The following is a 72,089-nucleotide window of genomic DNA, read 5'->3' on the forward strand; positions in this document are numbered from 1 at the left end:
TTCTTCTCACACTGCAGTTTGGAAGTCGGGCTCACACAGACATGAGCTGGAGGAAGACACTTCATGTGCAATTTAACAGGCAGATGTACAGGGCCTGATCGACCAGCAGGAGCCCTGCTGGTGCATGAGGATACAATCATCCCAGCTGACTGAAACCCTCCATTTGCTGAGCAATGTTAGAGAAAATTGTGTTAAATTGGTATAGAAAATGAATTGTTTCATATGTTTGCCTTTAAAATCTGTGAATAGTATAGCTGATCATTACCTGTAGTCGCAAGTTCTGTATAAGAGTTTAAGCTATGCTGTTTAAATCTTATGCAAAATACAGGCCATAAAAGACTAAAGGGCAAAAAAATATACTTATTTATAACTTATTTACAGTAGTCTTTCAGCATTTACCATGCACTGCTGTACTGTACATCAACCAATAAGTAAACACTTGGTCCCTCTGGTGCAAAATGAACCAGCCAATCGTGTGCATTTGTGCCATCTTCCATGTTGCCACTGAATGGATGAAAGGACTTATTCGTGTTGATAACAGACGCTGCCGGAGTGAGAGACAGCAGGGCATTAATCTTACAGTGTTAGTGGAACTATCCGTTTTTCACAGCTCATGTATTCATCATTTTATTCAGATTATAGGGATAGCAATAAATGTCATACCATAAAACTTTCCATTGTGAAGTTAGATGTCATAAATCTTACTTCGGAGGGACAGAAGGGAGTGTACTTTTATTTATGTCTACTTCAAATTCTTCTTTCTTCTCTTCATGTGCAGTAGTGAGTACCATCATTGTGCCTGTAGGAAGAAAAACAGGGAAAAAAGAATCAAAGACTGAACTGCTTTAAATGTAAGGAGGCTTATTGTTGCAATTTTGTTGTTATTTATTTTATGTTTGTGAGTTGGGGCGGGGAAGGTTACAGAAAAATGCTTCCATTCAACTGCAAAGCAATTTAATAGCTGATTCTAGTCCATGTAGGGAAACAGTTCAGCAGGCCATTGGAAAGAAACCTGGGCAAATAAATCATGTCGGTATTGTACTCCCCTCCAAAAAAAACCTCTCAATCCCTGTACGAACCAAATGAAAATAAAAATCGGAATTATGCATAATCAAATCCAAATCAATAACAGATCACGTTCTCTCTTGAGAGAATCAAAAACCAACAGTATTCACTCTTATATGGACCACGGATCACACAGGAAAGAACATCAAATGTACTGTACAGACAGAATGAAAGACATCTTTGGCTACTCTACTGTGTTTTTAATTGTGCAATAAATACTACATGGATTTCAAGCACTTAGAATGCTTATAATGCACAGAGAATCAATTAATCAATCAATCAGTTAACAAATCAATCAGGGGTAGTAACAGGAACATAAGGTCAGGAACATAAGGTAGGCCTCTCACACACACATCTATTGCTCTCTCACCCACGCACATACATGCATGCACGCCTCATTTATTCACTGCTTACCCTCCATTACTGTCTGACATTGGAGGTAGACAGAGATCTGCACTGATTGAATATCCAATCTTCTCTAGCCTATCTCCTGTCTGGACAAAGCCCATGAACGAGCTGGTGCTCATGGCCTGCTCACCTCCAAAAACAAAGATGATCAACTTTGTGAGAGAGAATTGTGGGCTTATCAGGTCTAAAGTGTCTCTTCCTCTTAGTTAATCCCCTATCATTCAATTTTCAGTGCTTTTCTTAAGAAGCCTTTTTTCCCAGTTAATTCAGGAGATGGAAATTCTTTGTGAAAGTGTGTGTGGGTGTCGTGAGCACGTGCTGTGTACAGCCTCTGTGCAAGTGTCTTTTATTATTATCATTACTTTTTTTTTTTTTAAAAGGGACCAACTTCTTCTTTAAACAATAACACAGATTAAGCTTTTTCTGATACATTTTCAGCCACTGGAATAATGCTGCAAGAAATATAAAGGGAATTGCATCAGATGGTAATACATGCTCCAAACGGTGGAGTGTCTACTACCGGATTCATGTGTAAACGTGTTTGTCAGTTAACAGTAAATATATTGTTCCTTACAGGATCCTGTTCTCTTCTGCTTCAGTTGATAATGAATAATAGCGAAACACATGTTCATCTGTTGCAGTTCTGTTAAATATAGCAATCACCAACAAAAGAGATAAACAAGATCTCCTCCTTAAAATTGTATCTTTGGTTGCCAGGAGCATACCCAGGGATTTCCCATTTCACAAATGTATTTATTTATTTATTTATTTATAGTGGTTTGTTATTCTGCTCATTTTTTCACTACAATGTCTTACTACATGCAACAGCTCCATAAGAGGATCTATTATTCCTTTGGGTATATCCACTATTTGTGGAATTATTTATATGAAATGTGACCGGTGAAACGGTATGTGTCAATTATTACAATAACATGCTATACCAAATCAAATTTGACTGCAAAACCTTCACATACCCATTCACACCAAGGATTCAAATCGACAGGCATACACTGAGGATCCCTCGGGCCTCCACTGAGTGCCCACACAAGCACTCTGTCTCACATACATTACTTGTTCAGACACCCATTTAGCAAGTGAGACTACCAGCATCCATAGCTTCCTGCAATTATAACATATCTGTCTCCCACTATGCTAACTATACACAAAGGCACAGGTGCACATACATTTAGCATGTCAACTCTTACTTCTCTCAGTGAATTTTGAAAGCTGGGAATGAGGGTTAAATTTATACTACACATTTTCCATTGACGTTGTTGCTGTTTTTCCACATTGACTTGCCTCTAAATGACACACAGAAAGCCATTCAGAAAGCTTTGTCCTCACATAACACTTCTGTGACGGTTCAGATTAGTTGGGAGCTAGGCCTATAGCCAAAAGGTTGTAAGTTTGATTCTGAGGTGGATTCCCAAATACCAGCCAACCTTCCAACATAGTATTTGAACCAAATCACCTCAAACACAAACTATATTATAATGGGTCTAATTTTAAGCATCTAGCATAGGGTCCACACCACAGGCCAGTGCCAAACTACTGTACTGTAATGCAAGCGTTTGAGAGGATGCAAGTCTGAATTTGAAAAGCCCTATTAGCAGCTCCACAAACAGACGATACAGCATTAATCTTAAAGTGTTAGCGTAATCGTCAGCCTTGCAGAAGTCACCCAAAGATGCACTCCTTCCACAGCCAAGGTATTCATCATCTGTTGAAATGATTAGGACAGCAGTATGTGTCACACTGTAGAACTTTCTATGCTGCAGGAAGTTCAGAACCATAAATCTTATTTGAGGGAGAAACACTGAAGAGGGAGAAGAGCGCATAACATTTTTTTTTCTATTCTCATTAAATTTATGAAAAACCTGAGGGTATATTTGCACCGCAGAAGAATGTTATTTTCCTTTGTAATACCTGTGCAGAGAGCGGTAATGTGATTCAAAGCACCAAAGTGTTCCCTGGTTTATGACACTCATCCAAAACTCACCAACTGCATATTAACTGATTACACTGTAAGAGTACCCCGCTCTCTCTATCACGCATTTCATGTCTCAAAAAATACAATATTCCACAAGGGTTTAATATCTTCACATTTTCAATAACATCTTCCTTGTATCATCATTATAAAATAAAACAAATCATTACTGGCCTTCCTATTACAAATGTACAAAAGTCAGCATGCTGAATGTAAATATGACATGTTAGAAACAAACTAGGATGCTTTAAAGACTACCGCAGAGAGAGCCAGTCACACATTTTGACTAAAGATGTAAGCAAACCGATTCTTAACTCATATCGGTCTCTCTCTGCATCTCAGCTGACCCCCCAGTGATTACATCTATTAAGAATTACCATAATACAAACTCAGCAGATTAACTGTGCTTTTCCATACATACAATTTGAACGCTAAATGGTTTTTTCCACTTCACTGTAGTGCTGTTTGCATAACATGGAGACGCCTGAAACAACAAGCTTTGCCTTTCTGCTGAACAAGAAGGAAGTCCTGAAGGAGAGAAATTTTCTCTGCCTGGCTTTAAGGACAGATTCGTTATTACATCCCCAAACCCCACCTGACCCTGTCCCTTCATTGGGGCTTCACTGTGAAGTGAGTAACCTAAGCAGACTCGGGAAGGGTCAAGATGGTACCGCACATTCAGAAGAAAGGCCTCCTGGTCTTACACAGTCTCTACCCTTAAAGGTGGGTCCCCAAGAGAGAACAAGCTATCAGTTTAATTTAACGCTTCATCTGTGATCATTGTCGCACAGTGCGTGCGCGCATGTGCGTATCATCTACGCAACCAGACACAAAGGCTGTCCCGACGCAGATCCTGGCACAGTGGAAACTGTGTGATTTAAGGACCATTAACCAAAGAAAGGGGGTGGAGGCGCCACTTCAGTTTTGTCTGATGTACCTGGGATCACCCTCTGTAACTACGCGGAAAAACAATAATGCCATTTATTCAAACGAAAAACATGTTATCACCACCACTGTGCAATGTCTCATTGGAGATATATATATATATATATACATATATACTCACAGCTTTATTTGACCTTTATTTGAGATGCACTGAAATCAAATACAAATTCACAAAATTGAAGTTCTGTTGTAATCCAGAAAATAAGGAATATATGGTTGTTTAAAACTGCTCTTCAAAATAAAACTTAATAATTAACAAGTATTTTCTTTATTTGATGGTTGCTACTATGCCAGCCTAGTGGTAAAGCTTTATGAAAAAAATCTGTTGACCAGTCAGCGAGTCAATGAATGAATGGCAGAGGCATTTAAAACACGTGACACAATGAGTTCAAATGAGTTGAAATCCATGGCATCAAGTTTCTTTGCAGCTTTCCAAACAAAATATATTTTTTACTTGTTGGAAAGGAGAGGATTATCAAATTGATTAGGAGTGGCCTTGTTCATGGCAAAGTCAATAGCATCCCTGCTTGCTCTGAGACTGACTGAAGTAAGTCATACTGTGCGTAAAGATTCAGGCAATTTCTCTGCCCCACACCAGTTTGAAAAGTACATGCTTCTAAAAGTAGACGGCAGTTTAACCCAAGCATGTGCCTCCTCTTCACGTTTCACAGCAGCATAGCAGCAGAGACCTAGGGATGAGATCTATCATGGCTGAAAGGAGCTACTTTTGTGTCTTTATTTTGCAATCAAACCTTTTGACACGGCAATAAAAAAATATTTAATTGAAAACAAAACATATACCTTACAAGTTTTGAGATCAAATATAAACTATTTGCGTTGCAAACAAACTGAGAGTAAAACCACTTTTGCTCTCAGTGATACTCTTTCTGTTTGCATGAAAGGCAAACACACCTAGATCTCTTGGGGATCTGTATGTGTTACCTGGTCTCTAGTAAAGCTGAGTTTAGTCCAAGACCTCATTAAAACTCCACAAACAGGCCCTAAGCCATATGATGGAAGTGAAGAAAACATGAGCTTTGACTCAAGGAAGACATATGCCACTCATGTGGTAAACTGAAACGGGCTAAGCGAATAGAAAGCGGACAAGTTAGTGACATCATCTTGACATTTGGTGTGTTGAACATGGCAGACTGCAGTTTTAGGATGCAATCCTGATGTAGGAACTTCATTCCACTCATTACCAAAGGAGCCCAATCTATAACAAAAATGGGTGGGATTTGTTTTAAAAATCATGTGGGTGTACCTGACAGCATAGAGGAAGTCCATGTCTGTAGCACACATTTTACGGAGGACTGCTTCCACTGCATCCAAACTCACGTAGAAGTTGATGGGTGTCACGAAGACATTAATTTTGAATCTGGATGCCGTGCCTATTTATCCCAGGACCAAAGCAGCAAGCATTAGCAATTTGCATATTCATAGATTCTGGCATTATCAATGAGGATAAAGGTATAGAGATTCTAAGCCTTTTCAGTAGTTCATTAAACTTTTTTTTGGTGGAAAAACCAACTTATTAAACAAATTATTATTCACTATATAATATTTTTAAAGGTCTTAAAATACATCTGGAGGCATACTTTAAGAATCTTTAAAGATTTTACATCAATGTATTTGTTGATGGAATTGCAACTCACTTCATTAAAATGAACGTTAGCTCCCCCCAGTGGCAGTCATAGATTAATCTGTTCAGTATATTAATGTGTGCCTGTCCTGCATATTCTCAACCATTGCTTAACTGTCAAGCATATTCATGTTGTTCAACAGTAATATCAGAAAATGATCCATTAACGGTATCTGAAAAAGATCAAAATTATTTCTAAAATAATTGTGTGTATGTATACATATGTGTCAAATAAGTGTTTTTGTCTCCTCATATATGAATGTATGCAAGTGCGTGTATACACAGACACACACACACACAAATACAATTGTACAAATATACAACAATTTTGGATAGAACACTTTATCTGTTCAGAAACTGACCATTATTTTCATGTTTCTGACTACTATAGTTCATAACCATTACTATTAAATAAAAGAAATTGATATTTACAGCACCTTCTGGAATAATCACTTTAATAATTAATGTTAAAATAAAAAATGACAATAATCACTGTCTATAGTCTGTTCTCCATCATAGTGGAAGTCAAAGACATTAACAATAGTGCACCTTTTATGGACAATTTAAAAGAAAACAAAAATCAAGGCATTTAACAATTGCAGATGCTAGAATACTTTCCAGCTGATGCCTAAAGCTCAGTCCCATTAGTTTTATGTGGTTCTTTTCCACAATAGAACTATAGAACCCCTAAATACACTGACAAACAGTAGCTTTCACCAAATAAACAAACATACCGTAACCAAACTCACTCTCCCTGCGCGGAAGGCTTAAGACAAACTAGGAAAGCAAATTTTTAAAAAGCCCACTTTCCCACACCACTGATAAATACATTAATAGGATGCTGATTTTTAAGACAATGAAACACCGATGTGTCATTTCTAGACTGTGTACTGTGTAGTGCAACGTACCATACAGAAACTGATTTAGGCCATCAATGATCCCACAGTGGAGCAAGTGATGGAGTGAGTCCTCCTCATCCGCTTAACACACTGCAACCAACATTACAATGTACCATACTGGAGGGGGGGGGGGCGGGGGGGAGCAAATAAAACCTGGGAAATAAAGTAGTTAGAGACAAACTCCAAGCAGTGGACATAGAACCAAATCTTGATGGGGACAGAATGAGAGGACGTATATGGGGAAAAACACTAACATTAAAACATTATTGCATTTTTTTCTTCTTCTGAAGCATCTTCATAATTCTCATTTGGCACTTTGTTGATGCGACGTTTCCACAGGAACGCCCATTCTGTCAACAGTGTCTGCCCAGTGTCGCTAAGAAGTGCTGGATGCATATGCAGTGCTACAGTATACTGCGGACAGCTGTCCGGCCGCAGGAGATGGGCGTAGGTACATCTCCAAGTGAAAGCTACACCTTTTTAAGTCTCCTTTTTTCTGGGGGGGGGGGGTGATATAAACAACAAAGAATGCATTTGGCGAGAGAGAGATGATAAATAGAGAGAGAGAGAGAGCTGGATACAGAGAGAGAGAGAAAGAGAGAGAGAGAACAGATTCAATTTTGACAATGATGCTCCCTCAACCCCTTGCTTCCCGACTACCTGATAGCAGTTACTGCACACGTTTGCAATCATACCAACAGGACTCATCATCCCACACCCACATGACACTGAGGACAAGGGGCCAAGGTGGAAAGGGGTCAGACTGAAGGTTGAAGGTAAGAAATGGGAATGGGAGGATAAACTGAAATGGAGAGGAAGAGAGGGTGCTGCACAAAAAAGGATGAAGAGAGGGTAGAGAAGGGGATGGGCAGAAAAGGAAGAAAGGAAGAAGGAGGCTGAGGAGGTGGAGTAGAGAAGATGGAAGAATCAAAGGCTCTTGATGCAGTGAGGTAAAGACGATAAGAGATGTGAGGTTTAACTAGATTAACAATCTGTGGTGCACAAAAGGTTCAGCCCCCTGAAGACTGCATCTTAAACAGTTCAACTGCCAACACACAACTACCACACACTCGCCTGCCCTACCACTGACGAAAACAGAAAAGAAAAAAATAAGAAAACTGCTGTCACTGCTTTTCACATACAGTTCAAATAGGCTGGAATGGAAGGATGCAGCTGCTTGAGCATGGGGCTGATACAGATGTGGAGTACACAGTCTTTGGTCGCTAAATTCTTTGAGGGGTAATTCAAGTATGGGCCACATTTTGGGTTCTCTTCTTTCTTTTTAGAGCAGCTGCAGGACGGGCCGGTCAGCGGTTTCAGTGGAAGCGTCCCATTGCCTCAGCAGCCTTGGCTCGGACCAGAGGGTCGGGATCCTGTAGCAGCTGAACCAGCCCTAGCAACAAAGATCACTGCAGTGAACCAGAGCGCAGTTCACCCATTAAAGGCACCTATTCTCTCAGAGAACATAACACTTTGACTGAGAGATCTGAGCTTACATATAGCACCATACAGCTTTCAGAAATCTCAATGTTCATCCATACAGAGATCTTCACGCAGGTGTTTTCAAACACGTGGCTAGTTCCAGAAAACCTAAAACTCATATATGCAAAACTTACTACGATTTAACTACTATAACTCCATTATTAAGCTCCAATCCATTAGATAAATAGACATTAAATTACATTTGTCAAGTATCCTACTTATAATTAAAATATTTGTGATTTATTTAAATATAACCAGCCTGTAGGGCTCACTCTCTATGTTAAAAGGTGTTTCAGGCCTATTTCCATATTCATTTCAATATAGCCAGAAAAAAAGGTAATTCCTGAGTGACAGGAATGTTATTCCAGTGACACGACTTTCACAGATGTGACTGGATGTAACATTCATTGACTTTGAATGGACAAGAACGCCAGGGCAAACTGGAACAGTTACCTTTCGTCAAACTCGCCATGTTCATTTGTGAAAAGTACTCCTCTGGAAGATTTCCTAAAAGAAACCCTAAAAATAAGAATATAATAGGTTAACATCTGATAACATGCCTTAGTGTTGCAGCTGTTCTTTGAGGCTTGTCAGTTTAAAGAGGAAGTGGGTAGAGCACAGCTTGGAATAACCACACTGATGTTGCTGCACAGGCCTGTTACACAGGAACCAAAGTGACGTTACTGAATTTTAAAAACTTCTGTTATCATACACTTTATGACAAAAGAAAACACTTTACACCAGAGAGAGCCTGCAGTGATATTTTTTGAGGCTAAGGGGGAAGCTTAGTCGTGCTTCGTGCTCACCCATGAACATGGCAGCGCTGGCTCGAACCTCGGCCCAGTTACTTTTGAAGAACTGGATGACTGTGATGTGGTAGAAGTTGAGCATGGCAGGGAAGTCTTGAATCTGCAGAGAATAAAAGCTTTAGAAGAGTGCAGTTTAGTCCTGTGGTTCATTGACAGTGCTATGCTGCAGTGTGGTTCAGTGGCAGTGCTGTGGTTTAGTGTGAGGATGCTACTCACAATGTATTTGGTGAGGTCATTGATGAACTCTCCATAGTGCAAACCTTTGTCCTCATGCAGATGATTCTGGAACATGGAAGTTATTTGCTCTGAGCCCACCACTGGAGCGCACTCTCGCATTGCATACTTACAGGCCTGCCAAGAAAAAAATCACACACACGCACACACCAGATACAAACATACACACACACGCACGCACACACACGCACATACGCACTAGTCACTGTGACTGTTCTTATCATGTATTTGCTTAGGATTATTGGGATGACGCAGCTTCATGTATCCGATAATGGGTGGATAAGCTGTTATTTATTGGCTTGACGTAGCAACTCAAGCAAACGAAGCTTCTTTGATTTTTTGGCATGTGACATGATATATCCACCCATTTTGGGGTTCACAGGTGTATACAGCAGGTAGACCACAGATATAATTTTAGGGTAGGCAGATGGTCAGCTCTGAAGTAAATGTTTCAGAATCTGAAAGGAAGACAACTTTCAATGCTATGAATACAGAGCTGACCATCTGGCAACTCTCTAATAATCTATGCTTATGCTCTCTGCAACACTCAGAAACAGCTGGACTCGCAAGTGCTATGACTGAAAGCTATGGCATTCAGGCCCACAGTTAGGCTTGCTACCAGTTTGCTGTGTGCAGCACTGTCTCCATGGGAAAGGGAGATGTGCACAGGAAAATCTATTCAAATGATTCTTAAAAACAACAGTGCATGCTAAATTACCACAGATTACTCAAATGCAGTGCAGTATAACTGTGTCGAGGGTCAATAACTAGCTTGGTGTAGTTTACCTCACCTTGACCACTTGTGTGCTGGGGTCATTGAGGTGCAGAAGCAGGCTGACCAGAACGTTGTGGATCTGATCCTTAAAGACAGGCTCTCCCGACCCGAACATGGACAGGTTGCCCAGCAACATGATGGAGGCACTGCGAATCTCATCATTCTCCTGCATTTTAAAGAGGGGTGTGAGAACACTATTGCCACCTACTGGCCTAAATGTCACAATAACCAAAATCAAAATCAATCATGGCCCTATCTGCAATAGTGAGCATAATGTAATCAGTCATCAGTCTATAATTTTCATATTACTTAACTCTATTACAGCTATTTTAACTGTTACCTAACCCAGGAAAACTTCTCATCTACCATCAGTGCACAGGGAAAGGGAGGGAAAAAAAGATAGATAATAGGGTTAAATTTCATTCACATCCTGACAGATATCAATAAATTTTGAATTGTGAGAAAAAATTCTGGTCTCTCTGACTGCCCGAGGCTCTGAAATCAGCCACAATAAATTTCACTGCCTCTGAATCATTAACAACCAATCAGGACATCTCTCTGTAAGGAGGCCAATCAGGACACCTCTCTGCCTGTCAATCAGGTTGCTCGTTCACAGTGCTGTCAGAGCAGAGATACCACAGAGATAATGCTATAGCTTACCAGTTGCCTACAAAATAACACAAGAATGGCAGAGAAAAATCTGCCAAAATTACAATTTCCGCCTTTGACTGCAATGGCATATACTGATATTAAAAAAAAAACACGAAAAACTGTCAAAGAAAAGATTATGACCATAAATGAATTGAACCAAGCAAGAGACAGGACTCGAGTGAACATTGGTTTGGCTTTTCAGCCGGAGCTCAGGGACTTGAAGGGCTTCAAAAGTGATGCTGAGCTAGCAGTATTTTTGCTGGACAGGTAATTATCTTGCTTGTTATAGTTCTGTTGGAATTTGTTATGGCTCTGAACTGTGTAGCCGACATGCAGCTAGAATATGTAAGCTAGTCTAATGATGTATTTAGCCCACTGTTATAGCTATGCGGTACGTTAGGTGTTATCTTGCAGCGTATTTTGAGGGGGTGGAATGTTTATTTATTTTTTAAATAATCTAGCTCTCTCTCACTCATTTTTCCAAACTTACTGCGCCTTTAAGTACTTATAGCACATCCACCTTAAGGGGGCAGAGATCCAGCCTGAGTGTTTTCCCACATTTTGGCTAATCTGTACAATGGGGCCTTAAATAAAAACAGGGCCTCAGTTTAATGCCCTGTCTTAAAAACACAAGCCATCTGGAAAACACAGCAAGAAATAACTGTGCTCCTGTTGGACAAGATGTCGCTGCAGGACATCACATAAACCGTATATGTGGAATGCTATCAGAGAAGCCGTCTGTCACAATTTTTCCAAGACTGCTATATCTGAAGAAACACAACTGAGCGGCTGGCTGAAAAAGCTCTTCTTGCCAGGACACTGAGAGAAGAACCGCAGCACAATCAGACATCAGGAAGGACTCACACTCTCCAGAAAGGGCTTGATCTTCATGAAGATGTAGACCACCAGCAGCTGCACGTTCTTCTTATCCAGGTAGAGCAGGACCTTGGAGAGGCCAGACATGGCCTCCAGGGTGATGTGTTTACCAGGATCGTCCTTCTCCTCCATTCCTGAGCTCATGGCTGCCAGCAGCTCCTTTGCATACTTGTTCACCTGCCAGCCGGATAGATTTCATTCAGCATAGCACTCTTAACAGCAGGATAGGCACAGTGCAAAGGAAAACCAAACACCAATGTAGGACAGCAAAGACCGAACCATGAGCATGGCTGAATGACCAAAATATAATTATTGGTCATTAGATAACTCTACAGTCAGCTAGTGTCCCTTCATTGAATATAATGCTAGCCAAGCCTTTACATTGGAGAAGGGAAACATAGTTTTTGTACAAGGTATTGATATCTCAGCCAACAAAAATGCTACTTTCTCATATGTAGAGCTGGAGAAAATAAGGTCTAGTTAACCCTTTGATGGGTGAGGGAAAAACATACTTTTTAATCACTGTCTGACAAAAAAGAAAATAGCAAAGCAGTATGATTGGCCCAAATCGGCGCGTCACGAACGGCATCATACATTTTGGGGACCAAGAAACTGAACTTAGCTATTGCTACTACTATTATGTCAAAACAGAAAAAGAATGTAAAAATGTACGAGATGTGGATGTGTTAGTATTTGCGTGAGGCCGGGCCTACCTTTTCGGGGGAGCCCACGGCGATGTTCCCCAGCCCCCTGATGGACAGCATGCGCACAGTTCCGCAGGGGTCGGAGATCCGCTCCATCATGTTGTTCATCAGAACGTCCATCATCATCAGCTCCGTCACGACATGGTGGTTCAGCAGCTGAGAGAGGCAGCCGTCACAACACGCACACCAAACAACAGCACGCCAAAGTGTACATATAACAGCACAGCACACAGCCAAACAAACACCCAGCACAGAGACAAACACAGCTAAACACACACTCAGCACAGCACACAGCTAAACAAACACCCAGCACAGCACACAGCCAAACAAACACCCAGCACAGAGACAAACACAGCTAAACACACACTCAGCACAGCACACAGCTAAACAAACACCCAGCACAGCACAAAGCCAAACAAACACCCAGCACAGCACACAGCTAAACAAACACCCAGCACAGCACACAGCCAAACAAACACCCAGCACAGCACAAAGCCAAACAAACACCCAGCACAGCACACAGCCAAACAAACACTCAGCACAGCACACAGCCAAACAAACACCCAGCACAGCACACAGCCAAACAAACACCCAGCACAGCACACAGCCAAACAAACACCCAGCACAGCACACAGCCAAACAAACACCCAGCACAGCACACAGCCAAACAAACACCCAGCACAGCACACAGCCAAACAAACACCCAGCACAGAGCACGGAGACAAACACAGAAGCGACAGCACAGCGCCCGTCTCACCTCAGAGAAAAAGGCCGTTACAGTGATCCTCTGACACTCGTAGATGTTGCTGAGGGACGGGCACAGGCTCTCCACTATGGCAGGCAGGCGTGGTCCCGCGTGCTTCGCCATGGCCCTGCAGGTCACCGACCGCACGCACAACTATTACCCCTTATTTATGACCCCAGAGCTCAGGAACCAGACCCCCATATCTACTGATTTACTGCTGGATTTTATAGTGGTGAGCATCTGAACATGTATGACTAAACAAGCAGAAGCATTTGGACAAGCTAGGCTTCTGTAGCCTCAATTTACTGAAGAAAATGTGATTACAAGGCTAACGTACGCTAATGCACATAGTCTCAAGCCACAAGCCAGAAATAACAGTGGCATGTACCTCTGCCATGAACAGGATAAGTGAAGTATCTGTGACTGTTACGCTGTCTTTTGTCTGTGAACAGGTTAACCAAAACTGATGTGGCTTTCAGGTCATATTTAATATAACTGCAAAAATTGAGATATTTCTAAATTAACTAAGATTAATTCTGGTATTAAACTTTGGTTTATTTGTTTCCTGTTTAGTTATTTACTTCTCACTAGGATGGTGGACGGGGCTAAAGCGTTCACCCACTCAGATTTTCACCTGCAAGGTGTGTACAACCACTCCAGAAAAAAGAGGGGGCGTACCTGCTAAACCCTGGTACAGGGAAGGGTACAGGAGTGTTCCCCTTCGACTCTGTGGAGAATGGGGGGTGGGGGATGGGGTGTACCTGGCCAGCTGCGTGACCCCATCAATGTGTTTCTGGGGGTCCTTCAGTTTGTCCCAGGCCTCCTCCCGGTCCAGGGGCTTCACCACCTCGTCCAGCTGGGCACGGGCCAATAGGATGCGCATCGCCTCCACCGCCACCCTGTTGCCACCGAAACACACGGACATACAACTTTCAAGATGGAATTTTTCCCTCTTTTTAACAAACCATATGTATTAAGAACAGTTCATATGTAACATAATCACCGTGACACTGTCACACACAATAATTTGACAGCCATTATGAACGTTGGTATCTTTACACCACAGCTTTATGACTAAAGTCTTAAATAATGCCCCATGTGTGAAAATAACTAGCAAACTAATTTACTACTAACCGTCTGTCCCTTGCCAGCCATAACTGCACAGGTTTGATATAAATGTGTGAATGAGCATATGTACGTTTTTGCATGTTTGGGAGTACTGGTCTAGAAGCGAGCCCACTGCACACACTCAGAAGAAACAGTTCCCAGCGCCTCCTCCCCACCGCCACTCACCCGCACACGTCGAAGGAGGCCGGCGGCTTGCCGGGCGCCCTCCTCTCGGGCCCGATGCTGTTGCTGTTGATGTCTTTGGGGAGCAGGACGCCCACGCTGGAGCCCAGCCGCACCAATAAGGTGCTGAAGAGCCGGGGGAAGAGCGTTGCCACGGCGTCCAGAGTCTGCCCGTTCAGCATCATCTCCCGCAGGGCGCAGGTCATCTGCAAGCAGCCCGCAGAGCAACGGCTCAGCTCTCAACTTTACAGGGGCACTTCACTTCACCCTTTTCTACTATACAGGGGTACATCACCCTTTCCTTTATATTATTTCAGTTTCAGTGTGTTTTGGATTTTTTTATTTTTAAAAAGTAATCTGGGTAATATACATGTACAACCACCAGAAGTTTTTGAGAACGGGCTGGGTTCACATTGGCTGGTATAGGTTTTTGCTTTAAACTACAAACCCGCAAATTCCCCTATACCAGCCACTGTAAAACCTGCAGGTCAGAAACTTAGGGGTTGTATGTGTGTACACTACCAGATTTACTTTCTTAAAGTTATGTATAATCTTACTTTCAGTTGGAACTACTCTGTATGACAACCTGAGATGTGTTCAAGGAAAGAAGTAATGGCAAAATATAAATGTGAACAACCACTATAAAATAAGTGTGCTCGCATGTATAGCCTCTGACAACAGTCGCTGTATGAACTGCTTTGGAGTCATTACAAGTACACTTTCATGCTTTAGACAACGAACCCACAAATGTCATTATTAATGCATGAAATAACTTTCAACGGTTCTTGTCGAATCCCCTATGAAGGCCCAGTAATCCTCTGAGAGCAGCTCTCTGAGATGGGAGACCGCATGCTCTCATCATTAGCCTTGCTCATGTCCCGCTGTTCCTCTGCTGCTCCACACAGCTCAGCTACTCACGGCTAACGGGTGACTGGTAGCCACTTTGGTGGTGCCGGACCTCAGCATGGATTCCTTCTTGTCCACGTAGGGCACCATAACGTTGAGCTTCTCGATGATCAGCTCCATGATCTGAGAGGCCAGTGTGCTGTCGGCCCCAAGAGCAATCCACATCTCACAGCTCCAGCTGCAAACACAGCGAGGGCATCGTGTCACTGCATCACCCAGCAGTTTTACTGGCATTGTTGTTTATTATTATTAGTACTACTTTTCCAGATACATGGCATGTATGGCAGGATGGACAGAAGGATGGATTGGCAAATGAATGGTTTGATGGACGTCATTATATAACTTCAATGGCAGACGTAATCACCATTTCGTATAACATTTCTGCCAGTTAAGGCTTGGAGAACATGTTATGGGAGATTCTTCTATTATTCCACCCAAACCGGAGGGTTTGTGCTGCAGTCTCACCTGTCAAAGGGCAGGGGGTAGGACACCAGGGTGTTGACGACAGTCTGCAGGTGTTGAGTGGCCAATATGAGGATGGACTGGGCCACGGCCACCTTCACCTGCTCTTCTGAGATGGCCTGCAGCCGGATGTGCAGCACTTCCAGCATCTCCGGCACCTGCAGCACAGACACACAGACTAACCAGAGCTTCCAGCATCTCCGGCACCTGCAGCACAGACACACAGCCTAACCAGAGCCTCCAGCATCTCCGGCACCTGCAGCACAGACACACAGCCTAACCAGAGCCTCCAGCATCTCCGGCACCTGCAGCACAGACACACAGACTAACCAGTGCCTCCGGTAACTCTGCCACCTGCAGCACAGACACACAGACTAACCAGTGCCTCCAGCATCTCTGCCACCTGCAGCACAGACACACAGCCTAACCAGAGACTGTAGTAACTCTGCCACCTGCAGCACAGACACACAGACTAACCAGTGCCTCCGGTAACTCTGCCACCTGCAGCACAGACACACAGACTAACCAGTGCCTCCAGCATCTCTGCCACCTGCAGCACAGACACACAGCCTAACCAGAGACTGTAGTAACTCTGCCACCTGCAGCACAGACACACAGACTAACCAGTGCCTCCAGTAACTCTGCCACCTGCAGCACAGACTAACCAGTGCCTCCAGGATACAGTCTGCATGTGCACACATATGAGCATGTGCACTGGACTTACATGTAAAAACCAGTAAGCGTGCATCTGTGTATGTGTGTACGTGCCCCCACATGGGCATCATTTATCTCACATGTCAAATCACACACGCCTGCTTGTTTCCTCCTCTGGGGAAAGCTGAAATGGTGCATTTCCTCTCATAATGGTTCTAATTGTATTACACAGAGAGATCAGTGAGTGGGGCTTTACCAGATCCTGCAGGCCTCCTCCCCTGTTCTTCAGCAGAGTGTTCAGGACCACGCTGGAGGCACGGGAACAGTTTGACTGGGAGTCCACCAGGCCCTCGAACAGCATGAAGATCAGCGTGTTCAGCTGCTGCTGGGGCAGCCGCTTACTGATGATCTAAAGAGGGGAGGAGTCTCACAGTCACAAACAGCAGGGTGGGGAGGAGGAAGAGGGCGGAGTCAGAGCTGAAAGACTTCTGACCGATACACACTCAACCTTTTGCATTCTGATTAGGGATTTCATGAGTGTTCATCACTGCAACAATGAAATAGGCAAAATATTACAGAGAATAGATTTTTAACCCACAAGTCAGACTAAAGAATAAAAACGATGTATGTATCTTTAACCCACTGAAGAGTAGGCCTTTTGGAATGTTTTTTCAAAATTCAAAGTCAGTGTTCTGGGATACCATTGCTTTCAATTACCAGTAGTGTTACCGTACATGAACATTAGAATGTTCAGCTAAGATTCTAATCACATATCTGTTATCTTACACCTTAAATGGTTAAACCAATATGCTGTACTGCCACCTTAAATGTACCTTTGCGAGCAGGTCTGATACAGGACCATGTGGTCAGAGTAACTGTGTACCTTTGTAAGTTCAGAGCAGGTCCGGTACAAGACGGCATGGTCAGGGTTGTTCAGCTGCTCACGAAGGGTTATTAGACTTTCCACAGACTCGTCCTTGAAGTCTAGAGCAAACCCTGAAAGCAACGAGCAAGATTTCCCCGGTCAATGGTTCAGTTCTGGTCAGAGTGGGGAAAGGAGGAGGGAGTTCCTCTTCATATTTGATTAAGAAGTGCCACTCAGTCCTTTTCCACTATAGAGCTGGAACCAGGCTAGCACAAGATGGTGTCCTCCTTTCCATAATACGGTAACTTTTTTCTGGGCATTGAAAACACCCACAGTGAAACAGATTTTGGGCATTGCTGCTCCTATAGATCATTGTTATGCACTGTGTGTACTGTAGCATGATCTAACACAGAGGTGACCAACCCAGGTCCTGTAGATCCGCAGGGTCTGCAGGATTTTATTGTTACTCGGCACTTAATTAATAAATTCAAAACAGTCGATTATGCAGTTAACTCACCCCAAATAGTTTCTCGGGTCTAAAGTGGTTGTTGTATTTAAGGTGAAAGCAAAAACCAGAAAACCCTGCGGCTTCCCAGGACCAAGGTTGGCCACACCTGATCTAAATTGTGGCCTAATACTAAATTGTGGGCAGCTTCTGCAATCACAAGTCGATATTGATTTTTACTTCTGCAGAATACTGAATATGGTGCCCCAGGGCTGCGTGTACACCTCAGCTGTGAGCTTCCACCAGTGTAGACTGCAGGTGTCAACAGTTTAGTGCGCTGATCAGCGGCTTATGACATAAGCAGCACAATAATGGCAAACAGTGCATATTCAGCATGACAGAGCCATAACACCCACTGCAAATTAAGGAAATAAAGGACATGGGGTGTGCAACCAGTTGGCCTAATTTCTGCATTTAACAGACCCAGCCAAAATTACTTTGGCCCATCCTAAACTGAAACCCTGGCACCGCTACCGGTGTCACTGCCAGCATAACTACCTCCACCGTGGCTAAGTGAATGGCCTCACCTTCGTAGCGCAGCTGGATGTACAGCAGGTTGTAGATGCAGTCTATGGCCGCCCGTCGCACCACAGCGCTGGGGTCTGTGCAGCGGGGAGCCAGGCGCCCCAGCAGGGCCCCCAGGTTATGGAACGTCACCATGTTCTGCACAGAGACAGGGCGGGTCAGTACAGTGATGCACCATAAGAGACATACAACTCTGGCCCTAAGGGGGTCCTAACGTTCACTCTCCTCCGGGTGGTCATTTTTTATTAAAGTCATTATCACAAGAAGTCACCCGCTCCATCTGGGGCACAATAAAGGATCCCCTACAGAGCTTTTGAGTTTTTGAGCAGCTTTCAAATGCCTGTTAGGAAGTATATGCATGCGACCATCCAAAATTCAATGATAAATCCGATGGGCTTAGAATAAAAACTAGGACAAGCTGAACAAGTCAATGAACTGGTCGTGAGCTTACGCTGCACAAAATTATATGATTTTTTTTCCTTCTTAGTTCAAATCCAAAAATGGAAGTGGACTTAATAGGTACATTTCATTTACCATAAACACACACAGCCAGATACGTACATACACAAGGCCGTATACACACGCACACACACACATACAAAAACATATAAATGCACATATACATACACATGCATGCACACAAAACACATGGAGACAAACCCGCAACACACTGAGGACTTCAAAATAGATTCGGGTATTTCACATGATTTGAGTCACAAGTAAGCCAGAGAGATCAGTCATTTGAAGCAGACCATTCAGCAGTTTCCTGATCTAAGCATGCTTGTGTTCCAGGCTCCCCTCCCCACCTGACTCACCTTGACCTTCAGGTTGTCCAGGTAGAATTCCAGGATCTCAGCTATGGTCCTCACTGCCCTCTCCCGCTCATAGTCTCGTCCTGAGCTCAGCCAGCCTTCGATGTGCTGAGGGATGGACAGCAGTCAACAGCAGCAGTGGCCACTTTCACAACGAAGCGATGACTTACATTTTTAACAGTGTTATTTATTTGCATATCGGACACACTTACCCAAGGTGAATTGCACAATCCATGGTTTACCTATCATGCCTGTATATTCATTTTGTCATGGATATACAGATTTGATATGGTTAGCAATCCAGCAATTTCATATCATCCATATCTACTTCTTGAGCAAATGCAGGCTCAGAATGTCCCTCAGCTCACCTTGAAAACACCCTGAAGTCCATCAGGGCTCAGGTCTCTTGCCAGAATGTTCCTCAGCAGGTCGTGTAGAGCGCGGAACGTATCGGCATAAAGCGCCTAGGGCACAACAACGTTCGGACAGCTCTTAGACATACAGAGCATTACACTACATTCATTTTACAGATGTTCTGATCCAGAGTGACTCACAAATATGGAAATACACGGTACTGTACCTGCATTATTTCTATTCACTTTCTGCTTACAAGTGCTACAAGCAACTGGCATTCACCTTACCCCAGTCAGTACAGGAGAGCGAACCCATCAGAGGTTCCAACTGATCACATGACTTTCTGACAGCATGACGCAGCCAGTCCCCTAACAGGGCCCACCCACTGTCCCACAGTACCCCTCACCTCTCTCTGCTGGGGGTCCAAGATTTCGTCCTCCTTACCCCTGTCGGGGTCCTCCACAGGAGACAGCCCATACATGCTGTTCAGACAGGTACGCAGCAGGTCGAAATTCTCACTCTCTGATAGCATGGGGTCCAGGTTTCTGGGCCACGGGTTAAGGTCAAACACAGACACTTTAAAACTCCTCATTCATCCAGTGGGTACCCCAGAGGACGTCTTTGGAAACTTGACCAAGACACACGCTGAAGTCATTGGAAATTGACCACTTCTAATTTATTTAAAGTGCCTAGTGCCGATCTGCAAAAACAATCAACGTCATACCTCATGAGTACCATTTCCCTTATATACGGTACCAAAATAAAAAAGAACTTTCTTGGGAAAAGACAATGAATATTTGAAAATTTACCTTCAGAGAAATTTTCAGATGGTGATTTGCAATGACTGAGTGACTTCCAAAAAGGACTAGTCTGAGAACGCATGATGTGCAGTCAAATACTTTCCTTGGGTATTATTTTCAATATTTTCAAGAAGCATCTAACTGATAAATAATCAGCCTACCAAACTTACTCTTACTCACTCATAGTCATCAAGTACACTTTCACGCAACGCACACAGGCGCACACACACACACGCACACGCACACACAGATCAAATGAATGACTGAATGGAAGGATACATGAGGTGAGCACACGTGGTCATGGCTAAATGGCGAATTGGAGTGCGCATCACATCAGGCGGTTCTCCTTTCATAAAATCCTGTAATGCAGGGGAGTAAATCAAGTGTGGTAAACAAGCAGCAGTTCATCATCTCTGATCCTAGACAGCATCGGCACATTCCTCACATCCACTACGCCATGACGGCAATACGGACATTTGCGGAGAAATAACAGTCACCTCTTAACACTGGTAAAACAGCGCAACTCTACTGCTTCCCCAGAAATCCATAATAACCCACTAGGTTTTCTGACTGACTCTGCAGCATGTATCCTTAGGTTCAGGGTGGGCAGCTTCTTTTGATTAATAGGGCAAGAATTCCTTGAATCATATGGTTGGGTCGCTGAGCATCCATTAAATAATAAAAATGTAATTAGGACGGAGGCACGTGGCACATGCTGGATGAGGCTACAAGGATTATGAGCTTTCTAAATCAAGGACAGAAAAGTGTTCTGCTTGGTTTATGCAGAGAGCAGTGTTGTTGCAGCACAAGGAAACTGCACCCAGACACCACTCTCTCTCTCTTCACTCTCTCTTCACTGGATCAACAGAGTGAGGCGACCGCCACTCACCAGCATGACTCCCAAGAGCTCCTGCTTGCGGGTGAACGAGTAGCTCTGCTGCCGCACACAGACGCTAACAGCCTGCGCAATCAGCCCCACACTCTCCATCAGGCTGAGTTTCATCGTCAGATCCTAACGAGGGTCAAAATACACACACCGTGTGTACACGCACACACACACACACATACAAGCGCAGATGCACGCAAGACGCAAGCATGAACACATTCACGTGAACACACACGCACATGCACACACACATAAACACACACGTACACACTTCAGACTAACATGCTAGGTTTATGGTAACCACAAAGAATTTAGTCCTTAACGTTCAGTTAGTTTTAAAGTTTTAAGCCATGGTAAGTTCATACCTCACACTATCTAGAATTATTTGGGGTTGAGCACTTGCTTAAAATGGTTTATCATTAAGACCAAAGCTTGCTGCAGTTAGATCAAATCCAGGAGTTAAGGGTTAGTAACATTAATGACCTGCACCTCCATTCACCAGTGCCTTACTCCTTACATCTTCACTGAAGAAAGCTGGAAAACCCCAAAAACAGACCAAATATTTTAATAATATTAAACAGATCAAATGGCAGTCAGAACATGACACTCATCTAATTTGTTTGACCTGAATACTCAGTTATATGCATGCTGCGTTCGTTCATTTGAAAGGCATTTTATTCTGAAGAAGTGTACGTGCACAGTAGAGCACTGCACACTGACGGCCAGCGGTTAATGTAGGGGGAAACATCAGAAATCATTGCAAAGAGTGATTGGATTCACCAGAAAAGCCTGAAAATGCTGCAATCAGGAAAAAAGAAGTGAATTATCTTCTGCATAGCCGCAGACGTGATTCAGATTTAAGGAGCGCCTTAAATCAGTGCCATTTGAGACAGACGAGGGCCTGCAGGAAGCTGAAAAACGCAATCATCGTGACAGAATAGCGGACCTCTGTGGTAAAGTAGGAAAACTGATCAGGTTAGTAAGAAACTCACGGAACATTAAAAGACTTTCTGAACTTCTGAAAGCCAGCTAAGCTTACACTGAACAGATGTACTTGAACTGTGATGTGCTTTTAAAAATTTAAGTTTTTAATTTCACTTTGCTCTGTCATTGTGCCTTCTAGCTATTTTATTGCAATTCATATAGTAACAAATAAATACAACACCGACATTAATTTCTGAAAAGGAAGGCTGTCCTCTTCCCTCTAAGCATCTGTCAGTTTGCACGCCAATAAGTGTTAGAGCTGTTGACAGAGCTCCCAAGCCTCTTGTAGAGAAGAATGTGACCTTTCTCCACACTTCAAGTGGAACCAATTTATTTCATCATTACAGGAAAGCCAGTGTGCAAGAGAACACACACCCAATACAATTAAGACTTTTCTCCTCTGAGGTCAAACTTGTGTTTTTCCATCCAAATGAAACCCAGTTGTAACATAAGATGAAGTGAAGCTTTGTAAAGAAGTTCAGAAAGCTTAATCTCAGGTTCTACCCAGCAAAGATGTAGAAAGTAGTAGTGAGAGTTAAGGTTTCAGTGCAGGGACGTAGGAAAGAGGCCTTGTGTCGGGGTCCTGTCACTGTACCTTGGTCTCTACTTTTATTCCCAGAACCTGCACAACATAAAAGTAACAAGGTGTTTACAATCCAGGGTGCAAAAAGAGAAAAATGGTCCCCCTACATTGGATGCGAGCAACTCCATCACCACAAGCATCTGCTGAACCTGAAACTTTTTTTTACAAGTTTAACAGTCTATCACTATTTTTGTTTCATGTATATTTAACAGAAGATTTTTTTATTTATTTATAAAGATCACTGGCTATTTGGATTAATGAGGACCATATCCAGGCATTTGCAAGTCTGTTTTGTAAAATGTCCAACAAAGAGGTTTCCAAGAGTTTCTTTTTTCATACCCCTTGGTGCCATTTTAACATATAGAGCAGTGGTGTCAAACTCGTTGCCATGGAGGGCCGTGTGTATGCAGGTTTTCATTCCAGCCTCAGATCTTGATTATATAATTAGTTAAATTATTTGCTGAATTAGGGATGCAGGTTTGTGCACAATGGTGACCCAACGTCTATGGTGACCCGCATTGTCTAAATAAAAATTTTCTTATATTCTGTGCTTCAATGCAGTTAAACGCATATGGCTGAATGAGTAATTGGACTCAATTAAGGCAGCATTAATTGGTTGGAATGAAAACCTGCATACACACGGCCCTCCATGGCAACGAGTTTGACACCACTGATATAGAGGGACCCTTTACATATGCAGCGTGCAGACAAATGTAGGGACTAATCTGGTTATGATATTAAGTTCATTTAAATATGAATCAATGGCAGGTTTTCATGTGAAAGAATTAAAAAGCAGGTTAGGATGCTAATTGAGGAGTTAACCAGGTTTATCTCTTGCTGTCCAAATACAGTGCTCTGCCTACACAGTACCGTATCATATTAAGTACTTGCTTTGCAAACACATTCATCCAGGGAAGCTCACAAAGCTCACATTCAGCATATTTCCATATACAGCTGGACACTGAAACAGGTTAAGTATCCGACTCAACAGTGCAACAGCAGTGCTTAATGTGGGATTCTGCTGTCGGTTCTATGTTGTTCTTCAACTAGCGCCATGTACTTCCAGCCGACCTAGCAACATACATCACCAGATTATTACAAAGGCAACAAACTCGCTTGCTAAAGGCCAGCTTGCACTCTTAATGTTGTGGTGGAATGTTTCCTTAAAAAAAAAAACATTCCAAATGTGCCCTTTGCTTGCATTCAAGTCCGTTAGTAATGGATTAGTGAGACATGCAACAAAGTAATAACTCTTCATAACAATTTTTTCTAGAGGCTACGTCAAATGGTTCTTTTAATAGACTTTTTTTCCCTGGTCCTGCTCTTATGAATATAACCAAGTGTCTGCTCAGCATGTCTGTAAACTCCTGTGGCGATATCTTGGTTCCACAGCATGAAGTCATTCCATGGGACGCCAAGTAAAGCATGCTTCCTGTTCCAGGGTCAGTTCAAATTGATTTTTAAAGCGCAATGTTAGCCACAATTATTTTTGATGCATTTCTCCCCGCCATTTCAGAAAAATAATACAATTTCAGAGAAATGAAGGCATTTGTCAGCCACAATTTTTTAAAACCAGAAAAATACAAATGGCTTTTTATATTTTACCAAATTCTTTAGTGCTTTTTTGCTTAGCAACAAAATATGAAGCTAAATGAAATATTTACAAGCAAGTGCTTTTGCACATTCATGCAAAGGCAGGTAGAGTGAACGTTTTGTCAATGTTAAACGGTTTTCTCAGGCACACTTCTGAAGTTTATGTAGTAAAAGAGTCACATGGGCCTTGGTGGGAGGAGGTTTTCGAGTAGCTTAGCTTCTAAATATCAGCTGAGGAAAGCTGTAAGCTGTGTAGGGCAAGAGTAAATTAATGGTGTTATGGTCCCAGGGTTATGGGAGGTGGAACCTCTGTGCTCAAGTAAAAGGTTGGATAGGGCATGGGGGGGGTACCTTGGTAATGATGTGCAAGGTGGGCAGGGCATGCGAGGTGGTACCTTGGTGTTGAAGTGCTTGCTGATACTCCTCAAAATGTCGGAGTCGATTCTGCCGAGAATCTGGTCTGGAGGGGCGTATAGCGCCACATACCCGTAGCACAGGATCAGGCTGCTCTTGATCTTCTCCACCTCCACGTCATTCTTGTCCTGAGACCACATGACAACCCACATCAGGACATTAACAGAGCGAACGGTGGGCGTGACATGGATGTGACGGTTCAAAGAAATTACCGCCTGATGCCTGTAGGCAGGCAAGGGGAAGTGAGGCTTCATTGGCCCCAAGAGTAGAGCTAACAGATGCTGTCAGCACTACCTTTCATGAACCTAAAAAAACACTTTGTTTGATAGATGAAGTCAATCAGTCACTTAAAGCAACCAGCTCCACCCAGTTTGGGTCTCATGAAGCTTCCCATCACTACCTGTATGCAACACTGAAAATATGTTAAATAAATTCTATGAACTACATTGTGTTATGTATCATCTCCGTACAACCTACTTTTAGCAGACCAAATATTCCTGAGGCTTTCTTGAAGGCATCCGATTTCCCAAAATCTTCCAGTTTGGCCAAAGTGCCATCGAGATGGCTACTGGCGCAAAGCCCAATTCCCACCGCAACTCCCTGGAAAACCAATTACCCACAATGCACCACATTACAAATGTTTAAGCAGAGTAAAAGTGGCTTCAAATGCCAAGACAATTTATCTGTATCAACATTGTTGCATGGTCAAAAATGTAAAAAAAAAAATTTAAAAAGCACACACACACATTAATCCGTATAGAAATAAGCACAGACTGAAGTAGACTACTTGTCATGAGACTACTTGTCAGTGGGTGACTGAGTTAACGAGCTCCAGCATAAAGGATCTCTGTTCCCATGCTGAAAGAAGTAAAACAGGATGTGCACTGCGGGTCACAAGGGAATGTTCCTCCGACAAAAACAAAAGGCTTCACTTTGTCACAATCTGCAAAAGTGATGTACAAAGTCATGGTCTCCGTTTACTGAATGTGAAAACCTCCATACTCATGAGACACATTAAACAGAATAGCCAGACAGATAATATATTTTTCAGACAATATCTTGCATCAGAAATGGAACTAGCATTCCTTACCGTTCTTTCTATGGCGTCGTTGTGACGTGCGCCAACCAGGATTTCCTGCAGCAGCTTCTTGACAAGGTCCTTGTTGTAGCACTGCTGCAATGTCACACCAATGAATTTGTAGAGAAAGCTCTGTTAAGGACAATGCAAAAAAAAGAAGAGATAAACAGGCAGTCAGATGACCTGAATGACCTCCAGAGTTCAAATTTGGCCCCTAGAAGAAAGGTTAATAATGATGTACATTACTATTTTTCTCAACTCTTAAATACTCAAAAAAAAAAAAAAAACATTAATGTTAGTAGTTAGCATTGCATTTCTACTAGAGACATTTAGGCACGAAATATAGCTTCAGCCACACATGCCCACATGAAGCTGATCTACGAGCTTAAAAGGGCATTTAACAATACGAACAATAACAGGAGATGACCGGATGAGTACTTACTACGTGACTACAAGTAAAAATCCTAGTAACTTTTCCCATTTACACTATTGGAGACCTGTGCCTGAAACAGTGCCCCAGATTTGTACTGTACTATCTAAAGGTGGCTAGGAAATGTAAAGGCAAATCTGTATTTAGAGGCAAATAAGACTAACTAACAAAAATACCGCTGTGGGATGTGCCTTTCAACCAATCTGCCTTCCACGACAGATTTTTGTCATCACGTAAAGTCACCCACAGACAGGTAAAGCAGGCATGGGTTTGGCTGTTCAGGTGCCCTTATCTCACCTTTTCCTCTAGAGAGCCGTTATAGGTAGGGAGATAGCGTGTTGCCTCAACAGCCAACTGACAGCTCCACTTGTCATCCTGAACGGCCACCAGAGTCTTGGACAAAAGCTGCACCAAACAAAACAATAACACCACACTCTGAGCCATTCTGTCCACACACAAGCCAGGTGTGCAAGAGCTCATTATGCAAAAAGATTTTCATTAAAAAAAATCTACAAACCTCAAGAAGACTTCCCTCCCATTGCTTCCTGTTTAATGTTTCTTCTGTGCAGTCTGAGAGAGAGAAAAACAAGCGAGGAAGAACAAAATAACTTTTACACCACCATTCCAGGCAAGAGGAACAGTAACATGGTATAAAAATGAGATTTATTAGAACGCAGCTATTATTTTGTATCACATTGCAATTAACTTGGGTTGTTTTTTTTCCAAATTGCTGTTAGCAACATAATCTTCTATAACCACATCCAAACCTTCCCAAATTTATTTCTCCTCATTCTACATGTGTGGATGTAGAACGGATGTTTACTACCTCAACTCGCATGTGGATAATATGGTGTTGCTTGAGCTTTGACAGAAGGCAAACAGATAGCTGTAGCAGTAGCTATTTCACTAAATATGTAGCATGGTAGTTAGTAATCAGCAATATCCTGAATTGAACTTTAACCTAGGAATTACTGATTTAGGCTGATAACGGCGTGCTACGAAGTGTTCCAAACACATACCTTCCAGGTAATTAAGAAGCAGAGGGATCTCCGTGTCCCACACTGTCTCTGTTTTGGGATGAATGTTGGTGCTCAACACTTTCAGAAGACACAACGAGGGGTTACCCTGTCCGCGTCTCCAAAAAGGGAAGGACGCATTTACCTAATAGCAAACATCAACATATACAGTCATAAGCATGTCACTCTGAAACAGCATTCAAGGAGGCTTTCTTTTTATTTTGAAGAGATTTGTTCACTCACCAGGAGCCTAGTCAGGAGTACGTAGGGCGTAGGAAGACTGGCTGAAAATAAATAAGAAAACAAAGAAGAAACCATTTGTTCCAAAGCATAAATATATTAAATATTACTCCAGATAGATTCTTCTTGATAACATAGCATCTCTGTACTGTTCTTTTCAAGAATCTCACAGAATTGAGTTGGGCATGGGTAGAGGAGCTAGGCTACCACAGTGTCACCCCCAACTGGATGGTTATGAGCCATTTTGTCCCAGAATACTGACCACACATCAACAGAGTTGCACAGGTTAAAGCATTATGCAACCCATTAAAATGAGGAATGATTGAATTGCCTGAATGAAGACTGGGAATTTTGCCAGGACCGCAGGAAACACCCCTGTGCCATGGGATCTTTAATGACCAAAGAGAATTAGTACCTCAGCTTGAAACCTCTCCTGAATGGAGAGTCCCAGAAATAACCTATTTCTCTCACTATCTATTTTTTGTTTCTATGTATATGTATACGTATATATATATATATATATATATATATGAGAGAGAGAGAGAGAGAGAGAGACCGTGGCATGACAGAGAGCTTTACCAGGTAATACATTTACTTTTTAACTTATTAAAACAGACTCAAAATAATGCCTGTCAAAAAAACGAAATGTCTGTCCAGTAAAGTCTACCGCCGTGACTCCTGTGGGCATGCAGGTGAGAGGCCAGCAGTTTCTGCATGAAACTGCTGACGAGTCAAAGAGCCTGTGATCTCATTTACAATAAAGTGCACCAAGCCTACTTCTCATCATTACCTTGCAATACAATCGTTATGTCAATATGAGCTTTAATTTACTTTTATGTACCCCAAAACAATTAAACAAGGAAGAGAAAATGATAAAGTATGGAAAACTTTATAGCACTGGAACACTGGACAGCCAAAAGTTAAATCCCATTTAACATTACCTCAAATAATGCTGAGTTTTAACGATGCAATATCTTGCTCCATTATTTAATTTGATGTTATAAAAATGTTATTTACCCTTACTGTAAATGATATCTTATCATACATGGGTAAGATACAATTCTGTCCTGAGTGCAACTCCATGAAATTAGTATTAGAATAAACCAATGAATCCAAGCAAGAATGCATGTGGTACCAACTCACATGGTTTCACAGCCTCTTTGAGAGGATATAAAGATGTGAATTGCTGTAAAAATCCTCTTTAGTGTGGCATTGACTATGTCAGCACCTACACTACTTCTGTAGAAGAAGGCCCTCACAATTGGATCACCTCGTGTGAACTGCTTCCTCAGTGTATTACCTCTCTATTACAAAACTATTTTCCACTGAAATCTATCATACATGCCATATTGGGTTTACCTGTGAACGGCATGAACAATAGGCTATGTATACGACCAATTTACAAATACCCTAAACTGTACGGTCAACTAAACTTTTTTCTGAGTGTCACATTCTTCACACGATACAACATTTATCCAGCTAGGCCACCATATTTACACATTAAGGGGCAATAGACACAAAATCACGTTTTTTTTTTTTCTAAAGCCAAGTGTCATGGCTGACTCCGCCTACGTGCCTGTGATGAATTAACAACTGGCTCTATCGCCCCTTCCTCCTCCCCCGTCCCCTCTGTGATCTCACTCTCAACCCCAATTTGCACCTTTTAAAATTGGGAAGCGGGCAGCGACAGACCAAAAGCTGGTGTTGCTGTACACATCAAGGCCATCTGTTGCTGTGCTCCTAAATATAAACAGCTAGCTTCTTCCCCTAAATATCTGTAATAAAGATGAATCCATGCCAGAACCTTGCTCCTTGAAGTCAATGGTGAAGTTGGACTCCTGCGCAGCCTTCTTCTTGTTCCCCAGCAGGATAAGGCTCTTGCATAGGGGTGTAGTGGCATTGGCGTACTGCATTGGGGTCAGGTAGCACAACAGGGAGGGCCACAGAACCTGGGGAGGGAGATGGTACATGATCACACTGAGAACCCTACCTGCAAAAGGCCTCTGGTAAACACTGAGATGAAACACCATACCTGAGGTAACACAAAGCATGACTTTTGAAACAAGGCGGACAAGGGGGATATGATATGGCACACACAGTGCACATTCAGTCAGTTTTCAAGCACTGACTTCTAAATACACAAAAGTACTGTCAGCACTCAGAAACAATGTTCAATTCTTCATTATACTTTTTCACATTTTTTTAGACTGAAAATACACTGCATACCAGATACTTTGTCAGGAAATTCTCACCCAAAGGGCATAAAGGTTAAAGAGATTTAAGATTAAAGAGCCTAACTTTAAAATAGGATCAATTAAGGACAAACTTGTGATGGAAAAAAGGAAGGGAGCAAGGTTAAAGCCTCTTTCTAATTTAATGGGGAACCTTCTTATGGTATGTGAGGAATGGTCATTTTTTTACATCAAAACAGTGACTTCACTGCACATCAGATTATAGCTACGGTTATACAATGGAATGGATTTAACACAAAGAACAAAGTCAAAAGACACTCCATGCCGCTTGTAAATGCTAATATGCTAATGAATCGTTACAGGCTATCAGTGAATTCAAAGCTTGGCACTATTTTTTTGAATTTCCAAGGAATTATTTCATTTTAGTCTCACCTTCTTTTGTCACTCGAAAATAGGATAATGGACCCATTTAATGAACAAAATGTATATTTTAAAATAATCAACCCATTTAAACTCTAGTTTTATAATTATTATGTTGGTTGCAAAGATAATACAAACAGCTAATACAGTGCAAAAGTCACAGACCATTTCATTAATTCAATTTCCAGTCAAATGAGCCATTCAGTGCATTTTTTTCCCTCAGTGTCAGACAATAATGCATGAAACAAATATTTAACAGAAAACTACAGAACAGTGTCCACCACTACTTTACAGTACATATAATATCAAATCTATCGATATTTGTCCACCCTTTCTTTTGTGCACACTTCTACAACTTTATTCTGATAAATAAATGCTGATAAATACAAATAAATCTTAGCATATCATGCAATGGACAATGTTTGATTGGGAGCAAATTTACTCCCCAAGCATACTGCTAAGAAGATCAAATGACTGGCCCCAAAAAACATAGGAAGTCTCAGCCTTATATATAACCAACTGCTATGCACTCCAGAATCAAAGCAGGCATGGTTGGCTTTGCTTGGCATGGTAAATGATTAACACACACAGATAAAAATGATTAACACACAGGAGTGATCAAATTCTTTAAGCTATTCAGGAGAGCAGGGATATGATATGAGACTGAAACATTATCACAGAGCCCCCCTCCTGCACCCCGGGCCAGGGCTGAGAGGACTCACGTCCGCGAGGCGGCCCACGGTGGTGGTGAAGAGGTGCAGGGTGTTCTCACACATGGACCGCAGGGCCTCGTTAGTCACTTCTTCTGGGTCGGGGGGCCGGTGACCCAGCTGAAACAGGCAGGCAGCCAATATCAAGACCCACTGAAACGGGCTTGACCAAAAGTAACCCGGTAACAGTCGTGTATGGCACTAAATGATTGCAATACCATAGTACACAGCAGAATGCAGTTACATCATTTCACAGTGTATGTCTATTTTGAGTGCACGTCTCATCCTAAATGTATATTAACACATGACGATAACTACTATCTCATGCAAATATGTGAATTTGTACACAAGTGTATATGTGAAATGTACATACTTGGCTGTTGGGGAGGGCGCAGTGCTGGACGATGAATTTGACCAGGGCGTCTCCACCCTCCAGTTCCATGTAGCCATGATGAGCCATGGCACTGATCACCTGAACAACCATCTTCTTCACCTGCAGGAAGCAGTAACAGACACACAAACAGTTACTTTAAAGTGATAAGGTTCATTAGTTTGTATGCCTGTCAAATAACTAAGTTTGGTAAAACAGATTTTCACAGGTCATTGTATGCTCCATAAAAATTTTGCCTCACTACTCAAATGGACACGACACACTGTGTGCTTTCAAAATGTAACGTTTCCTGCATATTCACATGGCTAATGAGATTCATAATTCTTAATTTATTCAATAAAATTAATTTCATCAAGATGACAGCATATGTACTGTTTCTCAGCCTTAAATTTATAGATGCTAAATTTATAGACATTAAAATACTCCAGTTACTGTATATTAAAAGGGACTTATACCTTGTTGCTGTTGTCAAGTAGCGGTACTCTGATGCTGGCAAGAATAAGAGGCCTCTTCACCTCTATGATTGCTAATAAAAGATAAACAAGATTAATCAGTCCTTCAATACTATTAGATCCACTGTAACCTTATAATATGTAGGATTCCCAAGTTTCCTCTGAACATTATAAGGTAGCAATTAATGGGAATAATTGCTAATTACTGAAATAGCGATTTGTCAGTTCACAGCAGAAGAACAATTTGCTAAATGTGTGAAACCTAGGAAAAGGTCAGTAGTGTATAGTCTTACTGGTCTTGGTTAGGCTAACACAGGCCATGCTGGTCTTAGGTCCTACTGGTGATTTTTAAACAGCAGCATGTTGGCTCTGGATCTTACTGGTCTTTGTTAACCCAGGACCATTCTAATTTGGGGTCTTACTGGAGGAGTTGATGAGGTGTCTCAGAACAGCCAGGGACCCCATACGGTTGCGTTCATTGCTGTTCTCCAGTTTCTGAAGAACGAACACAGTCAAGCGGTCCGGGAAGGTGTTTGCTGAGAAGGACGGAAGGAAGGAGGGAGAAAAGCCTTTCTGACATCACTTCCCAAACCATTCAACAGAGCCATGACATTTTGTAAGTACTCCACTATCTTCCTACATCTACTTACAACTAGTAATATTTAAATAACACAAACAAGGAACATATGGTTACTGAAATATATTCATATAAAAACTCAATGTATATCCATGCATATTATTATCATGTCAAGAATGTCAGCATTATTTACACAACAGCTATGTTGTCTAATGTGATCAGTCTTGTCAAACCTACCCATAATGCTGAAACACCTGAGAACCTCATTGTGGTTCTTCACAGTTGGAGGGTTGCTATAGTCTACAGGTGCACACACCTGGAGGGAGAGAACAAGAGCATCATTAACATGTAGTTAAGGAGAAAAGTTCCGAGTTACGAGAAAATCACTTTTGGGCCTTAGGCATAACTAACTTTCATCTACAGTACATACCTACAGCAGTGCCTGCGTTCTGTCAATAAAAACCGGTACCTACCCTCTCTCTCGCCCTCCCACTGCTGTAGCGCAGGTTGAGTCAGCGAATGAGAGGCAGTGATTTATTAGGGCGTGTGAGCGAGCGGACCGCTACCTGCTGATGCAAACCGAGCAGCAGGCCGTCAATCTGGGTCTCCAGCACCCTGCTGCCCATGTTCACGGAAGCATCCAGAATCTGGCACAGGCTCTACGGGGGAGAGAAAACGGCACGCGCAGCCAACGTTACACCAAAGTCTTCCGGGCATAAAGACGCTACACAGGTACCGACAAGGGACTGAGCAGCACAGCAGGAGGAAGACGTTTTCATCAGGATAAGGGCAACAACAGTACAGTATTTAAAAGGCTGCTGAGGCTGTTCTGTGTGAAAATGGGGTGGCAGTGCGACTGAGGAAGAGAACACATAATCACAGGTTTGTGTAGTCATATCCCAGCAGGGACACTAGAGCTGTTCACTTTACCACGGTATTCAAAGTGAATACCCAGCTGTACGAATACAAAACAATCAAATGTAAGGTACAGGCATTCTTTACTCAGTTATAGAACATTGATAACTGAAAATAATTATAAATAAAGCTTTAAAAAATGACATTATTTAAAAAATATTGATAGTATCTCGAAAAATAAAATTAAGACATATTTCAAGCCCAACCTAGCTATATAAATCTCAACTATACTGAATTTGTAACAATTTTCAAGGGAACAAAATTGTTCTCATAAATCTAAGAGATAAAACAACCCACAAAATGGAGTGTATAGTACATTGAGTATTGATAATTGGTTTAAACATTATCCAGGGACCTGTGAGTTCTTTGTGGAGAACAGAAGCATGAGTTAGACAGCGAAGAGAGAGGAACCTTGCTGATGATGTAATGCTCTGTGTTTTTCTTGTAGAGGGAGAGCATTGTGGGAATGAGCTTGGGGAGCTGTTCCTCCAGCTTGTCGTGGGCCATCAGATGACTCATAGGCCCCAGAGCTTCAGCCACAGTCAGCCGCAGCTAGGACAGACAGCAGGGGGAGCTCTGCTCAGATCATGTATCAGATGATAACAACTATGACCTGTCTTCATAACAGGTGTTCAGATTGTAGCCTCCAGCTCAGCAGAAACAAACTACATGTCTCTCTAGCCACTGCAGCTGAACATGAACGAAGAAAATTGGTCGTTAAGCCGTGATAAACCTGATACAGAAAAGCTAATCATAATGTTGAAATTGCTGTAAATTATTGTGCTAGCTAATGGATTACTCGAAAGAATTCAGGCAACAAAAGTGGTCAGAGTCATAACCATATCATTAAATGAGAACACACAGGGCACACCATTAAGAGAGCTGAATTAATAAATACACACTCATCACCGGTACAACAATATCACTGAAAATGGACCAATTAAAAATAATTTACTAAAGTTACCCAATAAGGGATGGCCAGTCATAACTGCACCGCCATATTCTGTCACTTGAAAAAGACACATCTAGCATATAATCTCCCAAACCATGTGAAGTCTTTCTGCTTCATAATCCACCCACTGAACGGCACAGTTCCTGCGCCTGAGCAGAGCACACCTGGTGCAGCTGGTGGAGGCCGATCTGCGGCGCACAGTCAAGCAGAGGAGGAGCTGCTATTGTGCAAACGGCTAAAAGAAAAGACCCTGTCAACTCAAACTTTACATCCCTGGGTGACACTACACTCGGTAGTAGTATAGCCAAGACTTGTCCACTGCACTAAGCCCAAGTGCCTCAGGTGGATATGACACCCTGAAGTGGAGAGATATCCTTTTATGCTGTGTCTTCACATTGTCAACGGACATCTCAGGTCCAGTATTTATTTTCTGTTATTACTAAGTGAAGAGCCCAAAATGGCTTCTTAAGTAGGCTATATTGGAGGACTGCATTATAGGCTATAAAACCTAGCTGGCTGAGGCCCCAGTAATAACCTATGGCATAGGCAGTACAGTAAATTTTATATGTACAGTAAATCTTTTATGTACCCTAAAACTTCAACTGAGTTATTTTATACCTGACTCAGCTACCCCGGGCAGCTCCCTGATAGAGTTTAAAATGAACCGAATACCTAACTGACATCGCACGGAAATAAAAACGCTGAGCGAATCAGTGGAGCCTCGCGTCTAAAACAAAACTGCAAAAGCGTGCTTACTCAGCCAATGACCAATAGACAACCCATTTTGACATTCTGCACAACTCTGACCAACGTACAGTAAGGTCTGACACTTCACCCAGGGTTCGCCTCTGTGGCCAATGGTCCAAACATGCCAGTTAGTAGGGCTGGATATTTCAAGGCCAGTACGAAAGGCACGAGACTGACAGGCCTCTCAGTGAGGCTGTTGAGGAGGACTGATCAAATTAAAGTATCACTGACAGGTCTCCCCACGTCCCTCATTTTCCCTACCTTGGTCTCCCTGCTCTGCAACCAGATGCAGAACAGGATGTCATAGGCAGCATAGACCTCGCTGGAGAAGGTGTCTTTCCGCACCGTGGGGTCTGGGGCCTTGTCCAAGTTAGCCAAGTACTCCAGAATACTTTCACTGAAGTGGCACAGGGCTGGGACAAATGAATAGTGGTCAGCAGCACTCTCAACATTCACTGGTTTTATTCTACTGCCCCACATGCTTTTCTCTCTTAAACTATGTCATACATGTCCCTGGGTGTGCTACTCTGCTACAGTACATTAGACATGGGCCAGAAGGTTACTGTGGAATCATATTACATGCCTCAGGCTCCAATACAGCATGTTACATTTGCACATACTTTCTTTACTAGTGTTACAATATTCTCCAGTTTTCTGTTTTCACTTCTGTTACTCTATGTTACACATACATATACAGACATTTCCATGTTAGTATGCATCTTATTCCATATACCATATATATTGTGCAGAAGTATGACCTCATTACCTATGTGCTAGCAACAGTCTTCCTTTAAGTGTGCCATCATGCATTGGCTAGTTCAACAGTGTTCCCCCCATTTTCAACATAGTACATATTTGGAACAAATCTAAACAAATATACATGATATATTACATAAAATCTACATGAGACCATTTTCTCATATTTCGCACAGCCTCATTGTCAAAGCCACCCGCTGACGCAGCCACCGCAGACAACGATGCTAGCATCAACAATAGCAATGCTGGATAATTTCACCAGAAGCCATTATCAGTTTTCCGGACACCATTACGCAAAGAGCGCCCAGCCCTCCCTGATCAAGCTTTGAAAAATCATTCTGTTCGCGACCACATATTTATGTGAGAGTAGCAGCACTTAGATATGAACTGAAAATAGAAATACAGACCATGTGTGGAAAACAATATGAGACTGAAACTCCCATTAAACCAGATCTCTTTTGGATATGAGCTGTAGCCTCATACGCATGAGATTTAAAACAATGTGATGCCTAACTTCCTCTTCTGATTTGACCAGGAATAAAGTCTGTCATTCTAAAGTAAACTAAAATGTGATGTCTATCTTTGTCACTTGATTTGAAAATTTGAAATGTGAGTTACAAAAATGATGTTAAGGAATTATGAAGTCTGTCCTTGTGGGGCTGAAGGGGGCTTGCAACAGTGTAAGATGTCTCAGTGCTTTTCCAGCAGGTAGTACAAATGAATGCTTCTTTTCTTACCAGAAGAGAAGACCCACTTCATGTTGTCTTGCTTGGCCATGCTCAGCATTGGAAGCATGGTACCCAGGATGGCATTGAGAAAAGGCACCATGCCATACACTGAAATCAACACATTGACTTGTTAGTGTTTAACAGAACCGAGCAGTGGCTTCATGCTTCATTGCTCAAAGAGAATAGCACACCTTCTCTCCTGGATTAGAAAAGGCTATTAACCTTGCAGTGGAAATGTACACAACAAACCTTAATTGCTTTGAATACATATACATAAATATTTCACGTTTCTGTACATCACAGTTTTTAATATAATCGCAAAGCTACACAGAATTCTTCTAATAATTTTTGGTTGTCAGTATATACTTCCTTGTCCATGTTACATTATATCCTTGTCGTTTGTCACAATCTGTGGACTCTCTACAGTTCCTTACTTTCATTTGTTACATTACATTATGCAATGTGCTTTAATTTCCAGATTTTCTAAAATACATACAGAATTAGATTGCAGATATAAATTAACTGAAAATATCTGTAATAATCACAAACACAGAGGTGACATACATCATGTAGAAGGGACATCTGCGCATTATTGTTGAGTCATTTAAACTATGCTATGGCCTCTGAATGCCTCTGAATATGGCCTCTGAATACCATGGGGAAGTGCAGCACGTACGGGTGAAGAGAGTGAAAGTGACACACTTCAGCTAAACCACTTCGGTTCTGCATTCACATGCATAGCGTGAAGGGGCGGCTGATATAACTGCTTTAGTGGAGTTTTGTAGTGAAATGTTTTCATACCATTAGAATCAGAGAGATTTGCCAATGTCTGGACTACAAAGAAGTGAGGCAGCACCCCTGGCTGGAATTTGCTGAGAATCTCCTCCATGATGTCATTGATATGTTTATTCCCCACAGCAACCAAAATATTGCTAGCTGCCTGTTGCCAATCAGGTACTACTTCCTGTAAACGGGGAAGAGGGTTAAAGTATAATGAAGAACAGGGAAGTCACTGACATTTGCATGCACATGACATAAATAATAAAAAAATCAGTCTCTGTAATTAAAAACCAGCTCAGCAATTGCTTAGAATTAAGGCTCATAACTTTTGTTAAAACTTTTTAAACATAATCTTTAACTAACCTTACCTTTGATCTAGTCATCTCATCCGATGCCAGGGAGATTATGCTCTTTATTTTAGGGTAGCTTATGTCATCGATCTTGGACTTCACAACCAGTTCAATGGTTTGCAGGATGACCACTCGATGTCCAACTATCAGCTGTGAACAGGAGGAAAGTGTGATGCTTCACTGCAAATAAAACAGAACTGAAAAACTATTATGTCTTTTTAAATTTTTTTTGATTTGATATGGAAATGCTAGCTGTAATTACAAGGTTTTTTATTTAATAAAACATACAACAAAATAATTTTAATTCTTTGTCCAATATTTCCTCATATACAGTCCAGATGGAACTTATATCTCTCTGGGAAAGACATTTTGTGAAGGTATTCATTATTTCAAGTAATGAACACGTCATTTCAGAACGTCCCTTCGTAGCCACACAGAGTTATTTTAAGCTTCTTGCACATCTTCCCAATTTGGAATGCCCAAACGTATTCCTCAGCTCTCATTGGTGCAAACTCCACTCATAAATTAAGGCAGCACAGAAAAGCATGCGCTCTCGTCCAAAGCACATGATATCAGCTTCTGCTTCTCATTACATTGTAGTTTTCCTCGCCAGGCTCAAACAGACGTGAGCTGGAGGACGACACTTCATGTGCAGCTGAGAAGGTGGACGTGCAACAGCTGAATCGACTGGCGGGAGTAGCAGGTGAGCGATGGGTCACTGTAATACTGACCAACTAAAAACCCTTGTTTCCCTGGGTGCTGCATCAGCCTGAGAAGTTGCCACATTTGACACTGGGACAATATGGTTAAATACCAGACCACATGGGCCCATCCATACACCAGTACAGTTAATAGGAAGAGCAACCCAGCAGCCCCACCACACAGAATTCTTAAACACATAGTAGCCAATTGTTTTTGCTTAAGTTTCCTAACATTTTGCATGTTTGTCTTCCTTTTCCAGATAACCGACAGAAAACAAACAAACTGGCACTATGCCTAACAGACCTCTAGCATTCAGTATATACAGTGAGCTCCATAATAGTCAGAACAAAGACACATTTTTTTTTTTTGGCTCTGTACTCAACTATTTTATCTGCTCAAGCAACTGCCTCCAAGCTCATTGTATAGTGCTTCATCCTACAGCAAGACAATGCTCCCAAACATACTGCTAAAGCAGCAAAGGAGTTTTTCAAAGCCAAAAACCAGAACATTCTTGACTGGCCAAGTCAGTCACCTGATCTGAACATGCGTTTCATATGCTGACCAGAAAACCTAAGACAACCCGCGAAACAAGCAGGAGCTGAAGATCCACTCCACTACAGGTCTGGCAGAGCATCAGCAGAGAAGGTACTCAGTACCTTGTGATGACTATGGAACACAGACTTCAAGTTGTCATTGCTTGCAAAGGATGCAACAAAAAACTAAACATGACTACTTTCACTGACATAACAGTAATTTGTCCCAAACATTATGGTACCCTGAAATGGGGGACTATGAATAAAAAGTGCAGTAATTTCTACATAGTGAAAAAAAAATGTATAAAAATAACCTTTAATAAAATCTGAGAACCTGCACCACATGTGAATTGTTTGATTACAAGTATAAAATTGTGGAGTACAGAGCCAAAACAAGCTAGAATATGTCTCTGTCCCAAATGTTATGGAGCTCACTGTATAAGAACACTGCAAGTGAGGTCATGACTGTCCTGTGCCTAACAGCTAATCAAGCACCACCGCCTTACTTGGTCCTTATTCTAACTCTGATCATTAGGGGAAAAACATTCAAGTGATCAAAGGCCAGTACTTATTGTAGTCCTGAGGTTAGCATCTTCCCCTTTCTGTACTACTGACAGTTAAAGACAGGTCATGTGAATAAAATGTATCTGTATAAAACCATGTGCCAGACATATGACTGAGACCATGAGGCAATACAGACATCATATGGTGCATGTTTCTCAATCAATGACAAAGCAAGAAGCCAAATCTATTAAAAAGGTTTGGTTTAGTTTTATCAGGCAAACTCTTGTGTCTTTGCCATGTTACAGTTCCGAATGCCCAGGACACTGTTTCTGCATGTAGCATCAAAGATATGACTCTTTCCTTCGGAGCAATGCCATAAAAAATCATTTTCAATTCAGTCATAGCAATCCTATTCACCTAATCACAGCTTCCTTCCCTAGTTCTGTCAGTATTATTTACAGTTTAAGAGATCTACAAGAAATGTTCTTGATTATTCTACTCCAAGGGTGCAGATTTCAATGTGCGTAGCCTTAATCTGAAAAAAACACTCACAGCAAAATCATACTGTACATACAACAAGAAGTCACGTTTATTTGTTTTACATTTATTTACCCAGGAAGGTGGGCAGAGAACCAGTTTGTTTCCTCTTTTTAAACTGGTAATTTTGCTAAATAAAGTGAGTAAGTATGATAGGTGGAAGTAATAAAAATCATCAACTGAAAGCTGAATCCATTAAAATGCAATAAAATGAAATGATGAATCAAATGCAATCATATTAAGTGTTTAATCAAATTTAATGTCACATCTAATAAAATGCAATTAAATTAAATGTTAAAGTGTTAAAATGCTATCAAATGAAATAATACCTCAGTGATACAATTTACAAATCATTCTATCATTGTACTATTTGAGCGCCTTGACATTTAATCAATTCGATGCACTGCAATTCCAATCGCCACCACTTTTATCAGTTCGCTGCAGCTTTCGCTACAACTTTCATCAATTCGATGCCACTTTCAACAACACTTTTATCAATTTGAGGGCAGTTTCAGTTTAACCATGTGGCAATCAAATTGTCCCGCCCACCGACCTAGGTTACATCTACACATTTGACAATCAGTAGTTCTTGCAATTTAGACTGTTTGGACTATTCAGCCATGGGATCGTGCGCTCACCTGTCCGTGAGCATGGTATTGGTAGGTGTCTATGATGGAAAAGATATATGGTGTGTGATTTCAATGTCACCCACCAAAGACTCGCAATTCAATCGTTTCAGCATTAATTTAATCATTGTTACTTCCACCCCTCATAGGTGAGGACCAAGCAGACTATCAGCTGGCGGGATGATTGTGTGGCCAAATGCAGTTTGAGACCCAGTTTTGGGAATTTGACCAGGGAATCAGCTACTGACAGCCCGCACTCTTTCAACGAGTGCCCTGGTCTCTAAAGAGCACAGCGCGTCAGAACCTGGTGTAAACATCTTGGCTGACCTTGGGATGCTTCAGCAGGTAGTCCTGGCACATGAACAGGATCTTGTCAGGTTGCTGTTTGCCTAGTCTCAGCATGGACTTCCTGACCTGCTCCTGCACCACAGGATCCCGGTCATTGGCAGCATCCATGAGCGCCAGGGACACCTCTGGAGAGAAGAGCAGGGACGCACAAAAGGAGACACCTTAATCAATTAACCATTCAGCTTCACATTCAAAATGGAATATTTTCAATCGGGGCCAAAGGACAAGCAATGGCTAAGCCAGCATAAGTATAAGACATCCAGTTACAAAAGAACGTAACAGCAGGGGGACAGTGCGATGGAATTCCAAATCAAGACACTTGATTTGTCTCAAGAGTACAGACAAAGACAACAGAACTGTGGTTTGCCCAACATGACACTTAATAAGGCGGAAAATTTCAGTCTGGAAGATCAGATTCAGTCAAACTGATGCCAGCGCATGAACAAAGTCTGGGTGAAGAGGTGAGGATGAAGTAGCACCAGCCACTAACAAAGGAGTAATATAATGGGCCAAGCGCATGGTGAGTATTCAGTGCATCCAAAAAAAATCACCATTTCAAAATGCACAAGCTTTTTTATTTTTTACCACAAATTAATAACTGAGCAACAATGAATGCCTACTTACTGTACATGACACAAGCTAACTGTTAATTGTGGAATGAAGCATTAGATAAACCAGTCTTGGTTTCCCTTTAAATAAGCAGATCATCATTGGGCTACTTACGCTCCACATCTGACTCCTCCATACTGCCTGTAGAGAGGCTTCTGGTGGACAATCAGGAATGCATCTGTTGCACCTGCTGCCAGAACTCACTCCTCCAGATAACATAAGTTCACAGACAAAAAGAGATCGAGTGTAATGATAAATAATTACAATGTTGCACAGATTTTCATCAGACGCTTAGGTATATGTGACCCCCTCCATCAACAGACTTGGTCTCACCAAACAAACGTCAAAGGTCTTATTTAAGTCAAGGATGTAAAGTGAGAGTGCACAGGTCACGTTACCTAGGCTTAAATGACAAATTCAAGATAAACTACATAACCAAAATTATGTAGACACCCGAACATCACACCTAAAAGTGCTTGTTGAACATCTCATTAGTGCATTAGTGAGGTCAGGCACTGATGTTGGGCGAGAAGGCCTGACTCGCAGTCGGTGTTCCAATTCATCCATAAGGTGTTCGATGGGCTTGAGCTCAGAGCTCTGTGCAGGCCAGTCAAGTTCTTCCACATCAAACTCAGAAAACCATTCCTTTATGGATCTCGCTTTTTCACACAGGGGCAATGTCATGTTGAGGAAAGGGCCTTCCCAAAACTGTTGCCAAAAAGTTAAAAGCACACAATTCTATAGAATATCAATGTGTCATAGCAAAATTTCCCTTCACTGGAACTAATGGGCTGAGCCCAAACCAGGAAAAACAGCCCCAAACCATTATTCATCCTCCACAAAACTTTACAGTTAGCACTACACATTCAGGCACGGAGCATTCTCCTGGCATTCGCCAAACCCAGATTCATCCATCAGAGGATGGCAGATAGTGAAGTGTGATTCATCACTCCAGAGAACACACTTCTACTGCTTTAATGGTGGTGTGCTTTACATCACTCCAGCAGACGCTTGGCATTGCGCATGGTGATCTTAGGCTTGTGTGCAGCTGCTTTGCCATAGAAACCCACTTCATTAAGCTCCCAACAAACAGTTCTTGTACTGATGTTGCCTGATTGACTTGTTGGAGAAACAGCCATGTTTTCCTATGACAGTGCCGTCTTGAAAGTCACTGAGCTCTACAGTACCAGTCCCATTCTAATGCAAATGCTGGCCTATGGAGATTGTATGGCTGTATGCTTGATTTTATGCACCTGTATGCAATAGGTGCGGCTGAAGTAGCAAAAACCACTGACTTTAAGGGGTGTCCACATACTTGCCACGTAGTGTATTTCCATCAATGACTGTAAAAATGCTAATTACCTTAGCTGTCTAGAGAGCTAAACTTCCGTCACATTCATTCCATTGCAATGTCATTGGTCCGGTATGAGGCTTGACTAGTCGAAGGCCAAGTCCGTCTCTGTATTGACATTCACAACGTACACGTCTGTGGTCACTGTCTGATTAACCAAACACAGCATGAGCGATGTTTCAAAAATGCTTCTACTGCAACACAGCAGGACAGAATAGCAATGTGAATTCGACATGAGGACATGTGCCATCTGGAAAGCAAGCAAAAACGCGCTATTGAAGTTACTTACTGGCACTAGTTAGGTCAGCTGCTTTCTTAATGCAATTGATGTGAAACGTAAGCTAATTCGGTAGTGAGCGAGCAATCAGATCAAACTAATCAGATATAATGCCACGGGTACAAGTTTTCATAAAGATAACTAAGTTAGCTAAGGAACCTGATTCATTGAAAGTCACAAGAATAACGTTAACAGAACATTGTTGCTTGTAGCAGTTATAGTGACCGGGTTAACAACACCTCGTAAAAACGAACCCAGTCACTTAGCAAGACAGTTATAAATCAATAGTTGTAGCATAGTAGTTGAATAACGTTATCCAGCTGGCAACATACTTCCTCGATTTCTAGTCTTCCTTGATGCATCGTCACTAGCGTTAGCTAGCTTGCTGTTAGCCACGGCAAAAAAAAATAGTTATCAGGCAAGGTTAGTCGGTTGGCGACATGAGACACCCATTAATGCAAACGAGAAATCTGAAATATTTAAACAATGCATTCTTCACAGTCAATAATTACTTCATGCAAAATATTACATTGATACGACGCGCACGCATTATTTCTTACCTTTCGAAGTAGCTTCTAGCTATTTAGCTAGCTAGCTTCGTATTGCACAATGCCAGACAGATGCTAGCTAATGTCCCTGCAGTACACTTTCCAAGCAAGCTTTCAAGGGTTTTGTGTGAAATAAAGTGAAATTATTTAAATGTAGCCACTGCCCTTGTGTGATGTCAATGTAGCGAAAGTATTCACCTCGGCTTGTCAATTTTCTACAAATAGAGGTAAATACACTTCACTTGCATGTATCACTGCATTGCATTGCAGGTAAACACGCCTAGTCATGTGCTCAAAGTCAGGAGGAACGTATCAGGATGGGCGTGTCGATATCAGTCCTCCAAGCTCGTTAAAGTACCATAGAGTTTTAATGTCACGTCAAATAATGGAGTGAACTTCAAGTTCAGAAAAGCTCTATTTGACATATTTTACAACATAACTTAATTTGTCAAAGTATCAATGTATTATTATTATTATTATTATTATTATTATTATTATTATTGTGTGCGTGGGGGGAACTGATCAAATGAAATAGGCTATTTTCACGACGAGCACACTTACAGTAGACAGTAGGATCAGATCAGGTCTTTTCTGAATCTGCGATTTCTCAGTTTAAGATTCCATAAGGGGACTTTGTAAGTACGCACTTTGAATTTTTTACAGTCTCTGGTACGCACTCTTTTACTGCATCACAGCTCAGCTGTTCTCCAGGCGAGCATAAAGCGTCACCGACGATTTTCTCTCTCTTGATGCGGTAGAGCTGAATTGCAGAAACTCTGACGTAGCCTTGTTCGTATATAATCTTAAAGGATATGGGCTGAAGCTTATAACAAAAGAATGTCCGTCTTTGTTTTTTTTTCCTTCAAATATTCTGTTCAAACTCAAACTGGAAGAATAACAAGTGCTTCTTGCAGACATCATATTACATTTATTTGGCAGTAATGTTTTATGGAGAACCATCCAATTCCATTGGTTTTGATGAAACAGACTGAGGTAATTAGTGTGGTTTTGGACTATTGATACAAGGAGTTGTAGTGGTCTCTAGTCTAATTGTGGTCTTCATGTAACAATGCGGGCCTAGACAATCTCCCAGCTGTGAAACAATCCATATTTCGCTGGCGCAATGGAAACTGAAAGTTGTACTGTATCTGGCATTTAGAAGCCTTAGTGCAGAGGCCTCATCAAAAAGTAGGTACTCTGGGACTTCCATTTGAGTAAACTTGAAGGATGTTTTCTTAAACAAATTCATCCATCACTCAACATTGCCTAAGCACACCTGAGCAATAGCCAACTATGTAGTAATCTATTTTCCACCAGAGCATGCCACACCCATCTTGGTTGTCAGTCTTGTAAGTCTTGCACAGTAGTATGAATCAGCAAAGACCACCAGAGGGAGCAGGGCAACTGGGGCCATGCGGCCAGGCTGGCAGCACAACTTGCCCCAGGCTTACACGGAACAGGATGTAGGACTTACTTGCCTTCACCTGCAAAAACACACACAGGCAGGAAAACCAGAGCAACCAGAAGAATGTGACCACTATGTCAACACTGCTCTTTAACTGAAAAACAGAAGTCCTGGCAAGTCTTCCTTCCTCTCACAGAAAACATACGATCTTTTTTTCTTACAAGGTTTTTACATTAAGGAAGTGTGATGTCATGTAAATCAGTTATCCGAGAGGAAGCAACGCAAATGAAAATGACTAGTTAAGTAGTCAGAAACATAAGATATTGCAATGTCCTTGTCTGTAAGGGAGTAAAAACATACCCTGTGTTCTCATCACAATTTTCTTCCGTTGGAAATATAATTCACGATCAGAAGTAAGCCACGTCCTGTTGCTCTCAATGCATTATTGAAGTTAATAATCTTAATATAATCTCTCTAAAACAAGATTATTTTATGTTGCATTTGGGTGGAAAGTGTGTATCTGCTGTTCCAGGTTCACCTTGTTATTATAATGTTCGCATATGTTGATAGAACAAAGCAGGGGAGTAATACAAGTTTACTGACTTGCGTAATCACATCGTTATTCATCTCTGATGAAATATGTAATCGTGGGAAACCATGTGATTCAGTCCTTAGAGCTAGTCAAAACTTCTAACATGACTGCTACCAGGAGTTTAATATACAGATGGAATTTAAAATATATGTCAGTTCTCTCATTGAATTTGGCAAATAGTTCCACTGGAAAGTATAGTGAATACTGAAAGATCAATGACCTGCAGTTATTAGACAGGTCAATTGTGGAATGCAAATGCTTGAAAAACAGTGGTGCCACTGTACATGTACTTATTATGCCACGAATACCTCAAGGGCAGGTTAGCCTCCCATCCCCCCCACCCCCAACACACACACACACACACTCACAAAACCTGGAAGTCAAACAAATCATCACATCATTGAAAGGTTGTTAGCTTGATTTGTTAATTTGTATTTTGAAACTAGAAAAACTTATAGTACTGACACAGCCTGGACGATATCCAGCCCAATACTTTATCCACCTACTTCAAATATAATTCTGCTTTACTCATCCAGCAAGTGGACAGTTGGCAGGAGACAGGGTTTGGTTTATTATTACGTGAATATTTTAGCACTGGGCATTGTCTGTGTATAAGCTACATGTCTCAGTTCTATGGAAATTACTCTAAATGTTAAACGTTTTAAAATGTAGTTTCAAATATATAGAAAAATATATAATGAGTGCTGGCAGTTAGCAAATGGGAAAACATCTCTTGCGGATAGAAAATCTTTATAGCCCCAGTGAAGCTAATGAGCTGCTCAAGTAAATGTGTGTTTGTTTTATTCCATGCTGATCAGCACTATGCTTGTCATTTTGTAGTGACATTTTGAGGAAATTCTTATATCCAGCCAAGCTTGTTGAATTTGTTCAGCCACGGTGGCAGAGCGGCTTAAGCATTTATGAATTTTTAAGCTTCATTGCACAATGTGCGGCTTGGCGTGTAAGTCAGCAGCATTGAAATAAATGCATCAGAATTAAAGGTGCCAAACTCACAAAAATAATTGCTTTTTGGTGCAGTCTGGGTTCTTCTCTTTTAGAGGCTTGTTTTTAATGGTCATCATTGATAAATCACTCTCTAAAGAAAAAACCTTTAACTTCACCCCCAGCTGGATCCCTGTGCACCAAGTCTGTGTTATGGAAGACAACTGCCAAAACACCAGCAACAGGAGAGTGCAAATGAAGTCTAACTAGGTCCAACAAATGATAATCTAATGAATGTGTATTGTACTATAAACAGTGGCTTTAGTAAGTAGTAGTTATGCATTATTTGGTAATCAGTGTCGTGTTGTTCAATGTTATTTTCAGTCATATTCTCTGCTTAATTAAAATTAGAAGTGAGAAACAAGAAAAATTAAATCTGAAAAACTGTCAGTAACTCTGTGAATCATTTAAATAAAAGGTGAGCACTGTATGTCCAATATTTCATCTGAATGACTACTGAAAGAGAACATTGTGGTCATGGGAAGATGTTAATTTTTTTTGCAGTGATCAGCTTTGGGGTTTGTGCTGAAATCCTCTAGTGGTTTGAGGTGTTATTTTCTTTCTTTCCAATCTAGTGGAACGTACTCTGTTCCTACACTGTTTATGTTCAACAGCAGGATATGGACTTAATGAGGATGGGGAGGTCAATGGGCATTTTTCTCTATTGCAAACTATAATGTTCCACTGAAACATTAAAGTGATATTCATCTGACGTATTAAGAAGTACCAGCACCTCAGGGGTTCTTTCTTTATATCAAAATAAGACAAGGAATAAATATATAATAATAAGGGGGACTTCATGAACTGTACAAGTCCATGAAGTTTATAACATTTTCGTACACTTATCGTACATTCCTAAACATGTTGTATGAGGATATGTGTTTTAATCATGCATGATGTATTATCTCTCTTTTGATCATTTATTTACCCGAATGAGTTACAATGCCATCATGGTAAAATGCATTGTATTTACTGTATATAACAGGAGCAAAAAGAGCACATGAAAATGTAACTCCCCGCAACCCCATGTATGGGTGTTAGTCTGATGATTACTGATGCCCAATATTAAACATGGCCCATGTGATGACAGTCTAGCCTCAAAGCTGGTTCTAGCCTACTATGAAAGCTAGTTTTGTCACAGGAAAAGGCCTATATCCAGTTGCTCAGCATCAACTTTCTCCTGTGAATGGTGTCATGGAATTTTTGTTCCCTTTAGTTAACACAGTATCAAGTTGGGAATTTGATTTTATATAAAGTTATGTTGACTCATGAAAAAAGGCAAAATTTTGATATTTTATATTGAGGCTAATCAATATAACTGCTTAGTGGTTAATTTCATTATTAGCTCCATAAACACATTTGTTGAGAGAGTTTTCCAACCCAGAAGTAGCAGTACATCCCAGTTGTAATTTTTACTAACATATATTTATTGAATTGTCCACTGTTGCATTTGGTAAGGCACCAAATAACCCAGGAATTTAAAACCTGTGTTTCCAACAGCTAATTATATCTTTGGTAAATAAAGGTGAATGCTCTAATTAGCTGGAAAACCCAACTAATATTTACGCTTTTGAAGTGAAAGAGACTATATAATGCAATGGGAGATTGTTTCACATTAAAAACTTGACAATAACAGAAATAACCATGTTTGTCCAGTCAATTCATCAATGTAATTAAATGCTAATTTGCAAGTCTGGGCCTAATCCAATAAATTTTTTAGAAACTAACATTTATTGTTTCTGAATTTTGTCATCAGACTATTACTTTTATTTAATTACAGTTCTAATGTTGAAACCACATGGTTCATTATACATTTTGTATATAAACGCATTAACAAGGACATATTATGCAGACAACAGCACTGGACCATTCTACATTATTGGTTCTGTTAAGTCAAGTTTTCTTTTGATTTTTAAATGGGCTTGGTCTAATAGGTGGGCGGTAAATTAGAAACCCAGCCACAGTCAGGCTTGGTAATGCTTTTTTAAATATCACATCCGCTGATTTGTGGGGTCTACCATTTATGAAATGCTATATTTCCAGAGCTCCAAGCATGTTCTCACTACAGAAATTAATGGTCCAGCAAGGCTGATCACTCCAGAGCTCTGACAGACCCCATAATGACAGATTTAAGGAGTCAGACAAGATAGAGAGAAAAGCTTTATTAAACAACATTAAACAAATTAGACGCCAACAGGCATAAGGACACTGAGACCAGTTCTAATTAGGAATTCATAACGCTGAAACAATTTGGCCTTGATTCGCCAAACTGTACTGTACATGGGGGATTAACAGCAATATAAGTCAATCAGTTTCTTTGTCTGCTGTCACGCTGCAAGCTCTGCAATGTGTATGCTGCTTGCTGGTGATTCATTCTGTCAGCTTGGCTCTTTAATAGGCACGCTCTGAATATAACTGTACCCCAAGAGAAATAATGGGAAAACTCATTGAGATGCTAATTAGTAGCATCAGGTGTGCCAAATTTGGGTTAAAATGAAAACCTACAGGACGGTAGATCTACAGGAACAAGGTTGAAAACCACTGTTCTAAGAGGACATCTGTGAGATGAATGAAGAAGCCGTAATGAAAGGTGTAAAATATAACCATTCATATTAGCCATCTTGCTACCATATCTTCTTGGCAGGATAACTGTGGTAGTTTAGCTGACATACTGCGGTGTGTAAAAACAAGCAGTAAGCTGACTGATCTAGTCTTCTACTTCCAAATTGAAGAAGGGTCCTGCTGAAATGGGATGATGAAAAAAATAAAACATTCAAAAACATATGCAGGATGGTTGGCAAATATTTTTTTATGTAAGATCATTTTTCTTGTTTCTTCAGATATGGTCTTAGGCATACAAAGAAGCTAGCAATAACATGTCGAAGATCCAAAGCCTTAATTACAGCAAGCAACCGTCACGGAAGCACCTTCATTATCGTGACGTCAGCACCAGAGTAATTGTATCTTCACATACTTACTGCATTTTGCTGGACTATGAGTTGAACCAACCTACCATGGAACAGAGGAGGATGACCATAATACTAGTCTCCCTCCAGATGAACCCTGCCCTGAAAATACAACTTCTGTCTTGTGAGGTCATCATGTGATTTTCAGCAACATGTGCTGAAACCCTTGCTACCCTCATTTCACCCAACACTGTCTTTAAAGCCTTCACATTTCTAATGAACTTGCAATTCTGTTAAATTAAAGGTGGACACTAGGGAAACAAGTTAAAGAATAATTTATACTTGAATGGTTTATAAGGGCTATGTAACAGCAAAGAAAATAAATTTATTGACACAAACACACTTTCTAGACACAAACACACATTTATGAATCCTTTGGATGTAGAAGGAGCATACTGTACATTGGGGTATTGCAGTTCCAGGACTGGCAAAGAAAATTCCAGAAAAATGGACAAATATGCTGATGAACCAAGACAGAAAGCAGTGGATGGTGGGAACCTTTGTGACACATTCAGCTCTCTTGGCTTCGTTCAATTGTCATTAGTTCTCCAAGGCATATAGATCCACCTTGGATAACCACAACATGTGTTTGTGCCTGTAAATATTGTGCTTTTTAAAAGTTATACTGAATAACTCTAATATTACAAAAACCACTATAGATGTCTAATAATATGTTTTATGAATTCTTTATTTATGAATCCGGTAGCCGTGCATATTATCCAGCACTTTTTAGTGTGCGATATATGAATTTTCCTCCAGACCAGCATGCAGCGATTCAGATGTTATACAGAGACACACAATTGTTGTACTATAAAGGAATTGAAGGACATGGATCTCTTCTTTCTTGTACATTGTTGCCCCCTTGTGGAGAAGTATGCCACAGTTAAAAGAGGGAAATCCAAGAGAACTACAAATACATTAAATATTTTGTACAAAAATAAAATGGTCCTTTAGAACATATGCCAAAATCAAGAGTATTTCAAATTAGTCCTGCTCATTTTATGACTGAATCCTTTTGTGAAAGTTCTTATTTTTGCATAGTAAGTTAAAGTGTATTTGTTTACAGTATTCCAACTGCCATGGCTGAAGCTTTCACAGTTGTTTAAGGTAATGTGAAATGCTGTTCCTCCTATGACACAAGGAAATGATCAGGTGACATATTTACTGGACCTCAGAGAGGTCAGGTGGGTTAACAGAGTGATGTCATAATGAGTTGTTGAGGCCAAAGCAGTGAACCTGAGAGGTGAGGACATTATTACACCCCCACCCCCTAGCGTTTTCCTAAGTTTTCTATGGGTGACTGGAAATTTCACTTCATCACAGTGTGGCTGCTGTTTACTTTGGGACTTGTCAATGGGGGAACTTTTGTCAAAGGGGGAACTGCTGAGTTGCTACTAAATCTTCTGGCTGTTCTTAGCTAAGGCTACAGTGCTCATCCACAAAATTGGTGATGTCTTTAATACCAGTGATTGCAAACATTCTTAAATACTGCAGAGTACCAGAGGAGTAGAGCCATGTGAAAAATGGTATACTTTAGAATACTGGAACCATAATCATGTAAACTATTATTATACTTAAAATATTATTCAGAAGCATAAAATGGTATATTTCAAGTATATTTCACCATACTATTTTGTCACATGGGGAAGTACATCAGTGAAGCCTATGTGGTACAAATTTTACCAAACTTTATTATACAATCAAAAGCAGGAAGAATTGACACATCACTGGGGTGGAGGTAGATGCATGCACACAGCATTTCAGCTTGTCCTTAATATTGAGTTATTACCAAACATCACATGGTGGTCAATAAAAATCCTGGCCTCAGAACTATTAAAAAGGTCTGTTGTAACACAATCTATTGCTCTTTGAGTAAATTCTCTGAAAGAGCTCTGATTATAATTTTTATCTCTTGCTATGAATAAACACTACAAGCTCATTCTACATTGGAAGTTATGGTTTAATGGAAAAAAAGTTCATTGTTGAATGAATAAATGGTACTTTGGCCATGTATGTCATCATTGTCTATTGCAGTAGGAATGACAAAGAATTTGGTAAAAACTAAAATAAAATTAATTTCCATAAATGTTGCCATAGATTAAGCAGTAACCGGAAGTGTGCTGTGCATCATTAATACCCTGCTTTGTTCTCAGGAAACTTTTTTGTGGATTCTTTTCCAAAGGAAGCATTCACGCTTCATTCCAAACACTCAGAGAAGGACCAGCACAGTACAGGTGGAAAAAAAATTATCCAGGAAACAGCTGAAAAACAAAATGGATGGAAGCCAGTGAAAATGGGCCCAGTGTTTGGTTAAAATAAATGAGTGAGGACAGGATAAAATAAATGAGTGAGGATAACATATTACTGTATGTGAAATAGGTGACATCAGGTAAATCTTTTAAAAAGCATCCTGGATGCTCACTTTCACCTTTGACCCATTGAAGGGACTGTTTTGATAGTGCTTTGTTTTTCTTTCGTTTTATGGCCAGCCCTTGGAAAGAGTTTTCATTGGCCATTCTCTCGTATGACAGATGTTACAAATCGTAAAATTCAAGATACGAATAAAAATTACACTTAGCTGGCATGACCTTGTAAAACACATTATTTCCCAGTATCCTTCTCTCACAGATGATAGATCGAGACAATCTTAGGAGCAGACATCAGTTTATTCTCCTATTGCAGATTGAGCAAACAAAAACTCCTTCTGAACTCATAGAACCTATAAGTACAAATCTGCACTTAAGAGAAAAGCTAAACATCAATTTTATTACATTTAAAATGGTTAGCCTTTTTTATTTAATGCATGGAGATGTAATGCCCATCATAACCATCACATCATGAGAGAAGTAGCCAAGAGAATAACCAGGACATGAGATTACTGCTAGCAACCACCATGTTCCCTGGACATGTATTATAGCTCTACGGCCTTTTATTACAAGTTTTTGCTGGCTTATTGGGTTCTCTCTCTTATTAACCATGGTGAAATAGCCCTGGTGTTAGAACAGCAGTTAACTGGAATGTAACTTCTCTCAAGCAGTCGCTCACAAAATACAAGTTCTCATTTTATCTCTCATTTAAGTTTACCCTGCCAGTTTGTAAATCAGTAAATTTAATTGTATAAACATTTTATTTTGAACTGTGGGTCACCCTTGTGCACTGTGTCATACTCGTGCTAGCCTGAGCTCATGTGTTTGGGTTGGGTTGCCTTTTCTTGGTGACATATATATAGAGCCATCATGCAATAATGTTTGGATAGTGAATCTCTTAATTGCTGGTTTAATCTCCAAATACTATAATTCAAATTTACCCCTTCCTTAAAAGAAAAGGCGTTTTGTGACTGTTACTTAACACTAAAAATATGTGTTGGCTCACAAACTCTCGTCTCATGCAAAAAACCACAGAAGGGGGTAATATTTCATTGTTTTGTTTTCAAAACAAATGCCAAAAATCCTCTGCAGGAGGCTACTGTGGATTGCCTATTTATTTACATTTCATCCACTGCCAGAATTAGACACTGTCATCAAAAACCACCATTGGCTCACATCAGGTCCACTCCTGTTACATTGGTTTGAAAGAGCCTCTCTGACCTGCCTGCTCACCCTGGCATTCGCCCCAGCTGAAACCACAATCACACAAGTACAGCTGCAGAGCTCTGGCATTGTAGAGCAGGGATTTTGGGGCCTGTGAGTCCAATATGAGTGATAGAATGGTACAGAACATATCAGGTCATAAAATAGGCAGGATGCAGTATAAACACAACACACATTACCCTACCTTAAAGTAGATAATGCTCCTAAGGAACACAGAGGGTAATATACACACTGTATGTGAAATACTAGGCTGCATATTAAACTCTTATTTCATAGGGAAGCATTTGCCAGTTCTCGTAGAGTGAGGCTATGTGGGCTGTTGGCAGAATTTTCTAAAGAACAGATCCTGCCAGTTTAGTTTAGGAAAGCCCCAGGGCCCATGTCTGACAGCACCTGAGCTGTGATGGATCTGGGGCATCTATGGGCAGGCTAGGCTGCATTGTCTACATTACATTAGCAATGATCTGCAGTGAGTCTGTCATCAAATCCAGAAGTCTTCCCCTCCCTCTGTGGAAGGCTTTTGACCCTTTGTAGGAAGGAGGCTACCTGTGGAAAATACATACGGATGGGGGCTGGATCAGGACAATAGTTCACATTTGCAGAGTGCACAAATATTATTACAGATCAACGTGCAGCCTATTCTTGATATTAAGGCTGGAAAAGCCACTTACTGTAAGAAGCCCATCCTGAAGGGTCCCATGTTTCATTCAGTGTCGCATGTGAGAATGACTTCCACGTCTGTGCATTTCTGTGGGCTGGCTAGGACATGGCAAACATGTGGCCATTTATGTAACGAGTCTCCCGAGAGCTACCAAGGAAAAGGGGACATTTCAGTGCAGACTGGTCCTGTGCTCAATGTGACAAGATTGATTGCTTTTCAGGGCTGGTTTGGGTTTTCGTTTTGGCATACATCAAGTGTTAGATTTCCAGATGGTTCATAGATGCTATGTTGATGAATAAAATCCCATATAAAATTAATTCTCATTGGCATTTTCATTGTAGAGACAAAGTGTACTTGCATGTGTCCAGGCCACCTCGATTTATAGTGACGACAGCTTTGGAATGTGAAGGGGAATTGTTTGTTAAAAAAACAAGCTTACATTTTATTTAAATGTTCAACTGCTCCATAGGATAGGACAATACAATTAGCTATACACCCAAAATGATGATGCCAGTTTCAACAACCACTAGAATGCATTGCCAGTATTCTAGTGGTTGTTGAATACACTGCATCAGTCTAACTTTCTTGGACTACAGAATGTACATAGCATGGGAGTATGAGATAAAAAGATACTCATTATAAAAGAAAAAGAAATTTAATGAATTAGGTATAATCACAATGTGTATGCATATCCCTGTTCAGTCAGTTAACCCCTCTGAATGCAGCAGTGAATTTGAACCGTTAAAAAAACCTTACTGCCATGCCAAGGTTTTTTTGGCATGTCTTTCTAAAAGGAATCAGTCCCACCATTTGGGAGTAGCTAGGATACAGAAGCTAAGAGGAGAACCTGTGATTTGACATTTAAGAGGCAAACTGATAGCATGAAGGAACCGTGTGGGCGGAGCAGGGGTAGCCTGAGGGGTAGCCATACTAGCTGCGGTTGAAGTCGACCAGATGGAAAATTAGTGTGCATGAACATACAGAGGTGAACGAGGCCCAGGCTGAAAACTATAATTGCTCCCAGCATAAAATTACAATGTGGGAGGCGCCAATGTACATTCTGCAGTTAGGTAATGCACAACAGATGAGTGATCCTCACTGTTCATTGAAACCCATTCTAACAGTAATACACTGCCAATTAATGACCTTCCTGCTCAAAAAGCAATTCCCCAGCATGCATCCATGAGCATAGCTCAGTAGAGCAAGCAGTGATAACCGTAACTGTTCTGTACACGTTCCATTTCTGGTGACCCACCACAAAGCCTTGTAATAGAGGAAAGTAGTTTGTGGTTCTTTCAGAGGAAAAGCAGTAAAACTAAACAAATAAACAAAGTGAAACTGGTTGTTAAACCGCTTCATGTTCCGTCAACCGCACAGAACATTGACAGTCACGAGGCGGAGAGCTATATGAACTGGTCATTTACGCCGGGGACCGGGAAACCATTGACATTATCAGCTACAACAACAAAAAACATGTGCAAGAGAAGAAACACGTTTAGCAGCTCTGTCTACTCTGGCACAGAAAGGCAGTCTGTGTGCTGAAGAAAAACAGGGATTTCGATCTGTGTGATATGGTCGGGGGCTAGCTTAGGGATCAAATTGCCCCCAAGCTTCCTGGGGCGAGAACACTTTCTGAACACTGTCCAGGTAAGGATTTAGGGGCTCAGATTTACAAGCCTGTGGGGACACCACAGCTGGGGTGGGGATTAACAGAAGGTTTGAGCAAGACGGTTTGGGGAAAATAAATCAAGGGTCTCTTTCTGTCTTTGGGAGAGTAGACAAGTGGAACAAGAGCTGAAGGGGGAGAGACAGAGGAAGATATTCTCTTCTTTGAAAGTCCTGACAATTGTAAGGCAACAAAAGATAGGACGTGAGAGGTGGTGAGCAGTAAAGCTTCCTTTTCAACATTATTTCAGTGTCAGCTTTCCGATGGCCAGAACTTAATGTACAAGTCTATACACGTGCATGGGCCAGAGCTGTTTGACTGGCTTGAACTTTCCATGGTTAATTGCTCTAAGGATGATTGTGTTGTGACTTACATTATCCTTGGTGACGTCATAACACTTTAACAGTTCACATTAACATGCAGTAGTTACCCAAAAATGTAGCCTAATGCTAATGTGATTATGGTGGGTAAGGTCCTTATCCCTGGATGGTTGTACCAGATCTTGGGGTGAATTATCATTTCCTTTTTGAATGCTAAAATTTGAATGTAAAATTTCACCATTTCAGTTTGTTACATTTGTCAAAGCTGAGACTTCTAATTGGGATGGAAAGTATGTAATGGGGATTCAGATCCAGGCATTGCAATTTTTTCTGTCAATAGTACAGGGTGGCAGTGTATTATGAGTAATGGGTAAGGAGTTGGTCTTGTAACCTAAAGGTTGCAGGTTTAATTCCCAGGTAGCACACTCCTGTATCCTTGAGCGAGGTACTTAAACTGCATTGCTTCAGTATATATCCAGCTGTATAAATGGATGCAATGTAAATGGTATGTAAAAATAAAAAATAAAAATAAAAAGTTGTGTGAGTCGCTCTACATAAGAGCATCTGCTAAATGCCTGTAATGTAATGTAGTGTACAGTCAGATTAAATAAATTAATAAGAAGTAAAACATACTCTGATACAAAGTAAAATCAACTATCGCACATAGAGGGGCCTTTGTACAGTACTGCCTGCCTACAATTTACATTACATTTATTTAACAGATGCTCTTTTCCAGAGTGTCTTACAAAGTGGGAAACCATAAGTGCATTCACCTGATTTATATTGTGCCAGATCAGCCAAACAACATTCACAGTGAGTTCATACAGTATGTAACATTACTAAAGTACTAATGCAAATGCAAATAAACTGTGCTAAACAAGAAACAAAATAAAAATCCGGAATGGATAAAGATTACATCCACAACATGCCCTAAGAAAAATCAAGAAGCCCTAAAAATACCATAATATGAATTAGTACTAAAGGGTACTTTTTGGGGATGGGGATAACCGTGGGGCATCTTATCAGTTGCGACAGAGAGGGGCTATAGCTATAGCACAAACAGAGTCTGTGGTCACAGTCTGCCAGCTGGATTCAGTGTTATATTTGTGCCAAGCCACCGATGTTCACCTGATGCAGATCAGTTCAGAGAATGGAATGAGCTATCCAGATCATTTCACAATCTGTGAATTTTTGTTTATTTTTGGTATCTCCAATCAGTCTCAAATTTGGTATTTTGAATTCACAATGTACAATGTACAAGTGTGCTCATACATGCCCCCTGCTGCTGACTTAGAAGAGTGAAGAGAACTCACGGTTCTCCATAAAAATACACAGTGGCAGCCAGGTGCTTCTTTTCACACCACAGCACAAACAGAGCAGGGGGAGGAGTCCCAGTCATATGCATTGAAGGAGAGCTGGGCGTCCGATTGGTCAATAGGAGACACTCAAGCAATGAGCACTGCTATTCCCATCGACCAAATCCCTGCCATATATCCCTTGGGTGATGCAAAGCCAATTGTGCACCGGCCCTGTAGGTAAAAACCATCACTACAGCTAAAAGGACATCTGTGATGAAGATTTAATTTCACCCCATATGATTCAGGGCTTATATACAGGAAATGATGACTGCAAGGGACCACAAATGTGAATACAACAAATTTGTTTTTAAGTCTATGATTAGCTTATACTATACAAATTATTGCATATTGCCTCTAAATTATATTCAAAATCATTTCAATTGTTATAAGCCTATATGTTCAGGAATGAAATTAAGGAAACAAGAATGTTTAATATAATATTCTATTTACTGAAAAGCACTCAAAACAACCAAAAAATATGGTTCAAACATTCACTGTAAAAAATGCTCAGTGATTTATGACAGATAAAATGGACAGTAGGTAATGAATAAGGCTCCTGCACATTACTTTTCACCCCAACAATAAAAGCAAAGGGAGTATTTTTACAGGAAATGCTTTCAATAAATCAGGAAATAATTTCAATAGTCAATATACAGAATATTTGAGGTTTATTTGCTGCTAGCAATGGAAACAATATTAGAATAATTCTTTGAGAAGAGGCTAGAGGCTGTTAGTACTGTATGTACCATTGTATACACCAATTGTTGTACAATGGTATGATCTTTGTAAAGCATGAAACTCCACTGGAAGAACAGAAACTGACAAACAGTAATAATTAAAATGCCAAAACTAAACTGTTGTGGTTTTGATCCACCAGTGGCCACTTAAATACAGGGATATATTGACTACATGCTGTGAACCCACAAAATCTTAAATAAAAAGTGTTGATTTGTTGATTTGTTATACATTTGAGAGGGGGAAAATACACGTGGCCAAAAGTTCATAGTGCTGTTTTTCTTTCAATTAAAAGACCTTAAACACGAGCACTGGGCTTTTCGTGTGCTGCAAATTGGCGTCAAGGAGCACTGAATCTTTTAGTTTGCTGAAAGATGTCTCGGTCGATTACGTGTGTGGGGCAGTTTCTACATCACAAATGTCCAGAAAACACAAAGGAGCGTTGCAGTCTGCATCTGCAAAAGCTATCAGACTGGAAGAAGGGCTCTTTTGTCGGGCAGAGGAAGGACAGACAGAACGAGATCAAGGCCATGCAATACAGATCCCCCCCCCCCCCAACAGATTACCGCTTCACTTACTGATTTAATTTTGAAAAACAATGGGATTAATCACAATCTTTATTCATACAAATACTGTCAAAACTACTATAACATTTATTATTGAAGCTGTAGCAGATTTTGTGGTTAATGGAATAACTAGCAGTACCAAGAGCTTAATTCTAGTTATATGATTTCCTTTGCTGCCAATAGGCTACATGGATCCTGTGAGCAGGATAAGTGAAAACAGATATGAGCAGTTACAGATGGATTTTGAAGGTTTTAAGTTTACATTATAATAACATTAAAAGTTGTCACTGTGTGCTCCTCCATTAATGACTCCACTATATGCAATACTGAGACGTGGCTCAATAAACTCACAGAAACCAGAAAAACAAACAAAAACTTCATGAGCATAAGTACCGTAGTAATGCAGTGTAAATAGAACAATTGGCTGCTACTGTTCTGAAGGGCTTAGTCTGTTCATATTTCACATTCAGGCTGAAGCTATAACGACATTCACCAATGAGAGGTATTTCTTCCATTCAAAAAAGATTCACTTTATACATGATAGTGTGGTCCTGAATCTTTTCCTTTTAACTAGGAATTTTGACTTAGATTAATCCAATATTTATACAGTGCATATTCAATGTTTGCAAATAAATAAAATAAAATAAATACTGTAATAGCACCCAAGCATTCACATTTTAACTGAGTAACAAAATCCCTAATAATAATAATAATAATAATAATAATAATAATAATAATAAACCCCTCACCTTCTACAGGAAGTCTCCAGTCACTCAATTCACATGTTGTCAATATTTATCAATACTTGCATGTGGGACATTATTACCAGACCACAGTGTGCATCACTGCACTGATGCAAATGATTCACCAAGCACCCTTAATCATTCATTTACAATGATAAAATTATATACTATGTTAAGTAAAATTTTAAAAATTTCATAACTGTGATCCGTTTTGTTCCTGACAGGCTTACACTGAAAGATTACTTGAATACTGAAAATCACATTTTTCCACCTAAATGCTCAATCACTGCTATGTGCTTGGGCTGGTGTAACTGATTCTGGATAAGTTTTCAAATCATACTAGTATGGGGGATGCTGTGCCTTTTAATTTGACAGCAAGAGGAGGCAGCACCGGCTGAATATTTGTCTGACCCAGGCTTCACCAACCCAGACAGTGGCCAGTAGTGTGATTATATAAACCTGAAAACCCACCCCATTTTGCCAAAGCTCACACCCCACCAACAGTCAAATCCATCACTAATCTGAATCTGTTCCCAGAAAGAGAAGAAACTCATTCAGGGAGATATCCATTCTAGAAAGAATGCTAAAGAATCACATGAAAAAGTATATTGTGGAAAAGTCATTTGTGAAATAAGACATGCAAAATTCAAAGGTAGTTGCCTTTTATAACTTTTTAGATCTTCTGGTTGAACTTTGTATAGAAATATATAATCCCCAATATGATATGTGAATATATAAAGGCAGCAGCAGAAACAGCTGTAATCAATTAGGTGTTTTTCTTCTGTTATAGGCTAATTGATAAGCATGGAACCCGAACAATGCCCAAGTAAAGTTTTGGGGCAGTAGGTCAAATTAATGGAGAGACAGTTAAATATATTTATGAGGCATGGGCCTTCCCTCAATTGTATGTTATGTTACAGCACTTGCATCACACAAAAAAGTGATTCTATTTAATGTACCATTCAAATATTTTGGCTAACATCTCCAAGTACAACATTTGTGGAAACTACTGCACTCAAAGGCCTTCACATGGACAATATTTTTTTCTGAGTAGCTATTCTTAGCCTATTAAGAGGAACTAGGATAAACATATTTAGTTGTTAAAAGATTTTTTTAATTGGCAAATGATTTTTCATCTATATTTTTTCATTTTGAGACAAATGCACACACAAATATACAAATGTATAAAAGTATGCACTGTGTAGCTACTCATACAATTAAATTTGAAATAATTTTATTGCCCACACAAGTACATGTGTAACAATAAAGAAGGTGTTTGTGTAAGTACATGTGAAAAGGGGCATGTGTAATAAGCAGTTGGGGACTACTCTGAAAACATAGGTGTACAAACTACCAAATACTTCATGCTGAAAGTTGTTGAGCAACAGCTAAAGTGAAATGTAACTACAATTCCTCCAAAAGAAAGTTAAAAATCCTTTCTAAAAAAAAAAATATCAAAAAAGGACCATTATAATGTTCCCCAGACATGACACACATGTGAGCAATGGCTTCTTTTTGCACATGGTAATGTCAGGCAATTGGCAGATGACCATCGGCAACTATAGTGGCGCAGAGTGCTTCTCACCTATCAGGATTAGAGGGAAAAGAGAGAGAGGATGTAATATTTGGTCAGTGGGGTTTGACTTCTGGCCAACTACTAGGGCCAGAAGTTGACCGTTCCTATAGATAACTACAGCTCAAACTAACTACAGCTCAAATTGATTAACTACTAAAACTGCTAAACAAATTTGAATGCATTTGAACTACTTGCAAGTTGCTGAAAAACTACTAGTTTAATGGCACGCTTTTTAATCAAGAAAAATGAATGAAAACAGGTTTAGACCAATGATCAGTTTAAAAGAACATTTTCAGCCCCACCAATTTCCAACTCACGATACAGATTTTAACAGATTTTTTTTAAAAACTGCTAAATATGAAAATTGTTGTGCAACGGTTTTCAGCACCAAAGTAGCCAAGTACTTTTTCACAATGTATGATATCCTAATCTGGAGTTTATTAAATGTGACATCGCTATATTTTCCAAACCTGGTAAGCTGATGATGCATATAAAAACAAATACCACATTAAGATTTATTATTAATGAACTGTTTATTTTCAAACTGTATCAAACCCCCTTCTCCACGGAGAATTTAGAGTTTCATGGATTAAAAAAAAAAAAAACAATTCAGATTAATTGTCTTGCTCATGTTTCAGCTATACCTCCTAGCGATCTGGGCTTCTTGTACAAGCAGGGGTTATTTCTCTGCCAGAGTTTATTCTTGGGGGGCTCCGACTGCATCGGTTCATCCAGATTCCCAGGAATCATTGCTGATATCAGAATGTGTTTTGCAAGTCAACCCATGAGCTAAAGCCTTTAAGGCTGTCTCTATTAATTTATTAATAATACCTTTTATTGCTTCCCTGTGCAACTATTTGAAAATCCTTCATAGAATTGTTCACTAAAAAAAGAATATACATGCGCAATAAACCACTGAGCATTTTTATATGAAAATAAATCACTTCAGGGTGGTTAATAGTCTTTTGCCTTGGCCTTGTTGCCACATCTATAACCCCATCATATAATATGTCTATAGAACAATATGGCTTGTTGTGGTTTACCCCTAATTTTTGGCACCTTTGTGACCCATGAAAGAAAAACAACATGGATGACTTGCAATTCCTGTACCAACAGTACCAGAGGGAGCAGTTGCTTCTTTAAAAATCATGATCCCTTTGAGTTTTGATTGCATTCATGGGAAATGGAGGGATTACTCCCAAGATCATACAAGTAGGTGGTAGAGAAACCCTGCCTGTCTGAGACAGTGAGGGGCAGTTTAATGAATCCCATAATGGGTGGACCTACCATGCTTTCAGTCACACGGGGTCATAAAAACCAATGAGAAGCGATTCCTGCTCATGGAAACATTATCAGTCATTCGAGTCAGTGAGTCAACATGTGATTGCCCCATCTATTTTAGGGGTTCATGAAGCCTGACTTTCCAATCACTGCTACAGGCTGTGATGTTCTACTGTTCAGCACCAACATTCCCAGTGGGTCAGCTTTCTGTTATTCAATTCCACCTTCCTATTAGTGACACTATACAATTACATATTTTGGTTACAGAAACAGTTCTGGTGACATGGTGGTTTGTTTTACACCTTTGTGTTTGTGAGATGAAGTTGATCATTTAGATTAGCTTCATTGTGTCAGTTCACTATAATCCTTCCCTATATTGTTTTCTTTGATTTCCTTGGAGAAGTCACAACTGGAGAGGGTGGTCAAGATCGCAGCTAAGATAACAGGTTGAAATCTTTCACCTCACCTCAACTTATAAAATTTGTCTTCATCAAAAACAAACAAAAAAATCTCTGAAGATCATTGGTGACCAGTCCCATCCAGTATTTTCCTCACTTGAACCTCTCTCTTCAGGCAGAAGTTTTAGACGGTTTAGAATCAAACAGTTCAAGTGGAGCATGTTCCCTGAGGCATTTTGGCTCTAAATGGCAAATAGTCTGATTAATAGGACCCTAGCTAGAGGTGAACATTTTACAATGAATGTACTATGTTGTATTTTTGAAAAACACTTTTTATTGCACATTTATGCACTATTTATCTTCCACAAGTCATTATATTTTATGACCAGAAAATCAATTCTAGTGCGTATGTATATGTGTTTTGAATGTATGAAATGTAACCTTTTTCATTATTGCTGTTATTGCACAAATGGCAATGTTTTTATGGGCTCACCAAGACAAATTCCTGACAGCTTTTGTTTGTAATGGCAATAAAGCTGAATCTTGAATCTTGAATAAACCTCTCTATAAATTAGTTCACCCTTATAATCTTTCTCCAGTTTGTATTTTGTAGTGTTCGATCTAAACTCTTCCTTTAAGCTTATTGCTTAGCTTGATTTCATTTTGTGTTCCTTCTTTATTTCCTTCTGACTGTAAAATTGATGGACCTCAAGCCGAACAACTATCATAGGACTATTTTGATACACCTGGGAGGAGTCTGGGAAATTGCATGTTGAAGTTTATACCTCAGAGGCTGAATTCTGAAATTAAGTCTCATATTAAAATATGTCATGAATTTATAAATCCTAAATATGATAATCAGCAGGGAGATAGGGTTGTATCACTGGCGTATGTGCACACTCTCACACACACACACACACACACACAAATAAAATATACTATAGAACAAAACTAGGCTGGCACAAGATGGATCTGTCCAGATAGAGACAACAGCTGGAGTGATTCAAAGCCATGCTTTGCCAAAGTGAAATTCAGTATTATATTGATCAATCTTTGGTTGTTTTCTGTGATCAACACTGGCAGTGCGTGCCTCTCCCCCTTTTGTGTTTATCTCCTTTTATATCAGTTCCTATCCAACACTGCACCAGTAAGGCCAAGTTGATAAGCACCAGTACAAAAAAAATGGTACAAAAAATACACTTCACTTCAGGAGGCTAAACATCACAAATCAGCTGGGATAATTTATTTAAAAAAATGAGAACATCGTTTTTAAAAAGTTAAATATAAAAATAGCAGTAATGGCTTTATACACTTAGTGGCCACTTTATTAAGTATATCTATCTAGTACCGGGTAGGACTCCCATTTTCCTCCAGAGCAGCCAGAATTCTGCATGGCATGGATTCAACAAGGTGCCAGAAACATTCCTTTGGGATTTCGGTCTGTGTTGATGTGATAGCATCACACAGTTCCTGCAGGTTTTTTCACAACTAGGGCTATTCTAATAGGGCTTCTGAAAAAATGTCATTCCATTTCTGATTTCAGATTTCATGTCTTTAAAAGCAGTCACCCAAATTACTTTCACCACAAAGAATCAGTCACTCACCCACTTAACCTCCCCAACCCCTGAAATTACTAACTTTTCTTTTGGTTTTGTTGAAATGTATGACATCATTGGGTCATGCTGGTAGGATGACATACTGAAACAGCTAGCTACCTTTTTCAAATACATGAGACCACAAGGAGTAATCCACTGAGGACTACTGGGCTTTTAACGATCAAATGATGGTCTGGGTTTGGTGGTGATTTGGGGGTCATTATAGTTGCTACACCTTGGTAGTGATCCAGGGAGTGAACTGAGTGAACTGAACTTCAATGAACAGCAAAATGGGTGGACCAACTATCATATGTGCTATCAGTTTAATCTGTTTTATAATTTACAGCATTTTCCTATGAAAAATAAAATATTTTTTAATTGGTTCATACTACGTAATGATTGGGCATGTGAAATCCTCCTTGGGTTTTGGTGCTGCTAGGTGCTGTCCTTGGTGCTGTGAATGGCCATTCTACAGCCAGAAAAAAATGCTTTTTTGAATAACATGTATTGCTTTAGCTCTCTTTTCAGAGAAAGCACTCCAGAAAATGGCTCATAGCAAGCCAGCTAGCTTGGTAGCTGCATATTGTTAGATACTGTTTTTGTAGATTAGTACCTGAGGGTCAGTGCACCAAACACTGGGGTTCACAGAGGACAAAACTTCATGATGTTGTAAAATACCAAACACGTCTCAGTCATATTGCTAGACAATTACAAGAAACGATGTCCAGTCACTATTCCATATAATTCAAAACATTCAGTCTGGTGGGTATTGCTAAGTAGGCGAATAGGCTTTTTGATGTTGTGGGCAGCTTTTGCAATGGATTAATGAAATGCGTCCATTGATTAATTTTTTCAGAGTTTAACATAGACAACTATTAATGCTTTGATAATATATTAATAACTCATTGGTTCACTTTAACAAAGGCATGAGGCAATGTTCATTAATGATGTAACCTTATGGTTCAGCATTCCTGTTGCACTGTTGGCCAGCCCATAACCAGTTTGAAGGCTGGTCTGCTCTTCACCCTGGCCTGGAGTACGAACGCTGCTGTCACCGTAACCTTTCCGCCTCCATCATAATCCCTCAGGAACCACAAGCACTTACCCAGCAGCGACCGCAAGAGAAAATAACCTCTGCACATTAGACATTTCCTGTCTGGAAAGCCAGCCTCCAGGAATTAAATGTAAATTAAAACTAGTCTCTTTTTTTAAGCTTCTGTAGTCTGGACTTCCAGACTGGCCTCATGTCATACATGAAACACCATACATCACAGCACTACAGTGAGTCGCTGAAATATGAGGGCAGGAGCCATTTCGGCTACACAACAAGCACCTGCCACCACAGGCCTACTACAGCGCTGCCAAATCCAATCATAAGGGTTTAAGGCTCTTATTTAGTTATGTATGGTTTCACTGAGGAAAAGGAAAAATCTGACTGACCAGGGATAACTTCCCATGTAACAAGATGATATGGAGTGCATAAGGTAAACAAATCTAAGTCAAAGGTAAACAAAGGTAAGTGAATCACAATTATTAATAAAACTTTCTGAATAAATCATCTGTCTCTTGAGGGCATACAAAACAGAAATGCATTGATTGATTCAGATGAAGAACATATTCTGGGAAAAGCATTCAAATATGTAGAATACACTACCAAAGAAAATAAAATCACCCGTGATTTAGACCACAAAATTTGATACAGTAATTAACCATTAAAAATGTATCTTGCAGTGATAAAAAAGAAGAAAGTGAGTGAGGCAGGGCTCAGTTTGTGCGGGAGAATCAGAGCATTCGGAGGACCATGCCTACTGGTTAAATAGGCACACACACCTGGATTGCGTTACAAATCAGTGAAGGGCTTAAAAATGTGCATTCTTTTCCCCAGTATGAGTCTGAGAAGGGGAATGCCTTACCCATACAAAGGGGGAATCCAAGAAGGACCAGGCTGAAAAGCTGTCGGGTTTTAAAAAATTTATTTCACCTTTGTTGTTTTAATTTATTATTTTTATCCAGATCCTGTGAGGGTGACAGGAGAAGCTTTTGTTTGTTCATTTTTACGTACTGGGAAACTATTAAAAATGCGGGCCCAGTAGAAGAGCACAAACCGACCAAGGCCAACAGCAGTAGGGCTGTTCATGGTCCCCCAAGGCCAATATATTCCCTCTGCATTTAGTAATACTTTGATCAATGTGATTATAAAAAATATCTATTTTGCTGTAATTTTATAAAATGTTTTATATATCCATAGTATAATTGCACGTTATTTTGTTCTGTCGTATACTTTTTTTCTGTTTTCCTTACTTGGGTGAAAACAAGACACAAGAATATTCAAGGCAAGAAAATGACTCAGTCAACCGATAAATAACAACTTTGTACTTGCTATAATCAAAAAAGAATATCAAAAAGGTGTAATGGATCAGGTTAGACTTGGAGCCGCTCTTTGGAAAATTTACTCCATCTTTCTGCTGCAGTCTCCCAGGAGAGTGTAAGACAGGTGGTGGTAAAACAAAGACAGACAGACAATAATGCGTCATCCATTATGGCAGCTGTAGCCAGTCCATTTTCACCTACAAATGTCCTTTCTGAGTGCTTTCTTTTGATTTACACAAAAATATGGAAAACAGCACTAGATAAATATAAAATGTGTAAGTCACACACATGCTTTCAATTTTTATTCAGGGAAATAATGGCTTTCTTGCTTGTCAGTCAAGTACATTCATTATGGATGGGGCAGCGCTTACAGAATAGCATCACCTGAACAGATCTAAGTACACAAGGCCACGTGCAAACACATCTGTGCCTGCATGCTCACGCATACGCACGCAAAATTCCCTTATTACAGTGTTTTATTGGTGGTCTGGGGTGGCCCCTCATTGAAGAGAGAGAGAGAAAAATGTGTGTGTTCTTTGAATTTTAGGGAGTGTGAGAATTATCAGAAGGGCTTCACTAGGTAGCCGAGCCTGCAGAGGCTTGTGTCGTGCACCGCCATGAAGTGAAGTGGCTTTAACAAGCACGAGGTGAGGGGCTCCCGCAGGACTCCAGGCCCGCCAGCTGCACGGGCTTTATGAGTCGACAACATCAAACGGGCACGGTCACGACCTCGGGTCACTTAGAATTTTTGGCTGATTTCTTGTGGCAGCGTAAAACGGTGCATCTCCCTGCTTTCACAAGTGACACCGTCTTTTAAAAAATGATCTTAGAAGATCGTCTTGACAACCCAAAGCACTCCTGAGCAAAGCTGGACCTTTTTTTGTTCATCATTCAAGAGCAATGCAATATTCAGGATTTCAGTGATCTTTCACTCGCAATGCCAATTTCTTAATAACTATTCGGTACGCTGGATATATAAAATTAAGAAATGGTATGCATAGTAATATAATTATTTTCTTTAAAGAAGTAGTGTAAATTTATTTGTTGATTAAAAAATAAGAAGTGATGACATCAGAACTGCTGTGGTGGTGGGTGAATAAACGTGATGCTATCGCTTATACGGGAGGGTGGATTGGATCACTTTTTCCACTTTCTAACTGCACTGACCTCCTCACTCTCCAAATTCCTTGGCCACAGGAGGGATTACAGCAGAGGGATTACAGCATGGAATCAAAGAGGAGTGACTTCACATTTTATTACCTGAAAAAGGGAGGGAGAGAAAGAGACAAAAATGGAACAGCAGTAACCCGTAGACACTTGGAATGATAAGATGGAGAAAGCACACAAGCTTATGTTAAAGAATAATCAGAAATTTATATCAAGAGTATGGTGTCCTGACAGTGGACCGAATAAGCATTAAAGCATTTACAGACAGTCCAGAATGCATTTTACCTACAGTATTACTGCATATTTCCCTCAGAAACACTGATGCTGGTTCATGTAGCAAACCACACCTTTACGTGAAGGGTGTTCCCTTCCTACAGTGTCTTCACATCAATGCGATAAAGAACATAGAATAAAGCATAAAAACAATGCAGAAAATATCTCATATATGCGTAGAATAACAAATGTTCTGGTGGGAAAACCCCATAATGCTCATGGGTAACCTCAGAGGTAAAAGGAAAGGTCAGAAGGCAAGATTACCTGCGGTGTGTATTTTCTGAAAAGGAAAATTTTTACTAGCTGTGACAACAAATATTTTAATAAAAGGTGAGTCACAAGACATGTCTTACTCCGTGTGTAAGATGAAATCATTCAGTTCTGACAGTGACTAATGCCCCTTTCCCACTGAAGAGCTGGAACCAGTTTCAGTCCTAGAAGGGTTCCAAAGGTGATAAAAAAAGACATATTTCACCATTTATTTTTCCCACATTTAACTTATTCCATATTTCACCCAGAAAAATAACTTTTTATAAATTTATGAGGTTTGAACTTCTAAATATTAAAATCTACTATCCAAGATTATACATTTATGAAAAAAACTAAAGATTTAAGCTGTACTTGTTATTACTATTCAGTTCTAAACTGAATAATTTTACATTATGCAAAGAGTGGAACATGTCTCATAACTCTCTTTTTTGTCACAGGCAGTAAGAATTTTAGTCGAAAGGCACAATATAAGAGAAACATATTTATGAATCGCAAGAAAATGGTTCTGTATTCAAGGCCCAGCTGGCCCGGATTTTCTGTGCGCGAGTTTGCATGTTTTCCCATGTTTGCGTGGGTTTCCTCCAGGTACCCCGGTTTCCTTCCACAGTACTAAGACATGCTCATTAGATTAATTGGAGATGCTCAAATAGCTTTAGGAGTAAGTGTGAGTGTATGTGCGCATTTTCACCCTTGGATGGGTTTTTTCCTGACTTGCGCCTAATGTCCCCCCCCCCCCCCCCCCCAATAAGATTTTGGAATATGCGTGTTAAATTTCAAATTCTTTTCATTTAGAACATTTGCTCAAAAAAAAAACATTGCTCAAACAAATCTCATAGTGCAGACTTTGTGAGCTTCTGGATTTGAATAACACTTACTATTGTCTTTTAAGTAGGATGTACATTGACCCAGCACAGGTATTTCAACTGTGAAGAAAGAGAAAGTGTGGGACTGCAGCGGAAAAAGAGAGAACGTGCTTTTACTTCCAGCATGTTTACCAGGAGCTATCCAGGAGAGTTTCACCTGCCATAAAGTAACTTTTGTCCTTCTGGAAAAGACTATTTAGTTTCCCCATCCCCTACCCCCATCCCTCACTCACTTGCAGCCACTTGAGAGAACTTTTCTGGAAGTTGTTTTTGGAAGGGGAGCCACGTTGCTGGAAGTTCAGCATTCCCACTTCTCAGACCTTCTCAGGAAGGATTTCTTGAAAACAGTTTCCCTATTTATCTCTGGAATACGTGTTTGGCTTTCCTCATTTTTATGGATTTATTTTAAAGGGAATATAGACTGACAGTATGGGGGGGGGGGGTGAATGGGGGAGGTGTTGTGTGTACGGTAGACCCCACAACAGCAGGACACAGGATGTGTGGAAGTAAGGTCACTGGCATGCCCCTTCACCCTGTTTCACCCACCCGCCCTGGAAGTGGGATCACGCTGCTCCCACAGCAGGTTAGATCATCATGAGTCCTGGAGGATGTGACCACCAAACTATACAGGAAACAATCGTTGCTAAGAGGCTTGGTCTACAACACCAACAGTGGTATTTCATTTCAGATGTTTACTGTAAGATGTTCTGGCTATGAGCATGATGTGATTATTGTCTTTTTTTCTTTTATCCACAATTTTATAGCGGAGTGTTTTCCTTTACAGACAAGAGTGACAACTGTATGAAGACTGTTTGCAGAACTAAAAAAGTAAGTTCAAAACAAACCATGTTATCAGTTCCACAAAGCTTCATGTTATATGCAAGCATAGGTCTGATCATTACCCCTTGATGTGATAGATATGTACACCTCTGTCATCTCTGAGCTGGTGAAAGGGGAAATACTCCAGTAGCCATTGGCAAAGAACAAGCCTGTCAAAATTGAAAAATAACTAGAATGAAGTATCATTATTGTCTGATACCTCTAATTTAAATGGAACATTATAAAGCTGAGGTACTTATATAATTTTATAGATGTAATCGGAATTCAGCTATAAATTTATATTTTTTCATTTTCCTACACATTTATGATACCTACCTGATTCTGAGTCCTTAATCATAAGTCACAACAACTATCAACATGTAAAACAAATATTTAACTGCTCTCAGACACAACGCCAGTTCTCTTCAGTTTTTGGAGTACTCGCAGAGCTGTTGTGGAAATAGTTCCAGGCACATTCACTTAGTAGTCTATAAATCCTTTCTTCGTTTGTGTAAATGCAGAAAACACAGCTCTGGTGGCTGGGTTTGGCTCAGTGAGCTTCGTACAGTCTGCTGCTGTCTTCATGTGCGTGGGTCCATTCATACCCTGGCTCCATCCAGGCATTTTATGCTGTATTTGTCTCATGTCGTGGAAAGGAACATTACCCAGTCACATTGTGTTTAATACTTTCAATTGCACTATAAAAACAAGGATCTTATTGCAGGTCTAGGCTTTGTGTTGAAATCTAGCTTTCAACTTTAAGTTCTGCTTTGTAAGGGAAACAATGAACCAAAGAGAAAGACAGAGGAAGAGTGAAAGTAAGAAATACAGAATTCGAATGAGGGAAAAAAGAGAAGGAATATTACTATATTGTTTATTTTCCAGAGGCATAGGTCTATTCCTAGCTTCCTCAAGTATATTAGTTCTGGTTTTCTGAAGTATGGTATTTTTCATAAGAAATATTGCTTTGTTATGTTTGTACTGCTATGAGTCTGTTTATGTGTTTAATGTGCTGCAAATGCACCTCTGAGAAAACATGCAGTCAAAGAGCATGTTGGAACGGAAAACTTAATGTAAATGCAATTGCATCTCAGATCAAAGGACCAGGCCGATCTAATTTCATTTTTTCCTTTAGCATGACCCACTTTAAATGAAAGGCATTGGGTTCTCCTCTGTCTGACAGGTTCTTCCACCCCATCACTCCTTCTCCTTTAAAACGTGCAGCTGTTCCGTCTGCATCAGGATATGAAAACCCCAAAGCACTAAGAGTTAAAAAACCAAGGGAGAGTCTTTAGTTGGCCTGAGCACACTAACAATTGGTACTGTCTGTGAGATGCATGGATATACCATCCATCCACCCATTCAAAAAAAAAGAAAGTCTGATAATTGGTTTTCATTGGACAGTGAGTTTTAACAGTGGGGGAAAACGTACAATTAATTTGTAATTTAATGGGCTACTAAATGCATTGACATTCAAACATTGATTTCAACATTTATGCCATTAACCTGTCTTCATATTATTTATTTTAACATGAAAATTGCCATAATTTTAATTTCCATAAAGTGCCATTACATTTGTTGAATCAATTTCATGATGTATTGGACGTAAAATCATTGTTGCCCATGGGAAAAAAAATTGCACTGCAATTCAAAGAATGGTGGACAGATTTTTCTGTTTATACTACCTTTTTGTACAAGCAAAATCAGGATGAAAAGCATGGCCTCTGGTTGATTAAACAGGGAGTGCTGCAGGCCAACAGAAGACCTCAGCCAGGTGAATGCAATCACACCCATTCTTAAAGTTTCATTCAAATGCAGAAGCATGACTTCTTACCATGGGTTGAATATCTCACAGGAGCCTGTGGCTTGCTCAGTGGGGTTTACATTTCATCTAATGAAATGGTTTGGTGGAGAGAATGTTGCTTTCTGAAAAGTAATCTGACGCATGGTGTGCCACCCACATATTTTGCCAAACAAAATGTTCAGAAGTTCATAGTTATTTTGTGAACATACTGGGAAAGAAATTTTAAAAGAAGATATATTTTAAAAGGCAATGCGGTGGTCAGGAAACAAAACATGAATTTTATATGTTTGATTTTTTAGGTTGGACACTGTTCAATGTTGCCATTAGAGCTTGATAGCAAAATCTCCATTACTTCACTGAATATCTTGAATATCTAAAATAGAAAAGGGTATTATGTAAATGTGCCGTTGAAAAGGGTATAAAAGTTGAAGAAAGATAACATGAG

General features: G+C 40.4%; 1 protein-coding gene and 1 long non-coding RNA gene across 4 annotated transcripts; one reads left to right on the plus strand and one right to left on the minus strand.

Moving 5' to 3' along the window:
* Positions 1–6,373: 6,373 nt before the first annotated feature.
* Positions 6,374–43,930, minus strand: mroh1 (maestro heat-like repeat family member 1). 3 transcript variants are annotated; one of them, XM_035413315.1, is made up of 43 exons: positions 43,637–43,929; positions 41,563–41,654; positions 40,819–40,964; positions 37,608–37,739; positions 37,261–37,423; positions 36,469–36,567; positions 35,237–35,388; positions 33,688–33,828; positions 32,928–33,020; positions 32,599–32,677; positions 32,207–32,320; positions 31,788–31,858; positions 31,315–31,434; positions 30,954–31,061; positions 29,424–29,568; positions 27,623–27,663; positions 27,383–27,524; positions 26,881–26,933; positions 26,661–26,768; positions 25,946–26,065; positions 25,333–25,455; positions 24,837–24,983; positions 22,861–22,887; positions 21,285–21,407; positions 20,675–20,754; positions 20,002–20,140; positions 19,610–19,705; positions 19,245–19,349; positions 18,432–18,567; positions 17,418–17,530; positions 16,791–16,943; positions 15,884–16,038; positions 15,431–15,596; positions 14,516–14,718; positions 13,984–14,121; positions 13,235–13,349; positions 12,487–12,633; positions 11,762–11,950; positions 10,263–10,412; positions 9,454–9,588; positions 9,235–9,337; positions 8,882–8,947; positions 6,374–8,339 (listed from the first exon to the last, which is right to left on the minus strand). In XM_035413315.1, the coding sequence occupies exons 2-43, from the start codon at positions 41,582–41,584 to the stop codon at positions 8,263–8,265; spliced, it is 4,935 nt and encodes a 1,644-aa protein (XP_035269206.1). In that variant the 5' UTR covers positions 41,585–41,654; positions 43,637–43,929; the 3' UTR covers positions 6,374–8,262. The 3 variants fall into 3 exon arrangements, with proteins under 3 accessions (XP_035269206.1, XP_035269215.1, XP_035269223.1); XM_035413324.1 differs by having other exon boundaries at positions 8,257–8,339; positions 41,563–41,651; positions 43,637–43,930; XM_035413332.1 differs by lacking the exon at positions 22,861–22,887 and having other exon boundaries at positions 8,257–8,339; positions 43,637–43,930.
* Positions 43,931–44,277: 347 nt separating this feature from the next.
* On the plus strand, positions 44,278–48,350 carry LOC118225229. The gene is made up of 2 exons (XR_004764788.1): positions 44,278–45,442; positions 46,749–48,350. It is a non-coding gene; the product is annotated as an uncharacterized LOC118225229 (long non-coding RNA).
* Positions 48,351–72,089: the final 23,739 nt, after the last annotated feature.

This window comes from Anguilla anguilla, chromosome 1, assembly GCF_013347855.1.
Source record: "Anguilla anguilla isolate fAngAng1 chromosome 1, fAngAng1.pri, whole genome shotgun sequence".
Lineage (NCBI taxonomy): Eukaryota > Metazoa > Chordata > Actinopteri > Anguilliformes > Anguillidae > Anguilla > Anguilla anguilla.

What these genes read in the sequence shown, in the direction of transcription:
- mroh1 (XM_035413315.1), bottom strand. Translation starts at nt 41,584, where the DNA reads ATGGAGGAGTCAGATGTGGAGC. An exon ending in TACTTGACAACAGCAACAAG is followed by an intron (nt 31,435 to 31,787) that starts GTATAAGTCCCT and finishes TGCTTCCTGCAG; the next exon opens with GTGAAGAAGATGGTTGTTCA. An exon ending in TGGACCCCCAGCAGAGAGAG is followed by an intron (nt 19,706 to 20,001) that starts GTGAGGGGTACT and finishes GTTGTGCCCTAG; the next exon opens with GCGCTTTATGCCGATACGTT.